Source organism: Mixophyes fleayi, chromosome 7, assembly GCF_038048845.1.
Source record: "Mixophyes fleayi isolate aMixFle1 chromosome 7, aMixFle1.hap1, whole genome shotgun sequence".
NCBI lineage: Eukaryota > Metazoa > Chordata > Amphibia > Anura > Limnodynastidae > Mixophyes > Mixophyes fleayi.
In genome coordinates, this window is record NC_134408.1 from 148,199,275 (window position 1) to 148,271,363 (window position 72,089).

The 72,089-nt window shown below is 42.2% G+C and overlaps 4 protein-coding genes across 6 annotated transcripts in view; 2 read left to right on the forward strand and 2 right to left on the reverse strand.

Moving 5' to 3' along the window:
- Positions 1–13,225: 13,225 nt before the first annotated feature.
- Positions 13,226–48,792, reverse strand: XRCC5 (X-ray repair cross complementing 5). Its single transcript, XM_075181100.1, has 21 exons — positions 48,755–48,792; positions 45,384–45,497; positions 43,683–43,866; positions 40,860–40,908; positions 40,105–40,227; positions 38,726–38,908; positions 37,457–37,571; positions 36,525–36,663; positions 36,039–36,151; positions 35,835–35,897; positions 34,190–34,327; positions 33,971–34,061; positions 33,645–33,775; positions 31,193–31,389; positions 24,972–25,056; positions 19,748–19,817; positions 16,273–16,382; positions 15,792–15,888; positions 15,418–15,485; positions 14,968–15,039; positions 13,226–14,879 (listed from the first exon to the last, which is right to left on the reverse strand). The coding sequence occupies exons 1-21, from the start codon at positions 48,770–48,772 to the stop codon at positions 14,865–14,867; spliced, it is 2,175 nt and encodes a 724-aa protein (XP_075037201.1). The 5' UTR covers positions 48,773–48,792; the 3' UTR covers positions 13,226–14,864.
- A 2,222-nt stretch (positions 48,793–51,014) lies between these two features.
- On the forward strand, positions 51,015–52,942 carry LOC142098569 (general transcription factor II-I repeat domain-containing protein 2-like). The gene has a single exon (XM_075181406.1). The coding sequence runs from the start codon at positions 51,128–51,130 to the stop codon at positions 52,940–52,942; it is 1,815 nt and encodes a 604-aa protein (XP_075037507.1). The 5' UTR covers positions 51,015–51,127.
- A 7,998-nt stretch (positions 52,943–60,940) lies between these two features.
- TMEM169 (transmembrane protein 169) overlaps positions 60,941–72,089 on the reverse strand; it is an 11,489-nt gene continuing 340 nt past the window's right edge. For 2 of the 3 annotated variants that reach the window (XM_075178690.1, XM_075178688.1), the window contains exons 2-3: positions 64,488–64,869; positions 60,941–62,862 (exon numbers count right to left, since the gene is read on the reverse strand). In XM_075178690.1, the coding sequence (XP_075034791.1) occupies positions 62,240–62,862; positions 64,488–64,797 (933 nt within the window). In that variant the 5' untranslated portion in view covers positions 64,798–64,869 and the 3' untranslated portion in view covers positions 60,941–62,239. Of the gene's footprint in view, positions 62,863–64,487; positions 64,870–69,989; positions 70,128–72,089 lie in introns of all 3 variants that reach the window. The other variant, XM_075178689.1, reaches the window with a different exon arrangement.
- PECR (peroxisomal trans-2-enoyl-CoA reductase) overlaps positions 70,377–72,089 on the forward strand; it is a 17,180-nt gene continuing 15,467 nt past the window's right edge. Inside the window, exon 1 of the mRNA XM_075181407.1 lies at positions 70,377–70,422. Coding sequence (XP_075037508.1) covers positions 70,377–70,422 — 46 coding nt within the window. The remainder of the gene's footprint in view (positions 70,423–72,089) is intronic.

Here is a 72,089-nt window from a genome sequence, read left to right on the forward strand (position 1 = left end):
TACACGCGTATAATACTGACCGCTGGTTGCGCTCAGAATACGTACCTTGATGAATCAGGCCCATCTCCGGAGCAGAGCTGACAGCAGTGGATGTCTTCAATTTGGATGATGTACGCCAGCTTCAGCTGACGTACATTAACAAGACAAGATACCGAAAAAAAACATTTTTCGGGACTTGTTAGATTGCGGCCAGAGCAGTCACCATTCTGTTGAATGGTGACTGCTCGCAAAAACGATCAGGAGTGCAAAGCAGCAGATATCCATGATATCTGCTGCGATGCACCTTTAATAAATTTGCGGAGGGCACATCGGGACTTTAATTCCACGGTAAGTGCACAATAGTGCACTACCGTGATTTGTTAAATATGCCCCTAAGTGCCTTCACAAAGTATTGGTTTAGGGGTGTGCACACTTATGCAACCTGGTGTTATAAAAAATATATATTTTTACTTCCTATAAAAATGACTATTTATTTTTCTCTTGAATTTTGGGTTCACATTAAAGATGATCTGACACGATTTATTTCAGGCTTTATATCACAAACACCACCAATTTCAATAAGGGTGTGTATACTTTACATAACCACTGTATACATACGGAACTGCACCAATTAATCAGACAGACCCTGATGACTACAGAATCTTTTTTAAGCCGTGAATTCTAAAGTAAAGTTTCCTGCTGTTGTACAGAACTGATTAGGATTCTGCAGCACTTACAAACACTCATCAAACCTGCCTCAATTCAGGAGGTAATTATTATGGCTTTTGTGTGTGTTTATGCTTATAATTTGCTATGGAAATGATTCCTTTCATCTTGTGCTCATCGCGCTGCGGAAAGCAAATCATTACAACTGACCCCGACTAGCCGAATTATCCAGCAGCCTACGGAGGACTCTGTGCACCGATTCCGTGTGTGATAAGTAATAAGAGAGAGGTGGAGGGGATGTGTGTTCTATCAGTGTAACGATAGAGACGGGTCTCAGCCTTGTATATAGTGGGGGGGGGGATAGAAAGCAGATATAGGACGATCAATTTCTGCTTAAAACAAACCGTCATTTAGACAAATAATTATTTGATTATTCAGATAAGTTTAATGGGATATTAAATAGAAATTTGGACTGTGGGTTCATACCAAGGTCACGGCCTATAGTTTTAGCAGCAAGATTCCCCCCTTTTCTGGAAAAAAAAATACTGGGGTCTCTGGGATGTTTCTGCCCTATTAATAACAGTGAGGCCCATTTTCAATGGATAGGTGACAATGGGCCCAGAGATCTGAAATATACGCAGGGGGCCTGATTCATTAATGCAAAAAGAATGTATTGTGCATTTTTATAAAACGCATGTACATCAGGGTATACGCACGACTGTATACAACAAGGAGCGGATGGGAAGATACGTCTGGTGATGAATACGGGACTAGGTCCGCTCTGCTCTAACAGACACTGCAGGATACGTCTGATACGTATGTGGAATATAGAGTCACAAAAGCACGCACAGAAAAATAAATATTTAATTAATGTAACCTGTTAATAATATAGTCATTAATGTTCCAAAAAATACATTTATTAGGATGTTATTAATGTCTATTGTACATAAAATACATTTTCACAGTTGCTCCTGATTACAGAGTAGCCCCGCCATGATGCATCTTAGCGGTACATAAATATTCATCACTGCTATGTGCAGCGATGCATATTTAGTTGCACCGCATCAAATTGACGCATAGCCCCCTAAATATAAAAAGTTAAAACATTTACAAGAGGCGAAAACATCTTTAGAATCCCGCTGAAGACTGCGTACAAAATAGGTAACACGCCAGCAGTGTACAAGTCTTCAGACCCCGCACTAAATAACCGCAGCGCAGTTCTACATAAACTAACCGGTTTCCAGAACAATCGCTGTTGGCTCCCACTCATTACTAAACGTTGGACTCGCCAGATGTCGCTGTTCCTCACTGCTTATTGGCTGTCAGGTGTTTGGTAAACTACCCCTGTGATTAATTGTGAGGAAGATCAACGAGCAATAATAGTAAAAGCTGTAGTTTATTTCTTTATATGTAACTGTACTAAAAAATCTCTGATTATCTTTAGTTACCGGTAGGATATATTTATCTATTTTACAGAGACACTAAACCGCCCATAACCCCCTTGCTTCCCCCAAACAAACTCCTGCAATTCTTCTTAGACCTATATGGGTACCCCGGTGGGGGCCAGTACGTAGCTTAAGGGATTTCTCCGGCGTTAACCCTTTGTTAAAAAATGCCATCACTTTGGCTCTTCGCCTCTTGTGAAATAGAGCCTGCTGCATTTTATGTGCAGGAACACAGGGCAGGGTTATATTAACTCATAGATGCACAGAGCAGAGTCTTGTGGAGACATGGAGAGAGGATGAGGCCTCTCTACATCCAGTTACGCCCCTGCTGGTTACATTCCTTATCCCTGTAATAAGCCGCATCCTGGAAGAACGCTGTGTATTATTCTAGAGAGATAGAGGCTCCTTCCACGTTCTGTCTCCCACCCACCACTCCCTGCTCTTTTCTTCCGCAAATCACAGGATGTTTCTCATCCATTTAATTGTACCCGTAGGGTTTCTGTCCAACCAGAGCAGCATTGTCTCTGTCAGATCATAATAGGATCAGACACCGAGACAACTTCATTAAAAGATCATCTAAGCTCATGGTATCTGTGATACAGGACGCTGTCTGACTAACGGCTGCTCCGGAGTCTGGCTGAGCATGGAGGTGGCATTAAGGAGAAGGAATTTGTCTGCCATATCTGCTGAGCGTCACGTCCCCGGCGTGCCCACGAGTATGAGCAGAGACTCACAGATTCGGGATTAGTAATATACTCTGGTATGACAGGGTTCAGTTATCACTATGATGTCTCTGGGATGTCAGAGTATTTCATACAGCTGTAAATGCCGCGGTACTGATACAATGTGATACTGATACATACTGATACAATGTGACATCATTAAGCCTTGAACACAACCACCATTAATACAATGTTAGTGAAGCCAGCCACAAAATCTCACACTATGCATTGAGTTAAGCTCTGTGGTGAGCTAACTTCAATAATTTATTTCCACATTTTTTGAAATGAACAGTGAAATTGTATTATGATCCAATGTATGTTTTTCCACCATCATTTCCCACTGAGTGAGTGATATTTGGTGATGATGGCGCATACTTGCCTACTTTCGGCAAATGCATTCTGGGAGAGGGGCGTTACTAGAGGACAGGAGGGAACGGGGCACGACCAAACGCGTCATTTTGGCCCCGCCCCCGCAACGGAAATGCTGTTTTGTCACGGGGGACAGGGCCAAAATGACGCGATTCACCGCAAATCGCATCATTTTGCCCAGGCAATTGCGGGATGCGGGAGACTTGCCTGCTCTCCCGGGAGTCCGTGAGACCGACCCGAATTTCGGGAGTCTCCCGGATATTCCAGCAGAGTTGGCAAGTATGTGATTGTGACCTAAGGGAGAGATTCAATTCAGCGCGAGGTGTCTCCGCGATGTCCACGGTGACACATTGCGCCGATTTTATGGCAGGAGGAACGACCACTCAATTTTTCCCGCACCCCGTAGAGGTGTGCAGAAAAATGTTTGGAGATTCCTACCCATAACGGCTGGCCAATTGTACAGCCGGACATGTGGGGGTGTCCGCTCACCACACCGCCAGAAGGTGAATCTCCCTCTAAGAGCCAACATCTCTATCTCCCTGTGGGCAGTCTTCTCTATCATTGTACTGGCCAGAAGTCTTCCTTCTGAGATACCAGTGGACTGCAGTGCACGGCTACATCACATATCAGAGGTTATTTGTGAAAACTGACGCACCTATTACGATGCAAAAAAAATGTAAACTGTGTTTTGCTGCCACCAAAAGTGAGACTGATTTATTTTTCTGTGCAGTCATGAGGAATTTTAGCATTGAAATCCTCATGCTAGTGTTTAGTTAATTGGTTCCAGTTCCAATAACTGCAAAATAGAGACATCAGACATGTTAATTAAAAATTTAAGTGACCTAGTAGGTCGTGATGGTTTCAATAACCATCTATAGCAAGAATCTCATTAATGCAAACACAAAATCACAATTCAATTTTCAAGTTCTGTTACAGTTGCTGTTAGAAATCTATGTGTCTCTAAAGTAACAGAGATGCTGTGATGTGATTGGTCAGATGCATGCACTGACGGGGCACAGGTTTGCCCACAAATAGTTTGATCCTTACAAATAGTTTGGTCATTACCGTAACAGTCAGACAGATGGATCTTAAGGAATATTAAACAAAAAAAAATTCTCCACAACAGACCAATATTAACTTGGCAAAATTAAGTTATGATTATTGCTAGATTGCAGATTATTTGTTGGTTTAGTTTCCATTTAAGTGATATTCAAAATATATTTACCCCCTGAGTTATAGCAAAATAGAAGTCGCCAGCCCCCTGTTTCTTAGGTTGCTGTGGGCAAACGGGAATCACTACCAGATCTAATCATGGCTGGTATAGGGATTAATGATCCCTAACTACAGCTTGGTTTCTAATCATATTTTAATCTATGTAATTCCTTTCTAAATGGCCATAAAAACTAAATTATAAGATTAATTTGTGCCTGGTTTCAGCCAGATGTAATAGAACTACATGACCCATCAGTCCTTACAGGCCAAAGGTAGTTTCGTAGCAGTTGGAGCCTTATTTAGTTTCTCACTAAGTAGTGATTTGATGGGGACCTTGCAAGCATCCTGGATTGAAGGAATAATGGCATGTGGGGGGGTATGAAGATACCAGGTTTATCTGGCCCAATTATACCCACTTCACGCTGGCTGGCCACCCAGGGGTGACTTACTATGCCAGAGAAGCATACCCGGTACCTTCTAGGGATCCTATAGTGAAAATCGTTACAAAAATACAACAATACATTTATTGTAATAAAAACACAATCACCAGAATTCTATATACAAACAGTAAATAAATTACCACAATATCTGTCCCTTACCCCACTAGCTTAAGGAGTTATAGTCACCTGGTTGTCCTAATAGGATGCTCAGTCCAGCAGAAGCCTGGGCTTCAATGCTGAAGTTATTCCCAGGATGGAATCAAAATCAGTAACAACCCTCCCCTGGGTCTCACTCTATCCGCTATACCCTGTAGTGTTCTCAGCTCCAGGGGCTGGGTCAGGGGTGGTCTTAGATAGTGGGATCCTCTGAAAGTGGCCGTCTGTTAAAAGGGGCTGTCACAGGGCTGTCCCTTCTCATCCCAATACCTCCATTGCTCCCCTGCTGAGTTGACTCCAAGGTGTCTAGCTGAGTACAACCTGATACAATGGGGACATCCTCAGGTTAATTAAAGGGCAATGCCAAGGTGATTAAGTGACACTCCCAGTATTAACACCTTTTTCAGCCAGAACTTCCAGCTGATCAGGACTTCCTGTAGAGAATGGAGGGAGAATGTATGCAGCTACACCCCCCTCACGTGTATCCTGAAACTGAACCCCACCGAGTCCTTACCCATAACCCACCTGGCATCAATTTAATAACAATGTAGAACGGTATCACTGCAATATTAACAATGCACATTTTTACAATGGGTAACACATAGTGAGTAAGTCTCCTATATACTCATGGCTACAATGTTCCCTCATCCCCTTGTAATGAGACACTTCACTTACAATCTGGTGAGCTGGGGAACACTAACAGGGCTATAAAGATACATATTATTATACTCTACCTTGTGTGAGATACGAGGGGCAGGCTGGTTAAGGTGATCTCAAACCTGTTTCAATCACAGGGGGTATTAGGTAAAGAAAGAGAAACATCCTTATTTCTTGTCTGCACTCAGAAAAATCCACGGACATATTTCAAAATGTTACAAGATATCTTTAAATATTGAATCAATTTGTAGTGTAATCTCCCCCAGCCCAAGCTCCATCTTTTTAGCATCTGTATGTTCCAAAAATCTCACCCATCGCTTCCTGTGTGTATGAATGTTATACACAATATTTATCATTAGATGAAATACCCAGCTGGCTGGATGAGGGTCCCCAGGCAGTTTGTCGACTCTCTGTGTGCGTGGATTCGTGGCTGAAGAAACACGACCTATCACAGCGCAGGGAGCGACGTCAGCCAGCGCAGTCTGCTGCTCACTCATATACAAATAATGTCAGTTTTATTATCAATGACAAGCTGTCCTCGCACTGCAATACTCTGAGATCAGACACCTGAACGTGTACCAGCATAATATACACTGTCAGGGGGCTAGCAAGGCTAGACTAAAGAAATACAGATCTATAGGAGAAACAAACTGGATGATATCAATATGTCTGTGTATTGTCAGAGATTAAGGGAATATCATACCAAAATATCCAGATATATTTGTATAATATTCACAGATTATAGACAAGTACACACACATATATATTTCACACCATGCTTATTTATATATATATATATATATATATATATATATATATATATATATATATACTGTATATATTTAACAACAATGTTAAATTAATGACAATAAAGCATATATCACGTATCTTGGCAATAATTTCAATTTACTAGAAAGAATTATTGTATTTTTTATGGCCTTTAAATTAACATTACTGCTAATTTACATGTATTAGACACTGGGGGAGCGCTAATAGTGTAGTAACAGTTATACAAACAATATATATAGGATTCAAAACCGCATTGAAGACTTTGATCAAATAGAGATGTATGTTATCTGTAATAAAGATTTCCTCCCAGGACGATGGAATTCCAAACATCCAATATGGAACTTTTCATACAATCCTTTAAGTGCAGCAACATCTGGATGAAGACGCTGCGGTTATTCCAGCACAGATCTATGACACCCACATATCAACAAAGAGGGGAAAAAAAGGCCATAGGGTGGTTTATCGTGTGTGGTTTATCTGTATTGTAATAATAAAAATATGGTATAACATGACCTACCTGCAGAAGTCAAACCGGAGAAAGCCTTCTACTGCCAGGTCTGGAACAGGATGTCCACCGGGTCTTTCCTGCCTTAACAAGATGCCAAATTCACTGAAAACTCAGTGCAGACGGGCTCCCTACGCGTTTCGTCACATATTTACTGAAAAAGTTAATGACAAGCATGAGGATTACTGAGTTATTCGTATTAGTTACTGTGAGGAGCTCTGCTACACAAGATAGTGAGATGGGGGATGGCATACGCACAGACAAGGTCAATAAGCTCCTCCTACTACCGACACTGTGAGGAGCTCTGCTATTACAAGATAATGAGGTGGGAGGTGTCATGCACATAGACATGATCACCAAGCTCCTCCTACTAGTCACTTTGATGAGCTCTGCAACACAAGGTAATGAGGGGAATGTCATACATACAGACATGGTCCCTGAGTTAGTCCTTCTACAATCACTGTGAGGAGCTCTGCTACACAAGGTAATGTGGATGGGAATATCATATGCACAGATATGATCACTAAATACCAAGTAATCACTATGAGGATCCCTATGTAACAATTTAATGATGTGGAAAATGCCAGAGGCAGAATGGGGGAAAGACAGAGATCTGCTGACAGCTAACGTGACCCAACTCTAGTACTCAGTAGAGTCAACATGGGCCTGAATCACTGTCCCGTCTTCTCCCAACTTGTAGAGTCCACATTCAGCCTACTGTGAGCACAGATGGGGGGAAAACACTGTAACTTTACAGAACCAAGGATCAGGAGCCCTCAATCTCCATCTGTCACTGTACAGCAGGCAGACGGGCGCAGGGAGCAGTTCACCTGCACGTTAGTGGTCCCCGTCGTGTTACAGTCGTATATCTCGCTGGCTGCTCTCCATGTTTGTATTATTTGTAGCACACGTGGGGTAGATGACAAGGTGCGCTATCACTAGGACAATTGTTCACAGTATGAGCAGACAGGACAGGTTTATGGCATAACCCAGTGTTGGCTAACCTGTGACACTCCAGGTGTTGTGAAACTACAAGCCCCAGCATGCTTTGCCAGTAGATAACTGATAGCTGGCAAAGCATGCTGGGGCTTGTAGTTTCACAACACCTGGAGTGTCACAGGTTAGCCATCACTGGCATAACCTTAGTTTAGCCGTCTTGCAGTGTATTCTGAGATTTGTCACTTTCTATACAGAATTGTCATCTGTTCATGTTAGTCTACACTTAAGGGGCAACGATACATCACAAACCCCCCTTCAAAACCCTGATAAATTTATACACACAGAGATTGCACAAGATTTACTTTGGTGAATGGCGAGATCGAGCGTCTGCAGGTCACCTTGGATGGCCCCAAAGCCATATAGCAATATTATAGAGTGTGCGTGAATATTGCGGTGCGCTATTTATCCACGCCAGTCTTCCAACATCTGTAAAATTGGCAAACAAATCCATTTTGATTCCCTGTTGTAAGAAGAAAAAATTTAAAATATGCAAAAGTGGTAAATGTTTTTTTATAGTATATTATATGCAGACACAAATACTTCCCACCATTTCAAAAAACAAATTTGGAGCACAATTAATAAACACTCAGATTTGCCCAAACCATGGGCCCACTTTACTGCAAGGCAACGTTCCTCTCGGGACTCGCAAATCAGTACAGTCCTTCTCAAATGGGACTGTTGAGAGGCATGCACACACACACACACACACACACACATTATATATATATATATATATATATATATATATACACACACACACACACACACTATATATATATATATATATATATATATATATATATACACACACACACACACACATTATATATATATATATATATATATATATATATATATATATATATATATATATATATATATATATATATATATATAGACACACACATATACATGACAAAGTGAGTGGTTTACAACAGGCCTCTAAGAGAGGAATCAGCTGCAGGTAAAGGCTACAGACCGGGTTACACACGTATATCAGTAGACCTGGGTTATTATATACAGGTGTAAGACATAAGTGACAAAGTAAAAGTATAAAGTGTGATAATAACTTACATGCTTTGAAAGTGCCTCTTCCTCAGCTAACAGCAACGCTGACAGGGTGTGTCTGCAGTGAGGAGCAATTATAGAACACCTGCAGTGAACTCCCGTTTAAAGGCAAGAAGGGAGTGTCACCTGTCCATCAAGCTAAGAATGTGGGAGGAATATCAAGCATAAAAAAATGTATTGTGCCACTATGCATTGTGACCGATGCCAGATAGTGGCCAGTGTCTAGGGTGTTGGTCTCTGTCTATCTAGCATTAGGGTCACAAGAAAGAGCCTAAAACGCTATGTTGTCAATGTACTAAACCATCCTGAAAATAAAAGCAAAGTAAAAAAGCAAGAAGGTGTTTGTGTCACTATATATATGTATATGTATATATATATATATATATATATATATATATATATATATATATATACACATATATATATATATATCCATACAACACAATATATACTGTATGTTCAGATTTTCTTGTCTTTCTTATGACAGATTCATACAGCTTTGGGAATTCAACCACAGTAACTGGATAAATATGAATATGGTGTAGGAAAAGTCAATTCTGGCAATACTTCCCCTCTCAGCTGAACTACAGTTCCCATACTACTCTGCCAGGTTGCTATAAACAAATACTTTGCTTTCTCAGTGATTGGTGAAGAGGGCTGTTGAAGCACATGAAGAGCGTCTCTGACAGTGGTATTTTTAGATTCTCTTCCAGAATCAGACTCTGCGGGAAGCCAGGTCCCTGGGGGGCTGCAGAAACCCCTTCCTGCCAGTTCTCCCCTCATCTCTCAAGCAGACTTTGAACTGCGAATGTTTCATATTTCCAATGTTTCCATGTGATGAGAATGGTAATCTCACTTTGTTCTGGAATGAAAGCTTGGTTTAAACACCCGTCACTTTTAATAGTGGTTTTTATAAAAGTGTGATAAAAATCCTGTTTTATTTATCTTCTTCCTCAGATATCAGCCCATGTACAGTGCCCTAGATCCATCAAAGTGTCCACGGCAGTATGCGAGATCTCAGAGCTGCCGCTCTATGAAGTTGGCTATTACTGCAGTAACATGAAAAGATGAAACGATGGGTCCCAGCAAGATGAAAACATATTAGAGGTTATAATGCAGCATTTACATAACGTGCAACGTTCCTCCTGATCTACCTTATATATAGTACATCTGGGGCAGCAGGGTGGCTTAGTGGTTAGCACTTCTACCTCACAGCACTGGGGTCATAAGTTCGATTCCAGATCATGATCATACTGGTAGGTTAATTGGCTGCTATCAAATTGACCCTAGTGTTGAGAATGTATGTTTTCCCCGCGTTTGTGTGGGTTTCCTCCGGGTGCTCTGGTTTCCTCCCACAATCCAGAAAAAAAACCATACTGGTAGTTTAATTGGCTGCTATCAAATTGACCCAAGTCTGTGTGTATATTAGGGAATTTAGACTGTAAGCTCCAATGGGGCAGAGATGGATGTGAGTACGTTCTCTGTACAGCGCTGCAGAATTAGTGGCGCTATATAAATAAATGATGATGATGGTGATGAAGGTAAAGTGTGTATTTCAGAGGACATTAACATTGATTGTATAATCCTAAGGTTTATATGGCATCGAACGCCAACATTGAAACAATAGTGCTGAACAGTGTAAGTAACTGTTAGGTATATGAATTTGTTTCAGGAGGAAAAAGAAACATTGTAGTCATTAATCATACAACTTTCCACAGGGAAGCTATCCTCTATGGATCCCCGTGAAGACCTGGAGCAGGTGATAGCAGTTTTGGGATTAAAATCACATTGTAGTGTATTGTTCCTGCCGTTGTCAGACACAAATCTCAACTGAGAAGCAAATACAAGGCACCTGTGCTCCGTCCTCAATGTAGATAGATGGATAACACAGCGACTCGTCCTCTGGTTGGTGGTTTTAGGATTTGTAGATGTAATCCTCCCTTACTGCCTGGTAATAGTGTGACAATATTGGAAGGATCATGTTGTATCCTAAGGTGTTTGAAGCCTCATATAATTGCTTCTTACCCATTTTGAAAACCCACCTAGTTCCTTTCTCAACAGCGTAATGATCAGCTATAGAAAAGTTTACATTTGTATAACACTGTCGATCGATTTTATCAATGAAGTTCATCATTCTCAATCAAAATCAGTATGCCATAGTGGGCAATTGTTTTGTTTCTGCAGAGCAGGGATAGTCTTTAGTATTTTCAACTTTTACAAAAGCCTGATGAGGGGAGTCCTGGAGTGAGTAGCTGTAGCTGGCTCATTAGGTCAGTATGTGTTTTGGACTGTCACCTCAGATATCTGCCTGATTAACGGATTGCAACTGTCTCTAGCTTAAAATAAGGGTGTTGTTAGTATTTGATCTCTCTCACTCGAACAGCAAAATTAGAAGAGAGAGCTCGATGGATAAAAACAACCCTGCCCTGATACAGAGTGACTTGTACTGTATGTAGATAGGGTCTAACGGGCATATCATTGATTTCAACGTTTTTGGGTTTTTTTAAATATATATTGCTGAACTGAGACATTCAGTAATAAGTTTGTTGATGAATCAGGGGCAGGACGGCATCTGCTCCCCAGGCCGGTCCCAAAGTGGGCTACCGGGCCATCTGCATTTTTACAATAGGCTACTGTCGAGTCTTGCCTCCCAGGCTAAAGCTTGCCAGCCCTCCCCTGTGCTGAATGCCAACTTCTAACTCGGGAGGTGGCATTCCTGCTAACCTGTCCTCTCATACCACCCACTTGTCTCTTTTTTTAAAAAAAAAAATACTCTCTGTATAAAGAAAGTTAAAATGGCAATAATTATTTTTTTTATTATAAATCAAATACATTTTTGCGGTTCAACATATCAACAACAGGACACAGGAGTAAGAGTTGTATTATGCAGGAGGAAACTGTTGCTAGTGTTGTCAAGATTACAATATGAATGTAATGCACAGACCGGTACGGATACTGCAGCCATTGTCAGTTGTTGGGTTAGTTGCTTAGAAAAAAACATTTACAGGCATAAAGTGCAGGTGGAAGTTAGAGCAGTGATTAAAAGACTTCACCTATTAGCAAGTAGATGGAGTAACACAAAAGGTTCATTGGGCACGGACGGGAGTCAGGTGCCCGGCCCAGTGTAAGTGAATGACACATCTGTTGTACAATGTCCTAAAGGGCCCATATTACCAGCTCAGGCGTGAATGAATCATTCCCTGAGAACTTCCCTGTTCAGTGGCAGCTGGAGAAGTATCAATAAACCGGAGGAGACTAATGACACGTTATATGTGGAAGGGATTTATTAAACAAATTGATAATAATCTGTAATTACCAAACACCCTGGCGAACTTTGAAATGATTTCTGGTGTTTATATAAACTTCATAGTGAATGAATCCTTGTCTGAATGGAAGTCTGCAGCCTCCAGAAATCAACATTAACCAAATATTGTGACCTATTCCTCTACTATACTTAAAATTTAAATTGTTTTATGTAAAACTAGTAACATTCACACACACACAAACATATATATATATATATATATATATATATATATATATATATATATATATATATATATATATGCAAAGACCGCAGTATATCACAACGATCAATATCACAGAAAAGGCTATGACTGTGGGGGGGGGACGGGACTTTCTTTCCTATGCTTGCCATCCTTGCTGCCAGTAAGACTACAGAATGACAATGTAGGATGAGTTTAAAGGGGAATCCCATTAAAGTCTGGTTAGTGCAGCATTTCAGAATAAAATAATGGAATGCATTATTTGTTTTTCAGCTGCTCACCATCCAGTCCGTTTCTAGTTTGGCAAGCAGTTAAATGTTTTAATCAGCATTCAGAAGTAGTGTATTTCAACCACAAGGAAGCAGAAACAGCATAGTTGATTTGTAAAAACATCTTAATATCAATTAGGAAACAAATTAAAAAATAAATGGAGATCTCCTTCCAAATCATTCAATGTTTAATAACAGGGCAAAATAGTTTATCGTGAGGAAGGTAACAATATTATCTCTGATCATGTTATGGAAACTATTACACATACATATATGTATATATATATTTATTCCCTTTCATCTTGGAACAACTTGATTTTCCATAATTAAAATAATTATGCTGGGTACCACAAGTTATTGGTATAATGCCTGAAACTTGCAATACCTGTACCTAAAATTGACAGCTGGAAGACTAAGATATAACTGTTGCAGACGCAACAATGTACAGAGAATTTTTTATTACTCACACCAGTTCCTGCCCCAATTGGAGCTTACAGTCTAAATTTCCAAACATACATGCACTCGAACACACAGGTCCTTTTTAATCACCAGTCAATTAACCTGCCATGTATGGGTAAATACAACGACAAGAATGTAGCAAACTATGGGGGTTTAGATTAAGACTTTTGGACTTTAAATGTCGTAACATAGGCAGCTGAGAACAGCAAACACAGACAAATGCTAGAAGTACTTGGAACAAAAGGTTATGGAGAAGGAAGAGAAGCTGGAACAATGAGGAAATATGAAAAACTGTATAGGGAGCGAGGGATTGTGTAACATCCAAAACAACATTATAATAATTATATTAATATGAATAGATGCACATACCCTACTATGCCAAACTAAAAAAAATGGCATGTGTCAAATTGCAATCATAATACCAGCATGGCTACAAATTGCTGGTAAGGAGTATCAGACAGTTGCCACATGTCTAGCAGGAACAGCCATGTCGGTTTTGCATAGAAGTTCTATTTCAAATATCAGGAGTAATTTCAGTGCCTTGTGGTACCCAGCTTAATTATTTTAAACCAGGCAAATATGTTTTTATTATTTTTCAGTGGAGTTACCCTTTTAAGTTTAGTGCTCCATTGAAATGGAAATATGAACCTAAAATATATTTAAAATAAAAAGAAAAGTACGTTTCTGGATGGATCTAAGGCACGTGTTTGTAAAGGTACTGCCTGAGCTGCCGAAGATTCGGGCAAACTGGGTCCAACATGTTTAACAAAGTTCTACAACTAGGAGACTGTGATTTGAGTAATGATCTGTACGAGTTAATCAAATGCAGACTTCATATTCCACAACGAGTATTGTTTTATTCTATAATGAATGTATTTAATTAGGGATGACAACTGAAGACATAAAGACATATGAACATGTAAAGCGGATTTGTAAAATCTATGCATCTAGTTACGAGGTGATCCACAATATGTGTAGATTACTGAAACATGGAAGAAATGGATGATGGGAAACATACAGTATAACAATTCTATGAGACTAGAAGTGGTGATGGCATTTTTTTATTTTTTTTACACATGTAGATATTTTTAGCATATTCTAAGTGCCTCATTCTGATAACTAAGAATTCACTGTACTAAATGAAGTGGGTTACACAGACATAACGTAGTGCAATGCTGCTATTAGGAAGGAGCTCTCCCATCGTACCACAGCAGAGGCATCTTTTTGTATTTAAACTACAGGAAATGCTAAACAATTTCACAGGATCCATAGGGCACACCATATGTAAATGGCTTTATATCCAGCCTTCTTACTTTAAGTGTCCAACGTGCCCCTCTTCCTACCCCCATTGTCTCTATTTTGGGGTGATCCTGGGCAAATATGGTTGGCAAAAATATCAATGTATTAGCACTTGCATTAATTTAAATTACACAATAGCGTCACTGTCATTGGGTACCGTCATGTACACATTTCTGTTGTGTTCCAGTAATTTCAATCAAATTTAAACAACATCCCCTCATCAGATCGTCCAGTAAACCTTAGAGAACAAGACACAATGTTAAACATTGACAATGTTGGTCCTTCGTCTTCCAATACACGGTGAGAGCCCCACTGACCAGGTGGTTAAATCATGTCCAGCTGGGAGGGAAAGGAAACAGAAAGCTGTCAGCAGAGTCACATAACGAACGATCGTATAGACAGAGGAATATTCTTCCGGATTCCTTACCAGATCGTCCACGTCGCCCTCCTCGTCCAACATGGACGTGTCTTCTGCTTTCGTCTCACTCAGGGCCAAGAACTGCAGAACAAAGAAAGAGGTGATGGGCGTTACACCCATGCTGTGTGTCCTATGGGCAGGGAGATGCACAGCAGGTGAGGGGTTAATCTGGAAAGTAAATGTCAGGACTATTTGTCCACCTTTCCCTGTACATTTTTTTTTTTTTTTTTGCTTCCTGACCTTTCCCCAATGACTCTGGCTTCTGGTGGATGTTATTGATGGAGAGGTCGGCTGCTCACCGATGTCAGGATCAGGGTAACATAATGACCCTGACGTATGTATACTGTATAGCGAGAGGTGGCTCAGACCTGTGTATTACAGCTGCTGTCTGTGAACGATCTCCTCAATCACACACTATCCCTGACCAACCCTCCTCCGTGAATCAGGAGCTGCTCGTACCTGCTTGGCCTCGTCAGGAGTCAGGGCGCTGTCTTTGGATTCCTCCGATGTTATCAGGGAAATATCATCTGGAAAGCAGAACAGAAAATGAGACCCTTGGCGGAGGTCACCTGGGACTTGTAGTCTCTCTGCAGTGCTCACATGTCAGTAAAAGGCAGGGATAAATAACAGGGACAGTAGTGAGAGCGGAAGGACACAGACAAATAAAATGGTTAGAGGGCTGTTGGGGTGAATGGCTCAGAGAGGAGGCCGCCGTGAGTTAAGAAAATGTAGCCCGGAGCCCCTTGTTCTGGCGCACACAGAAAATAAAGTTTTCTAGCAGATGGGAGTAACTGGACACGCCCGCCACACCCCCAGACAACCTCTTCATTCACCTTGAACAACGATTTCCCAGAATTCCTTGAGCGTGCTGCCTGCGACCTTCTCTTTCAGCGAATGGAGGAAATCATTGAAGAGCTGAATGTGGGACAACTTCAGGTACAAAAAGCAGAAAGAAGGTAAAAATCACTCGGTTTGCACGGATCCGTGACAGTGCATCAGACAGTGAAGAAAATCTACATTACAGATCTACTACCAATAATCCCATAAGTGATATCTACTCTTGTTTTACATTATTTATAGAATGCCACAGACTGGATAATGACAGCGCATTACACAGTGAGCTCAATAAGAGAACGGACAATTAAGTGAAATTGCTTATTACCAAAGAAATGATATATATTCTGTCACAGAGATCGGAGATCAGCAGGCGACCTCGACAGGTGCATTTGGGCCCGGCTTGAAAAGGCAGCGACTACGGGGCGGACAACCGACAATGGCGCAGCCGCGACGTTGCACTGAGAAACCGCTACGTACCTTTATGGCCTCAGCTCGGAAACATTTAATGCAGCTCATACTCTTCATGTAATACTGGGACTGTTTGATCTCCAGACACTCAAAGATACGTTTTATCAGCTGACTGCTCACTGAAAGATGAAAATGAAAAACACATGAACTGTAGGAACGAGGAGGAGAAACGCTCTGCAGAGAAGACAGAACCGGGAATCTACTAGTAGTGAAATTAGATATCAAATTTGATAGTCGTGACTCCGACAGACAATAAGTGCCAGCTCTGGGTCTATGGTCCTTCCGTAAAGCATACAAGAATAAGTTACATAAAACGTTTGTTGTATAAAAAAAACAAAACGAAAAAACAAACAAACAAACAACAAAACAATGTTTAACATATAAGTGATTAGTGTTACTTGTCCCTCATAATCCACCCCCCACCCCCCTCGCCCCCGTTTCCCCCCTGCTCAAGTTATTAACACAATAACAACAAGACATGCAATAACATATTATATGGACCATGGCAGACACGGCTGTATATTTATTTCATTAGCATCAGTAACTAACTGAAACTGTTATACTTTTAACACTCCGTTTCCCAAGTCACAGATTAACGACTCAGCTTTAAATTTGTCTCTGTTAAAAGTTGCCGTCTCTTAAATTAAAGCTATAAAAAGATTACTTAGCCGTCCTGTTTTTCTCTCTTTTATTAGTGCAGAGTGTGTCTCCCCATTGGAGTGTTAAATTAAAACCTCGGGCGCCGATGCAGAGTCAGACTGACAGCGCTGCGGTTTTACGCGCAGCGTATAGGAAACTACCTTTAATCCAACTTTAATGCACAATACACAGAGAGGAAGTGTCTTCCTCTGCCAGGGTGATCAGGGTTTATAAGGACTTCTGTCAAGAAAACTGGTTTGTAAATAAAAGACAGTGCTTTCATAATATGAAGGAAATGCAGTTACCCAATGTGTGCAAATAGCTGTAGGTGACAAAGCCTCTAGAACAAGTTTAGGTCACCAGTACAACCCCAGTTGCCTGTCGATCTAGAACACAAGTAGCCAACGGTGGAACCCCGAGGTGGTGAGCTACACGTCCACACAATGTGGAATGTAAGACCTTGGGACTTGATTCTGAGATGCTTTTATAAAGTAGATATATCTGTTATCCCTATATTTAAGGGAAATAGTTTAAAAGTTTATTGGGGGGGTACACATTTCAGGGACTGTAGCCCATCAGTGGGAACCACACAATTACCTGCATGGAAAGGAGAGACCTTTCAGATACGATGGACTAAACCTATCCTGGCGATCCATGCAGCTAGCAGGCGGTATGCAATGTATGAGGATTTGGATTGGCTGTGGCTCCTGTCCAATCAGCTACCTTACACACTACACACCTACAGTGATCTACCCATCCAGACTGCTCCCAGCATCAACAGGGCCGGTCGGTCCCATGTCTGCACACGGGCGGTCAGCGGTTGCGTTCAGACCGCTTTTTTACGCGCTCTATAATGAGCCAATCAGTTTTGAGGACTATCAATACTGACATCAGTATGGCCATCATTCCAGTCTGAATTCACTGTAAGTAACTCGAGGGAAACCAAACCTAAATTTTTTTACAATGTAACGCAATATTTTCAGACAGTGATAAACAGAAACTGACCAATCTAAGATTTTATGCTGACCAGATGTGTGATACTCGGATATAATATAAAAGTCTGCACCCCCCACCCAATTTTCTGTTTTTGCACATAAAGAAGTCTTAAAGAAATTATTCCATACTCAGCAGATTTGTAAACCCACATTCCTGTAATAAGAAGTCTATCTATTGATTTGTAGGCTGCTAATATTGGTGTAGGCGTTAAGGGCTGTCTTTATTGCCCTCTCCTGCTCTCTAGCAGAGCAGTAAACGGATGTAAATCTCAGGCACAGACAAGGCATCTTGCTGGGGGAACGAATGCCACCTATCTCACCCTGAGTAATCACCATAGATCTCAGGGATGACACACTGCCTGCTTCTGCCAAGCGCTGTTCTCCCTACATTATCTCTCATCCAGCACACGCTGGCATTGATGAAGTATATATAAAAAGCCCAGGCTGCCGTTGCTTCACACTCTCTGTGAGGCGGCACGCGGCCAGCGCCAGCCGGATTAAGCAGCGGCGAGTCCTCATTACCAATGCTGGTTTGTTGTTTATCAAAACAGAATAAGATACAGCACAGGACTTCTACCTTCTGCTGCTGAAATACGCACCCAACTTATTCAATACACAGAGGGGGCTGTGAATTAACCCAGCAGCCAATCAACAATGACCTTTTGTCTGTCTAGTAGAAGCGACAAAGAGAAAACATTTGTTTGATTGGCTGCAGATTTGCACCTTTAAACAACGTTAGAATATAACGTTCGAAGTCACTAACACACAGAGAACGTTCTGCATTGTTCTGATGGCTCAGCATGGACTCATGGGCTGGATATTAGCATAAATGTATTATATTAGAAGACATTATCCATCAATACTGCACATCAACAAAATAAAAATACACTTCTCATGCTTTATGTATAATACATTGTAAAAAATGCATTTTAAATGTATATAGCTACATACTTACACAACATTAACACTAAGGGGTATATTTACTAAACTGCGGGTTTGAAAAAGTGGAGATGTTGCCTATAGCAACCTATCAGATTGTAGTTATTCATTTAATACATTCTACAAAAAACAGCTAGAATCTGATTGGTTGCTATAGGCAACATCTCCATTTTTTTCAAGCCTGCAGTTTAGTAAATATACTCCCTAAAGCTGGGTACACACTACACAATTTTCATCCAATAATCGGCTCAAACAGCCGACATACGACCGCTCGTTCAAAAGTCGGGTCAGTGTGTGCAGTGACACGATGGTCGAAAGTCTGCCCAAATGGATGATTGTCGCCTCATTTGGTTGGTCGTACCATTTAATATTTTCGTTCCAATCTTCTTTCCGTTGTATAGTGTGTATAAACTTCCGACCGATCCACAACAGTGAGTATGAAATTACAGTCATTGCTCACGACAACATGGCTGTAAAAAGTCGCTAAAGGGACGTCCGCTCTTCCCTTTATCGTCCTAAACAAGGCTAGTGTGTATGCAGCCCATGGACCGAGCGATCGGAACATCGATCGCATGTAAAATCGCTCGGCATAAAAAGTTGGTTGAAATTTCTGTAGTGTGTACCCAGCTTAAGACTTGCAGGAAATTCCGGTTTGAACCCTGGTGTCGGCCTATTGTGATCTTGGGTCACTTTCCCTCCATATGTCGCAGGCAAATACTACAATACTAGACTAACTGTGATGACCATCAAACATATTATTTCTACACAAACCTCCAACTCCGACTTAAACTGTACTAAATGGACATTTGTCGAAGGCTAAATATGAGTTTTCCAATATTTATTATTCATGAACACAAGAGAAGTACTAGAAGCATTACAAATAATGATATTCGGATGGATAGAGGACTCACCGTCCTGGAAGTTGGTGTTTTTCTGTCTGACCAACACACGGAAGTCGTCCACCGGATTCACGCTGCCCACCTGAAATAAGAGGCCGTGGGGTCACCTCAGCCCGCCAAACCGTGGACAAGACAAGCTCCAAAAACACGGGGAATTATATGGGATGCAATGATTACAGCGCATCTTCTAACTATATATTATTCATGTGTTAAACCCCCCCCCCTTCTCTGGCTCCTAAATTCAAGTCAAGAAACACCTATTGTGTTTTATAGTCTGTCTGACCCAAATAAATAGACCCCAGACACCCAACGACCAGTCAGTGAGGATAAAACACAGTAATGACACAATGGGTCACAGGTCTTAACTGAGGATTTGAAAAGAATTCCATAAGAATTTAAACTTTGATGCCATTATGGAACAGACCACACATTTCCTTAGAAGAGAGTCCATCCTGTATACAAATATTATATATATCTATGAGCGGTTGCATTTACAATGTATCGTTATCAATGCAGTCAATGTGGGTGAGGATGTGACTTGTCACTGGTTTATATATAATGTGGGTAAAGCATTGGGCTCATATGGATACAAATAGACAGACATTGGGCAGCACGATGGCTAAATGGTTAGCACTTCTGCCTCACAGCGCTGGGGTCACGAGTTCAATTCCCGACCATGGTCTTATCTGTGTGGAGTTTGTATGTTCTCCCCGTGATTGCGTGGGTTTCCTCCGGGTGCTCCGGTTTCCTCCCACACTCCAAAAACATACTGGTAGGTTAATTGGCTGCTAACAAAATTGACCCTAGTCTGTGAGTCTGTGTGTGTGTGTGTGTTAGGGAATTTAGACTGTAAGCTCCAATGGGACAGGGACTGATGTGAGCGAGTTCTCTGTACAGCGCTGCGGAATCAGCGGCGCTATATAAATAAATGGTGATGATGATATGATGTGGCTAAAGTCATGTGCACATGAAGGTTTCTATTTATGTCTCCCGTCTGGGATAATTGTATGCTGAAAATTAATATTTATGGTGTAGAGGACTGACTTATGTGTTTTACTGAAATAGATGCAACAGAAGGCATGGAGGTAAGTAGAACCCGCTCTCTAGGTAAGTTTCCAAAAGATGACATTTCCAAGGAGACAACTTTCCTCTTGGAGAGAAGGGTTTAAAGCAGATTTTGCTGATCACACCTGACCGCCATTCTATTTGTAAACCTGGATATGTTAAACGAGAACTATATATAGAGCTTTGGTGTTTATAATAAACCTCCGTTTATATTCATCCTTCCTATTTTCCCTAAACTCCCCATCCCCTATCTACTCCCCCCATTACAGGATTAGTTTTAGGGTGTCATGCCATCCTGCTCTCTCCCGTAGTAGGACCGCACTGTGTATCAGCACTGATAAGACACCTGGCTGACAACACGCAGGTCCCATTCCAGGGGGTTCTGTTTTCAGCTCTTTTATTACTTTAGATTTGTCCTGTCTTTATCTATGTGTATTTAGACATCTATGCTGACTTACAGTTTTACTTCTTATATGCATGGAACTATGTTGGAAATATTACTAAAATCATAAAAATATATTTTAAAAAAAAACATAAAAGAAAAAATACACAAATGTCCCCTTTAACTGGTCCAAAATGTTGACCATTTGCTATTATTCTACTTTTCATCCTCTGGATATAAGTGAATATTCCCACAAAGGGAACATCACTGCTCTGTGCATCCGTCCTGTAGAGGAGATGATGGATAGTCATCAGAATGGGGATGTCTGAGGGCCTGTGATTCGGGACCAGCTGCTACTGCCAGGGCTGTGTGAATGGGAGTTTGCTGCACTCTGTCTTTGTGACATGAATCTGGCACGGAGATGACAGGGAGAGGGCAGTGCCATGAATCACTGAGCTGGCAGCGGGCACAGTGTTCCCGCCACCAGAACGGGTGCGGAAATTTGGAGCTTTAACAACCTCTGTCTGGAAGCGACAAAGGCAGAGAGACATTGGCTGGGACTCCGTCTGCGAGACGTACAATACAGAACTGCCCCTCTCCCTGCCAGACGGCAGTGTCAGAGAAAGGGTTAATATCTCTCGGATGTAAAATGCGGCAGCCACAATGTAACAAAGATCACTGCTCCTTCTGGAGAACAAAGGATTAATAACACAAAGTATCAACAAAGATTCAAAATGTGATTCATTTAAAAGATCCAGAATCTAAATAAGATATGCACCAGATGCTCTACGATTGAAGAAACAGACCTATTATAATGATCGGATCACACCTGTATTTTGAGGGTTAGTCCATATGTGGTTTAACCCGTTGATGACCAGTCTACATTTCAGTTTTATGAGATGCATCAGTCTACATGGGAATAACTTAATTTCTTCCCCAAAAAAAGATAAATCCATTGGAGAAAGTATCTTTTTTATAATCATTACCAAGGGGAACGCTGGTATTGAGTTTTCCATGTTTGCCCCCCCCCTTTGTCCCTATATAATGGAATAGTGCAGCCCCTGGAATTGACCCCACAGTTTAAGATGCTAGATCTAAATATATTCCCTTTATCCAAGGTCTGACAGGGCCAAGATCACAAGTGCACATTCTATTTCTAAAAGGTTGATTATCCTTCCCCCGGTGAAATGCGCAGTGTACAAGTGAAAGGGGAGGGGATACGGGTAGGTTTAGAGCAGCGTACATTGTGGATGACATTTGCGTTGCGCAGGATGGGATGATGGAATTTTTAATCTTTGTTTTCCTTTTTTTTTCTTTTACGTTTTAATTTTTTTTTCTGGGGGTCCTCAGGGGTTCGGGATCAATTTTCCCCTCTGCAATGTTAGATCACTTCTAATAGTTACTTATTGTTACTGAGAGGGAAGAGGGACCAAGTCGGCGTCTCTCCTGCACTATTACAGCCATCAGACTGAGTTCAGTGTTTTATTGATGTTGTGACCGAGAAACGGATCAAACTCCACGGTCACAGCGGCGGAACCAGGGTCTGCCCGTGCACACGGGACACGTCGCCAGAAAGTTTATTGAAGTCCGGTCAGCGGAATGTACACAGTGGCTGGACGGCAAGTGGTTAAACAGAATGTAAAACCATTGTTGTGTGTGTGTATGTACACCAATCAGCCACAACATAACTATTGACAAGTGAATCAATGTTATTCAACCACTGCATAGCAGATTTAGTGTTGTGGCTGATGTGTGTGTGTGTTTTTTTTGGTGCAGTGACACAGTGGTCAGCATTGCTGCTTCTCAGTGCCATGGGTTCCCTTCTAGGTCTATACATGTGGAGTTTCCATGTTCTCCCTGTGCTTGCGTGGGTTTCCTCCTGGTGCTCTGGTTTCCTCCCACACTACAAAGGCATACTGGTTGGTTAGCTGTCTTCTGATGACGTTAACCCCCGTGTATCTATAATATAGGTAGTAAGAGCTACTGGGGCACGGACTGATGTGAATGATTAAATATAATTATACATTCATCTCCTAATTTTTACTATGGGCAGATACAGATCATAATTATAACTATAGAGTTCTTTAATCTTCTGATGGATGAAATCCCTAAAACCAAACCTGGTGATAACGAAGGAACCAAAACAGCCTAGTACACGTCCTCTTCCCATTAACACATTTATGAGGTTTCCATGCATAAATTATTTGGAGGGCTGAGCATTTAGAAAGCTTTAATGATGACCCCTACGGATACACAGCAGGCTCGTTACAATCATTAGGAGTCCTCACCCAGGAGAATCCATGCAGGAATGTCACGGAGTTGCTGTGTTTACAGCACCATCCAGCGACAAGATCCTATGTCGTCAAAATGTTCAACCTTAAACGTATCTATAAGAACAAATTCTCAGACGCGAGTCACCTCTCAGTGGAGTGAGATGTGATCTATTAAGAGACACACCGAGGGCTATCCCTGGGGTAAGCTGGAGACAAGAAATATCTATATGCAGGATAGACACCCAAACTGAAATTGTAATTAATTAAATTTTAAGACATCGATATATAAAACTTTTGATGTACTTTACGCTCTCTGTAACTGAATCATACTACTGCAGCTGAAATATTCTAAATTGCTTATGCTGGTTTTATTTCTGCCAAAAACTTTCCTTTGCGAAAAACCTTTGTTTATTAGCAGCTTAACAAGAAATAAGCCACTATGTGTCAAACCAGTCTATTAAGACCACTAAACCAACCCAAAATGCAATATTTTCAGATATAAAGCATGGAGGTAGCACTCAGTGTCCAAAAGGATCATGACTTTACACTGTGTGCTTGGGGAAAAAGGGGGAGATAATAATTGAGATTTCCTTCCCCTTCAAACACAAACAAATCACATGACACATCCTGAAGTCTGATGCTAATCTGCTGTTGAGTTGGGACGAAAAGCTGAAATGGTCAAGCACGTATGTACCAATCCGCTAAATTGTACTGAGCATTTCTGTTACTTTGGAAAATGCAAAGCGAACATTCATAGCTACGTAGCTACAAACACACTAATCTTCCCCCCTTCCCTCAAACAAGGTAGAGGGGCTTCACTGCCTAGTCAGACTTTTAAAAAAAACATTTATTTTATATATATATATATATATATATATATATATATATATATATATATATATATACATACACATCAGTTTTTAGGAAAAGCACAGAACAAGTAGAACATTAAAAAGCATTACGTTCACACAAGCTACTTATTTCAGGAAAATATTTAGTAAGTAAAACAGTGGCTTTGATAAATAATAAATGCGTTACATCGTCTTTCTACACATAGACGGCAGTGTTTATTGCCACCGAGGGCGTCCTATGATTAAATGCCCACAACCAATCATATGCCACCGGACGCCCACTTTTCAGAGTATACAGAAGGGAGGGCAGTACAGCCTCATTTAATGACAGAGTGCATTGACCTGGTCTCTTAGAATACTGATATAATCATACGAGACATGTATTTTCTCTTTTACAGGTCTAATAAGCTCCGTACCGCTAATTTTCATCTACCGCGTTGCCTCTGATGGCGCCAGCACCTATCACCTGGAACTACATCTACATTACTTTCCTGGGTCACAAGTTAAGCACCCTCTACAGGATATGTCCACCCACAAACAGTTTTATTTATTTAATTACTATTTGTTTGGGTGAGGATATAAAAAAATAATACTTGGTGGGTGAACATATCGATTAGGTACAGGTGACAGATGTAATACAATGGCATGCACGTATGTGCTCTTACAGACGTCACGTTGCCTTCTGCCAATTGCAAGATGCTGAAATTATCGTCGTCGCTCTTAGTCTTCTTGGCGCCGGGCTCCAGGTCCCTGTAAAACACACATAATAAAACAGACATCTTTATTATGCCGGAATCCATCAAGCAATGATGTAAATGCCTTTTCTGATCTCTTAGAGGAAAATCATTTGTCACTGGCTCATACTAGACGGGGGACAGGCCCCAATCTCATGTACTCTGCTCCAAACTGCGCCATTCTCAGCGCTGTCAGGCGTGGATCAGAATCTGCCACATACACAATAGAAGCTGAATTACTAGACTCCCAGTAACAGCACAATCAGTTCATTCTCTCCTCAGGCTACATCTGGTAATGACGGGGTTCGGATACATTTTCATATGCTAAACCAATTTCTTTATTCAACCTCAAAACGGAAACAAATCAGTCATTGGCAGAAATGCTGTAACCATTCAGAGCTACAATGCGACAACATATAAAACAATATCTTTTTTTGTATATATTGTATATTTGCTACACAATGCTCCCAACCCAATGCATACGGAGTACGCCACTGGTTAGACAGACAAATATATAGCCGTAAAGCGCACTCGACCTCCTCATATAAAACTATATTGGTGTGCTTCAAAAGTGAAATTAAGATATATCCTCATTACTGCGTCCCCTCCCTCTCATTTGCATAAAATGTCACAGCCTTGAGGGAGGAGCTGCCGTAAAGCAAATCAGAGAAGCTAAATCGAGATTACAAACAGTAACATTAATGGACAGTATCCACCTTTTAAAAACCATATTTGACTGATACATAATGTTCCCTTAAATGACTAGGGGGCATCAAACATTAGGGGTCTAGAGCAGTGTTGGCTAACCTGTGACACTCTAGGTGTTGTGAAACTACAAGTCCCAGCATACCCTTCTAGCAATAAGCTGCTATATACTGGCAAAGCATGCTGGAACTTGTAGTTTCACAACACCTGGAGTGTCACAGGTTAGCCAACACTGGTCTAGATATAAGTCCCTGACAATGCCCAAATGAGGCTCTGAGACTATAAAACACGCAGATGTTAAATGTATCATGTTCTACTGGATAACCCTACTGGGGTAGGGTAGAGGTTATATCAATTTAAAACATAGTACACATAGAAAAATACAAAATATATGGTCAATATACACATAATCCTGTCATGATTATGATGTCATAATCATAGCTTCTCAATAAAATTAAAATTAACATTATCCGCTATATTACTGTATATTCATCAACAATTATTTATTTAGCGCCACTAATTCCACAGCGCTGTACAGAGAACCCATTCACATCAGTCCCTGCCCCATTGGAGCTTACAGTGTAAATACACACACACAAAGAGAAAGAGACTAAGGTCAATTTGAAAGCAGTCAATTAACCTACCAGTATGTTTTTGGATTGTGGTAGAAAACCGGAGCACCCGGAGGAAACCCACGCAAACACGGGGAGAACATACAAACTCCACACAGATAAGGCCGTGGTTGGGAATTGAACTCATGACCCCAGCGCTGTGAGGAAGAAGTGCTAACCACTAAGCCACCGTGCTGCCCCATCAGTATCAACACACCGGCTTACTCTGAATGCTTCATATTTACGGGAATGAACAGTGCAGAAAGGGTTAAGCAGCAACATTCTATTTGCATGAGAAGAAACAATATCTCATTTTGTCATGAGCCTCTAAGCTTAATTAAGTGTGATCCCGCTCGTTTGAAGGATTGTTTCGGCGGAGATTCCTGCACCTGTTCGCCCCTCGCAGAGAAGGGCAGGCATGCGGTGTAACGCTCTGCTGGAGTCAGCCTTGCGAAGCAGCCACAGAGCGCTCGTTTGGAAGCTGCACTGGAAACTTTACAGCTGAAATCATGCGCTGAGCAATGGAAATGTATTATTCTCTATCACCACCATTCCTGCATTGCCCTGAAAGCTGCCTGGGCACAGATCCGGGCAGCTGCAGGACGTAAAGGGATGTAGAGAGGCGGATAACCCACTGGTGACACAATGATTCCTCTTCTGTGATCAAATGTATTAAACCAGATTTATTAAACCACTTAAACCAGAGGCCGGCACCCTGTAGCTCTCAAGCCAAAGGGTAGTGGCGCATGCTGGGACTTGTAGTTTCAGCAACAGATGGAGAGGTAATAATTTGTCCATGTTTGCCTTAATCCCCTTTTCACAACACAGGATACAACAGTCAGTCACAACAGAGCACAATGCTTAGGAATTATCCTTTGGACATATTGTTACTTTTTCAATAACCTACATTCTTGTCTCCTTCCTTTGTTCACTGGCAGTTTATTCTAATGAAGAGACAGATTCATTGAGATTCTTAGTAGTTTAAAGAAAGAACGATGGCTGCTGATACTGTAGCTTTGTGGAGATGAAAGAAAATGATAATTAGGACAGTTGTTCAGTCAACTAAATAAGTGCATAGGTTACCATGTAGAATACACATAGATGCAATGCCATATGAATGAATGATAATGTGCTACCATGAAGTACCAGTATGAAAACACAAGGTACCAAATACATATTTTTTAATGGTACTCTAAAAATGTTATTTACTTTAAGGATAACTTTAAAGTGTGCCTTGTACAGAGGATTTTAAAGCTAGACACGTTTTATATCACCCCTTAATACTGTGGGCAATGACATCACACCACTAGGACCCCAAGATATTGTACTGAGAAGATTATCACAAGATTATGATTGACAGGTGGGCTCTGGGAGGAAATAGGAGAATTACGTGAGCAGAACAATGACAGCTCACTGAAAAGCAACAGCTTCACAGGAAGCCAGTAATGTGCTTTAAACCTATACGTCATATGTATACGCATGTTTGGGGAAAAGTTTAAAAGTGGCAATGCAAAATATCCACCTGGTTAAGTCACAACCAGCTTCTTCAAAACATTTATCAACCTTTTTTTCCAGTGATCTAGAACATATGTTGCATATCAACATTTTTTTTCTTCTCTGTGTATTGTTGTTGATCTTGTGTTTGATTATTTATCACGAGTACACATAACATAACTTGAGTCACGTTATGGGCAGACTCAGTTCTCCTAAATGCAGACGCACAAACCACCTGATTCATACACACATACACTGAGCAGAGAACAAAGCGCTGTTTATTCAGGTAAGGTCTTCCGATATGAACACAACAATGTGTGAATGTGACTGTAAATAAGAGCATTGTCTGCCCCAGCCAGCGGGAGATTGTGGAAAGCAAAAATCAGACAGGGAGAGGATGTTCTATTGTGCTCGGGAAGAGAAATCAATAATTTGCAACCAGCTAATCACAACGCTTGTCCGGAAGCCAGGCTGTAATCAAACAAGGGAAGCTGCAAGTGGCTCTACAGAAATCCTGCCCTGCGATTAATTGACGGGTCTAGCCTCTGTAGGCGGGCAGCAATAACCCATTGTCCACTAATGTGGACTGCAGCCCCCTGGCAGAGACCCGGGCCCTGAGATTCCTGCGGAGGAGAACTAGTCCTGTGCCTCCATCACACCTGCCTATTAGTCTTTCTTTTCTGCTACACAAAGGATGTCAGCAAGACTTAACAAGACACGCTTAGCACTTTGGAATAAAAGTGCCAGACTGGTGTAATTGGTCTGTGACATTTATCCCAGCTGCGGCTACTCAGACGCCAGGACTGAGCCGCCTCTTCCACTGCGAAACGCTGCGGCCTTAACCCTTCAGGCTGCAAAATGCCACAAACCATGTGACCTGTGCGTATCGAGGACAATTCAGACCTCTCGACTGAAAATATGAAATTAAAAAGTATTAAAAAAAATATATAGCACAGACGCACCAATAAGACGGAGCGTTCTTAGAATCTGGACTGACCAACCTGTGGTTCTTCATATGTAAAACGTAGATGCTGGAAGTTGTAGTCCAACGACGCAACTAATAACTATCTAGGACATTCAGCGAGAAACAGGAGTGGTGAAAGAAAGATATTTCCTATAGTATCAAAAGATGGGCAGACTTGTGTAGTCTGTGTGGGTCCCAGAACCAATTTTTGGGGTCCTCTGATGGGCTTTACATTTTTTGGGAACTGCATTTTCTAGAAACGTGTGTTGCAGGCCCCGGAACACAACAGAACCCCTACGTTGCGGACAGGGCCCTCTTAACAACATTTTGGGCCCCCGGGCAAAGCAGTGCACCGGGGCCCCTATATATACATATATAAAAAAAATAAAAAATGATTATATATATATGGGCCCTGCAGCCCAGGGGGGCCCGTCGGAGGCAGCACAAAAAAAAAAAAAAGCCTGAAAAAAAAAGAAGAAAATACTTACCTTGCGGTCAGCTGGCGACCCGGCTCCCTCCCTGGTCTCCTCCTCCGTTGCGCTCCGCAATGGATGTTGGGCGGGCGTGATAACGTCACGCCCGACATGCACTGCGAGCGCCGCACAGAGGAGGAGTCCAGGGATGGAGCCGGGTCGCCAGCTGACCGCAAGGTAAGTATTTTCTTCTTTTTTTTTCAGGCTTTTTTTTTTTTTTGTGCTGCCTCCGACGGGCCCCCCTGGGCTGCAGGGCCCCCAGGCACCTGCCCATTGTGTCCAATGGGAAAGACGGCCCTGGTTGCGGAACCCGAAACGTAAAGCAGTCCCGCATTACAGCATTAACAATAGAACAGTAACAAGTAAGAATTTTCTACACAAAACAAAAAGTACCTGTGTCGTAGTCAGATAATTGGATATGGTCATTTCAATTAATATGTAACAACTTGGTTGTATTTTGTCTGAAGTCATGCGAATAGCACGCTACGGCGTGGAGTAGCGTAACTAACCGCAATACGTGGCAAACACTTCTACACGCACAAATACACTTGTAATTAGATCACATGTTAAAGTAGCTGTTATATACATGTTAGTGAGATCTAAGGTTCATGTCACGGGAAACATATCATGTCTGGTATCATTCTAATCTCCTATTTATTCGCAGACGTCCGGTTTAATCGCTGAACTGATCGCACCTTGCGTATGCTAGATATGGATTGTAGGGAATAAATGGTTAAGAATGATATTGTCTGTGTAATCCAAATAGACCAGTTTAAACAGGTTCTTGGCGGGAAGATTAGGAATGCATCTCCAGGAGAGCTGACCTCCCTTTTGGATGTGATCTTTTGAACTGGCCCCTCCTGAAGCCTGAACCAATGGAAGCAAGCCAACTCTGTACTGTTTTCACTGTACCACTAACTATATATAAGCAGGGGTTCTGGGACCAGTATTCAGTCTCTTTGACCAGAGACTTCTGGATTGAATGCTGTATACTGGATCCAGGGCGCCTGCTAAGTAACGGCTGTACTTATTTTATTTTGACTTGTTATTCTGCTACTTTTGGCTATTAAATCACATTGTGCTTTGGAACCACATTACCGGAAGTGGACAATCATTATTCAATAGCAACTAGACGGTCATAACATATGATTGTAACATGAAAATCTGATCCATTAGTCTGCACAATGAATGTCAATTTTAGCAGTTCAGTTTTTTCCCACCCTGGGACTAAATAAAACAGTGAGAAAATGTTTTATAAAAGCAAGATGCCTGAACAGATCCTATTGGTTGGATCAGTTTCTCTATCGGTGCTGTCTGAGTTATACATATTATAACCACAGTACACGACTGCCTCTAAACACCATTAACGTAACTGTCATACAATGGAGTTTATGGAGGTCAACAATAAAAGTGCACAGCCCACAGGACAGCCTTACTCTATCCCCTTTTTACATGCCCCTAACAGGTCATGTTTTCAGGAATTCTCTTTGCGAGAACAAGTGAGCTAGTTACTAATCTAGCCCATTAGGATAATTCACCAATGCATGAAACATCAAAGTAGGGCCTGTGGGGGGCGATGCTTATTTACAACGGGCAGACATGGGCTTTAAACCTACACATAGCAAAATACATGCCTGCAGCAATGCCGTCAATGGCAGCCTTGCCATGAGAGGTTGTCAGTAACAGTTATGAATGGGCACTCGTCGATCATTTCTGCAAAGTGTTCGATAAACATAACCTTCCGATCGGACAGGAGGGCACAGGAAATCTGCTCCTGCCATGGTTTACACACTAGACAAACTTATTTTCTAGCAATTTCTGGACACAAAATGTAGATATATGGCAAAATATACAAGCGGCGGCGTATTCAGCAGTAGTTAGAGCAGTCTGGGAGCAGAAACTTACTGGCCTTGGAAGATATCCTTGGCGGTCTTCTGTTCCTTCCTCTTGACAGCTTCCTGCAGCGGGAATGCGGCCTTCACCTTGGCGAGGGCACCCTGGCAGTTGGCTTTAACTTCTGATGGAGTCTGCAGCATGTTCAGGAGGTTCTGGTCTATAGGTGGTAGGGGGTCATCAGGGTTGAAGGCCTTGTGTTGCAGACACTGGCAGAGAGACAGGAAAATGCTAATGTCACTCAGAACAGCAGAAATACCGACTGAACAACGCACTACCCTATGTAAACGCACTGTTCCATCTCCTTGCCTGTGTTACACCAGTAACACGCCCCAGACACTTACGTCCATTTGTTTTATACGCCACAAACGCATTTGCAATAAGGCATCAATAAAATCAATTCGCTTCAGCGGTGCAATCGCAAACAACCAATTAGAAGCAGTTCACTAGCGCCGGAGCCCATCACCATCCGCTATTCGCACTTGCCCCAGACCTTCTGCAAATAATATGGCTTGTTTTATGTATGTGTACACAGCCTACGTTAGACTGTCACCTCTCCAGGCGCAGGCTGTCAGAATTACGCAAATCTACAGGGGCGCATATGAGAGCCAGCTTTATGGGCATGTGCACAGCAATTTCACAACAGTGTAAAATAAAGCCAACCCGTATATGTTTGCTATGTGCCGAAGCTTTATAACATGCAAACAAAAGAAAAATTACATTTGCACCCCTTGCATCACAACAGGATTTGTCAGGGTGCAAATTTGCTCCCTTTGGCTGAGTATGCTCTTACAGCAGGGTACACACCTATGCAAATATCGTGCAGACGATTCACGACCGTTTGGTCAGATATTGCAAGAGTGTGTACTCTCCCACGAGCAAGTTTTATCCTACCAAAACACATCCCAGCTGTTGATTTGGTTTTATATTCATCCTAAAAATGATGGAACGATGTTGGGCAAATGTGGCAGTGTGCACGCACTCACCAAAAGCAGCATAGGCAGATATCTGTACAGTGTACAGAGTCACCATCTTTTTAGCCGTTGGTTATGAGAGTTGAAGATCACAGATCTAAATGGTAAATTATGTAGCTGTGTGCCATGAATCGGCTGCTAATCGGGACTTTGAGTCGTTTGGTGAAATCGTTACAGAAAGCGCATTAAGTAATATGCATAAGTGTGCTAGGCTAAAGCTTGAGCATGAGTCTGTATCAACCGCTTTAGAAACAACGAGATAATTTTAAACATTTCAACATGGATTGCAGCGTGGCAGCCAGTGAAGAGCCCATTGTCTCACAGCTCAGAGCGGCTATTGATTGATCCGCCGATAACAGCAGTCAGACCAGCGATCGATCATCCCGCGTCTGAGGGCTTTTAATTGGTGTCAGGGACATTGTTGTGTGTTGGACTCTTATCTGTAGCTGAACCACTAAACAATATGAGGAAGGACAGGAATGAATCAAATACACAGATAGTTTCTGAGAGAGAATATGATGTAACCACAAATAAGGGACATTTGCAGAATGGATGGTGCGGGCTGTGCTATGGTCTGCGACCAGTCATTAGACAGAAGACGAAACCAAAGTTTGGTAGTTCTGCACCAAAAGAAAAGAAAACAAACATAATTTGCAGACCTCATTCCAAAAAGAGATCCTAAGCAATTAAATAAGTATTCTTGATTTTATATCTAACCAATAGTAACAATCAGTGTGTAACCTTCACGTCACTTTCATTTATTCGTTTGTAAATGTTGTTTATTTTTGCTGCCCTGGGTTTCAAATAAAGCTCAACTCTGTGCATCAGATACCAGATACATCCAGAGATCAGGTTTTGGTGAAAGATTCAAAAGGGAGACAGATATATAAAACTATGTATTTAGCATCAACAGCTTTTAAAAAAAAAAAATGATGCTGTCTGAACGGGGGGAGGGGCTTTAAACTGGGGATAACAACATAATGCATAGCATATATTTTTACAGTTTTAGGACAAACAGAAATCAAAACAAAGTAAGACTTGTTAGAGTATGCCCCCTCCCCCACATTAGTTGGTGACTAAAGGCGTTATGATACATGACAAAAAGCTGAAATGATAAAGCATAGCATGTTATGTATGTAGAAACCTCATTGGCCTTGCACTGCTATATCTATACAACTTGGGGTAAATGTATCAAGTAGAGATGTTGCCTATAGCAACCAATCAGATTCTAGCTGTCATTTTGTAGAATGGACTAAATAAATAACTAGAATCTGATTTCTTTGCTATAAGCAACATCTCCACTTTTTTCAAACCAGCAGTTTGACAAATTTGACCTCCTTGTGTCTCTCGCAGCCACAGCGAATGAAGCAAACCGTAAATCCGGATCGGCTGCTGGATTCTAACTCCCAGCATGCTGTATCAGGTACAAGGCTGGGAGATGTAGTTACAAACCGAGCTACAAAGTGAGAATTCCGATGATGATCACTTACTTGGAACAATCTCTGGAACTGAGGGTTTGGGATTTTGCTGGGTTTGAATAAATCTTCAAAACCCTCCCCTTCATCCTCCTGCACCAAACTCATACTGTCAATCAAAGAGTCCACCGCAGACAGCTGGGTATCTGAGAGGGAGAGAAGCTGCAATCAGACCGATGGCCGTACACAGTATCACCGTATGGGAAGACTAGACTAGACTAGATATAAGAGCGAACACAAACCCACCCACCGATTCTACTCCCTAATGTAACAACACCCAGCACAGATGTCAGGAGACAATACACTTATGTGGAATGGTGAAAATGAAATTGTGGCTGTACCTGTAGGCTTGATCTTTTTATTATTGCTGAGGGAGGAGAAGATATATTGTCTTAAGTCTTCCACGTACGGCAGCTGTACGTACACCAGACACTGAAGACAGAAGCAGAAAAAGAACAATTTAGCTTTAGGGTTCCCCGTAAGAAAAGCCCACGTGCATTAAATCACCTTGAAAAGGCCATGTGACATGTAAATAACAGCGCTGGCACGTAACGGGATACCTTGTATTTCTCCTTGATGTGAGGAAAGGCCACGCCAACCTGGGGATTCGATCTCCTATCATAGGCGTACCGTACGATGGCGACCATTTCCGTCTCATCAAGAGCCTGAATCAGAGCAGACAGCGCAACAGCTGCAGCCTAGTGAAAAACATACAGGTGGCTATCAAACTAAAGGAAGCACGTGAATGAGGGATACAAAGTATATAGAGGGCATAAGATTCTAAACAGGAGCTTTTACCAACTTAATTTTTAATCACGATTAGGAGCATGTAAAAGAAAAAACATAAGGTGATGTTGGCTTGAAAGTCTGAGGTGAAGACAGCATCAAGTAAGAGCAACTACAAATGAGAGAGATCCTGCAGCGAGACAGCGTTTTCCACCAACGTTTAGAAAACATTACCGGATGATATTCCTCGTGGAAGATTGGGGTCACATCCATCCAATTCACACGCTTATAGAATCAATGACACATTAAAGCTGCTCTCTTAGCTTCTAGTCTAATGCTCTATTAAGATACTTTATGGCAGTGTTTCCTTCTATATCTGCTCACTTGACAAGTTTATATGTAGCAGTATTTTATTATAATTATATGATCTTTTATTTATTTATTTTAAACATATTTTATTAGAAGGTTTTTCAAGTTTTAACAGCATACAGATTAGGACATAAATAGAACATTCGGTATATAAGGTTATTAAGAACTTTGTTATAGTAAAATAAAACATTGAAGATGGTGGAAGGGTGAAGCGCGAGGGGGGGACGAGGAACGGGGGGGGGGGCAGATTGGGGGAGAAGGAAGAAAGAGACTAAAAGAACAGGAATAGGGGGGAGGGAGAGGGGAGGAAAGGGTAGAAGAGGACAAGGGAAAAGGAAGGAAGCCCAACCTGGTGTCTTAGCGGATGTCAGGTATTAAGTATGTAATTTGGTACTTAGTCTATAGTGTCAGTATCTGCTTCAAGAGGTACTTTGATTGCTCTCCTCTGTAAGAAGCAAGCCAAGGTTGTCAGACATTACAGATATTTTCTTCTATTTATAAGTCGCCAGAAGAGGTTCTGCAGCGCCGTACATAGAGCATGGGACAAAACAGAACACAGCATACAGAGTAGTACAAAAACAAAGTACAATAAATAAATAAACTCAGCTGAGAACAGGTTCAAAGGGCAGAAAGGTAAAAGTGAGTTCCAGAAGAAAGAGAAGATGGGAAAGGGATGGAGAGAGGTGGAGAGTGAAGAGTGGGAAGAAAGGGTGAGGGGACGAGAACTCTGGCGGGAGAGATGAACAAGAGGAATTAGAAGAGTGAGGTGTAGTATGGTTGGTGAAGAGAGATCATAGAATAGGGGAAGAGGAGGGCAGGGGAGAGGTTAGACAGAGGTAGGGTAGGGTTCCCCAAATGGGTTTTAAGGGAGCGTTTGAAGATTTGCAGGCTAGGGGATAGCCTGATAGAACAAGGGAGATCGTTCCAGATAAGGGGGGCAGCACACCTGTACGACAATATGTATGAGGCCAAATATGACATTTTCAGTGCCACAATACATCTTAAATATTAGCTTCCAGCAAGCAGATCATACTGTTAGTTCAGATGAAATAAAATCAGGACTGCTACTAGGTATCTTATCATGACCAACATCTCTAATCCTCAACTTACATCATCGTCCTTTGGTGCAAAGATCTTCAGAACTTGATTCCCCATGAAATGAGTTCTATCGATCTGGGGAAAACATTTGAAAACAAAATAATTATTAGTAATGATTCGGGTTTAGTGTAAGAGTATATAACATGATATATGTTTACTTTTTGGGTCTTCGGTGAAGAAAGCAGTAGCTCCTGTGAGCCCAGCAGTCAGAATTACCTGCGATGACTTTGTGAATCCCAAGACAGAGAAACATTTTGATTCTGTTTTATATTTCATCTGTTCTTGATCCACCTTGGAGAAAGGTACAATGTCGCTCCCATAGCGGTACCCTGTCGGAGACAAAGGAGATGATGTATTGTACAAATTTGTAAGATCGGAGTCACATTGTTGAATAGGCTCCATTTGGCAACAAAAGTGAACATTTAGTAACTATGCTGAGTTGGCTTGTCTGAACAACCAGATCACGGAGGGTCCCATGCGGTGAGATTGGACAATGACCACACTTTGCTGAAGTCATTAGCATAAGGGATCTAAAGCCCAGAAATCAGATTTTTTTTTAACTGGCAAAACCTCATTGGATCATTTGGACCCACCATACAGAGCAATATCCAACCAGTTTGGTAGAAAAAAAATACCCAACCCGTTTACTATTTGACGGATAGGACACAGTCATTTTATATGAAATCTAGATAAAGCTTAAACCTTGAATAGTGTCTTCTTTCTGGACTTCTGTTTCTTCGTCATTATTCAGACAAACCACAGTTTCCTTTTGAACGTCCTCTTTCTTCAAAGTTTTGGCATCTACATTAGCCCATGACTTTTTCACTTTCTCCTGTGTCACCTAGAACAAAAGAGAACATCATTTGGTCAGAGGGAGGGAAGGCGGCACTTTCCTGCACTGAGCAACAGAACTCGTTGGGAATCTAAGCTCCCGGAAATTAAAGGGATTTTGAGTGACAGGTGAGCTGGGTCATGTGACCGGCAGGGGATTGATTTCAGTGCAGAAGGGACAATGAAAATAATCAGATCCAGTAAGGTAACTGGAAAGGGGTAGGTGATACTGCCCTGTTCCCTAAGCTCCTGGGGCTGGGTAACATTTATACCCAATGGAGGATAAACTGCAAACATTAAATTATTCATATAAAACAGCAAAAGCAGTGTCTGTAAAGGTAGAAGTCTGTGTTGTCTCCAATGACTCATTTCATTTCCTGTAGCTCTTTATTCTCATTTTTATGGGATAACTAGGACAGCGCTGCAGAACGAAGAGTTCTCTATAAAACAGTCTCACAATATTTAATAACGATCAGCCATGGAAGCTCTCTCTCGCTCCCACCCATTTCCATTTACGCGCTCCTGTCTTTTCTCGGTTCTGATATTTATACAAAATCAAAACATTGCACAGTTGTTGTCCCAGCTGCAAAACACTATGGAACACACCTGCGCTACATAAATACTTGTTAATAATAATAAAAACGGTGTTTTCATCTCCAATTGCACATTTGTATATTTAAAATAAATAATTTTGAAAATGAAAACGGGACCAACTCACACAACGTTACACACAGAACAATGCGGACACTATACACACACACACACACACACACACACACTAGTGACCTCCAGGAGGTACGTACACACTTGTATCCCACGATACGTATGGAAAGGTTGGACCCTAAAGTGAGCTGGCAGGGCCATGGCATCGGCCTTCTCTCAATCTTCTTAAAGATAGCGAGTGATTCCAGAATTTCACTGAAATTGCAAAAAAAAAAGAAAGCAAAACATAAATAAAATGTGTACATGAATAGTGTGCTAACCACAGAAACCTTAACACTGTACCTGGGTACGTTACGTAAACGTGGAATTGTCACCTACACAGAAGGGAGGAAGCACCTGTGTGCGCTGGGCCAGTATTCAATGTTCCCCAGCACCCAGACCCTCGCCAATATATCACGTCACATGAATATTAGTCAGACAGCGGCTCTGATAGGTCAGTGTCTCCTGACAAAAAGTCCTCAAACCCCGACTGACTCGTTATGCCTTATATTAAGCCAGATGACGACAGAGATGAATCCATCCTCTGCCCCTTCTAACCTCTCAGGGTGTTGTGTCTACTCTCAGCGACCGTGGGCTCCTCTAAAAAGGTGACGGAAGACTCGAAAATAAAGATAACTGACAGTAACACAGCAAAGAGCCCATTATAGCTCATGTGGCATCTGGGATCATTCTTGTGAATCCTTCAATTTACTCTCGGGAATAATCGACAATTTCCCATAGGAATGGAACTCACGGTGATCACGCCGAGGTGGTTTTACTAGATACATAATACAGTTACACGGGCCACGTCCATACTCTTCCAAATATTATTTACTATAACTATCAACAGGTAATCTAACTGTGAACATGAATATATGTAAAGTTTTTTTTTTTATAATATAGGGTATATAGTTTATATATACATTAACTAACTGGAGAGTTAATGGAAAACTAAATATGTCCGACATGTTCTCTGTCACTAATCTGCAGCAGGTTGCCAAGTCAAGAGGGAGAGGCTTCTGTAACGCAGCAGGCGGAGAGTGACTGACAGCCTGACACACTTGTTACGCGTGGAGAAGCTGACTCAAACACAGGGTTGGGGTCAGTGATGTCACTGTAGCTCGAATGTCTGCATTCTCAGCTCTATGACCTGTATGATATTAGATCAGGATGCGGCCTTGTAGAGTGGATAGGTAGCTGATTGGGGAGGTAACGCTTTACTTTTGTAACTGAGCTGCAGTGAATGCTGGGTAATACAGAACAGTGTATATATCGCCTTCACGGTTCATATATGAAAAACTCAGTCATGAGGTTCATTGACACTTCGAAATATTTGCTTGGCGTTTTTAATTTATACAAAGTGTGAATACCTGAAAGTGTGAACTTCCTGCAGTCCCTCTTCACCCTCCAGAGAGAACATTATCTTCCTCACCATCTCCATTCCATTTTTCTGGTGGTCGGAGAGTCCTTTGCCGGGTCCTTGTCTCCTGTCTACATCTCCTCTTCCCGGATCCCCGTCCTCGGCTCCGTCCTCATCATCAGTAAAAGGCAGACTACACAGACACAAGCAGACATTCCTAATGGGTTCTATACATATAACCCATTCACATACAGGGCAGGTGCCCAGTTTCTGCAGGATGAATGGGTATGGATAGTATACATTTACTAAGAACCAATGAATAGATAAGGCAAGTCATGCAGCCAATGTAGGAGAATGCCATCTATCCATTCACTGTTTGTGATGTCAGAGGGGAAGTGAAGGAAGTTAGATTAGCTAAATATAGTGAACTTTTACATCAAAATGTTGGCTAGCAGGGCATGCTGGGTGTTGTAGTTCCACAGAACTGGCCTAGCCCTTGTCGAAGTTGTATAATTGGATGAAAGAAAGTATATTGATTAATATTGTTTTACCGTGCGATTGCGATCAGTACGCCACATGTTACGTGTCATGGCGCAATCGCACGATAAATCACGCACGCATACACTCGCACTTTCACATTCATTTATATATATATTTCATATTTATAATGGCTCCATTCCACAGTCGTTTATGAGCAGATGTTATTTGCTTTATATCTTTATTTTATAAGGTTATGTGTACACTTTAGTGATATTTTAAGTTCAGGTCACGGGAAGCATGTCATGTTTGGTATCATTCTAATCCCCTATTTTTCCGCAGTTGTCCGGTTCATTCGCCAAAAGGATCGCACATTGCGTGTGCTAGTTATCGATGATAGGGAAAAAATGATTGGAATGATATTGTCTGTGGTGCTAATAGACCAGTTTGAACCAGTTCTTGGTGGGAAAACTAAGTATGCATCATCTGGAGAGCAGACCCCCACCCTTGGAATGTTGACCGCCACCCTTGGAGGGGGTTGTTTGAACTGACCTATGACCTGCATTACACTGGACCCTCCTGAAGCCTGGACCTATAGAAGCAAGCCACATCATCTGTATTGTTTTCACTGTATCACTAAGTGTATATATGCAGCTCCCTGGGACCAGCTAAACAGTCACTTTGACCAGTCTTCTGGACTGAAGGACTGTAGCTGGTACCAGCGGAGCGCAGTGGATGTATGTAATGTATAATATATCGGCTGTACTGTATTTATTTATTGAACTGCTAAACTTTTACTAAAATAAATTGCTTGTGCTTTGGAATCACACAAATCGCATCGACAATGCTTATTGGAAAACGATGAAATTACTTTAATACCCTTCTGTATATACTATAGCTGGCGTCACTTACAAGAACTGTAGGGAGATGCCGGCTTTCTTTAGGTTGGCAATGATAATCTCCAGCTGATCCTCACTGTAAGGGCTGCTCAGGTCTGTGAACACCGCAATAAGCAGCTTCTCGTATTTCTTCCCCCTAATAGAACGGAGAAACATAACACGGATCTTGTAAAAAAAAAAGACACAATACCTACCCACTGCGATGGTTCCCCGTAATGACCATAGATCAGAGGTTCCCTAACCTATCAATGTTACAATATTGCTATAAACAATATCAGAATCTAAAACAGATATGTTTGAAAACCAAAGTAGATTCCAGCTAATCTGTCATTTACAAAGATAGCTTAATCTCCATTGTATATATTCAATATATTTTAAGAATTCCTGTGCCACTTCCTGCGAGACATACGTTTGTTGGGAATCACAGTGATAGATTATTAGTAAACTTGGATTGTATCATTAAAAAACCTTAATCTACACAAACCTAATTCTATCATTAAACCACCAACACTATCTGCACTACCTCCCCTTATGTGCTAAGAGTGTGGCCCCTCACTACCACAAGAGGGCGCTATCAGCAGGACATACAGAGTAAATAGTGAATGCAGAAGCCAGTCCATTAAAGGTCCCTTTTTACTGTCCATCTCTGGTCCTAGCTGCTCCAGTACTGTCAGCTCTCTGCATTGCAGAACCTGGGAAGAAGTTAGCACTGTACTATATGTGAATATATCTTATTATCAATACCATGACTATATACTGATTACTTACAACGTTTCTTTCTGCAGAATGTCCATGGAGACAATCAGGGCATCGAGGACTGGGGGGGAAGTTAAGGATGTGTCACATTACATGAACTCAGTGAGGTGTAGGAGTGATTGTGGCCACAACGGGGAAATACGATAAGAACGGGTGAGCCATTCACCCAAGAGCCAAAGCTGGCCCACCCCAGTGTCACCCACGGACCAAACACAGCTCCCCAATGCTCGCTTTCTGCTCCCATACCTCCTAATCATTAAAAGCCCCAATCTCCTCCACTTAATTACTTTCCCTACGTGCGACACAGGTTTCACATGATCAGTGCTCCACCCGATGGGAGGAGTATGGCAGATTGGAGGGAGGGGGGGGATAAAACAAGGTATTTAAACTGGCCCAACAACCAGGTACATATGTTCCTCAGGTGACACCATGTGCGCAGGGAGGCAAGTACCGGGCAATGTCAGGCAGACAGTACCCAATCTTCTGGACCAGTCGACCTAGATGTAATACCCGCCAATGGGACAGAGCCAGAGCAAACTCACTTTATCAGGAATGAGCTTAAAAGCCCCACGGGAGTTATATGTTGGCAGCCGATGGAGGGAGGATGGGCAGTGGATTATCGTACCCAAAGGCTTGGACTGATGGGACAAGATCAGTAAGTTCTCATCAGTGGTAGATACAAGCAATACACATTCTCTGGTCTTTATAGTGTTTGCCTACCAAAAGCAGGATGACACCTGGGCTGGACCGATGCCACCGCTATCAGTTGGACTGGGAGTGGTATGGGACTCCCAGCAGAATGAGTGCCTATGTAGTGCCCAGTGGCGGGTAAAGCTCTGTTTGTCATGTGTGTACCCCCCTCATGTTGGTGCTACTTGGCCAAGTAAAATTGTTGTGTTTTGTTACTATAGGTTTTGATAAGGTTATAATATTGTAACATTTATTGGTTAATAATATAGTGTTATAGTTACATTTGGATGTCTGTGTGTGTCATAACCCACATAACACGTGTTGCAGGAGAGTCTGCGAGGGCGGAGTGGTGCTCTGTTGGTATGGTGCTCTCACCCTGAGGGGCTCAAAATTTCAAATTTGCTTCATATTAATTGGCATAGTCCTACCGCGCAGTGATTGGATGGCACATATTGAAGGTGGGAGAGAACTGCTTGGCTACCTAGTCTGCCCATTTTGTAACCTATGCTCTCCTAAAACCCTATTTGATCCATCATTCTTTGTAAGGATTTCCTTACGTCTATCCCAAGCATGTTTAAATTGCTCTACTGTATTATCCTCTACTACCTCTGATGGAGGCTATTCCACTTATCCACTACCCTTTCTGTGAAGTCATTTTTCCTCTGAACCTATTTCCCTCCAGTGTCAGTACATGTCCTCGTGTTCTAATACTTCTCTTCCCCCCAGTGTCAGTACATGTCCTCGTGTTCTAATACTTCTCTTCCCCCCAGTGTCAGTACATGTCCTCGTGTTCTAATACTTCTCTTCCCCCCAGTGTCAGTACATGTCCTCGTGTTCTAATACTTCTCTTCCCCCCAGTGTCAGTACATGTCCTCGTGTCCTAATACTTCTCTTCCCTCCAGTGTCAGTACATGTCCTCGTGTTCTAATACTTCTCTTCCCCCCAGTGTCAGTACATGTCCTCGTGTTCTAATACTTCTCTTCCCCCCAGTGTCAGTGCATGTCCTCGTGTTCTAATACTTCTCTTCCCCACCAGTGTCAGTGCATGTCCTCGTGTTCTAATACTTCTCTTCCCCCCAGTGTCAGTACATGTCCTCATGTTCTAATACTTCTCTTCCCCCCAGTGTCAGTGCATGTCCTCGTGTTCTAATACTTCTCTTCCCCACCAGTGTCAGTGCATGTCTTCGTGTTCTAATACTTCTCTTCCCCCCAGTATCAGTGCATGTCCTCGTGTTCTAATACTTCTCTTCCCCCAGTGTCAGTACATGTCCTCGTGTTCTAATACTTCTCTTCTCCCCAGTGTCAGTACATGTCCTCGTGTTCTAATACTTCTCTTCCCCCCAGTGTCAGTACATGTCCTCGTGTTCTAATACTTCTCTTCCCCCCAGTGTCAGTACATGTCCTCGTGTTCTAATACTTCTCTTCCCCCCAGTGTCAGTACATGTCCTCGTGTTCTAATACTTCTCTTCCTTTATAGAATGTTTCCCTCCTGCACCTTGTTATAACGCTTGATATATTTGAAAGTTTCTATCATGTCCCCCGTTCCCTTCTCTGCTCCAAACTATACATATTAAGATCTTTCAGTCTTTCCGGGTAAGTTTTGGGCTGTAGACCATGCATCATTTTAGTTGCCCTTCTTTGTACAGTCTGTAATGTATTTATATCCATCTGGAGATATGGCCTCCAGAACTGAACACAGTATTCTAGATAAGGCCGTACCAATGACCTATACAGTGGTACTATTACTTCTTTCTGCTACTGATTCCTCTCCCTATACAACCAAGCATCTGACTTGCCTTTCTCATTGCTTTGTTACATTGCTTACCTGCTTTTAAGTCACCTGAAATAGTGACTCCTAGATCCCTTTACTCATCAGTAGTTTCCATTATAGTGCCATTAATACTATAATTAGCTTTTGGGGTTTTTATACCCAAGTGCATGATTTTGCATTTTTTAACATTAAACTGTAGTTGCCACACTCTTGACCATTCCTCTTGTCTGGCTAATCTACCACAAGTGAAGGATAGAACGTAAGAATGAGCGAGTTAATGAATGAGGCAGTGAATTATGGATGTAGGAAAATGCAAAGAGACAATATATGAACATAAACAATCAGATTTCAGTCCCGGACAAGGTGGAAGGATACAGTCGGCTTGTTCATCACCAGGCTCGATAACATTCTGAATCTCCTCTAGAAGATCGAAGTCCGGTAACATGAGATGTCGCTGGACCGTGATGTTCTGATACTGACCCGAATCAGCCAGAGCGTTGTCTGTGCCGTTTGTACCAAACAGCACCACTGCCACCTCGTCCTTGCTCTCTGCAAACACCTAATATAAAATAGTCAACTGCTTTGGGGAAAAAACTGACATGAATCATTCAAACAGCAATACCTCCTGCATGGTATGAGCTGGACATAAACCGCGTCTATCTGTGAAACACACCGGACATCACGCGGGTGAGAAGACTGTGACAGTATGAATTAAAGTGCTACATTCAGGGGAAGAGCACGCTCCTAAATACTAAAATACAAGCTGGTTTATATAAAAGAGCTACTAATTGAGTAAATAATTAGCGACAAACAATCACATATATAATTACAAATGATCGCTTTTGGGTGTATTCATATATATGTCAGAATATTTAGAATAAGTGGTTATCAGATACATGCAGAGTGATAATCTGTTGTTTCTAGAAATTTATATAAATAGATATATCTCAACTTCTTCACAAGCATTAGGCCTCCTATTAGCCAAATAAGTGAACTGAGCATCACCTCCCCACACAAATCCAATATGTAACATTCTAGAAAAGGGAAACTGTTGCCAAATATTTGCTCTTGTGAGAAATATTCTTATAGTCTCTAACTTTATTTATGTATTTTCGTGGTCCATTTATACTGTAAGATTCAGGCACCATTACCGGTTCATCGGTCACTGATCTGGGAATCAGTCAGTGAAATCTGTCACATCCATAAAATTTGTTTAGTCTGTCCTCTTACACGACAGGGCAGAATTAGCTCTCAGAAGAGGGTTATTCCATGTGACCGTGGTAGAAATGGTCTTAAATTACAATAAAAATAAACCTGATCTTAAAATAAGTCCACATCCTAAATACAGCTAAAAAAAATTTCACTGCTAACGACATTTTATGGAGGGGTATGGGAATGATATAAAAATAAGTTTTTCTAAAAATAAGATGTGATTTAAAATACATTTGGAGGGAAAAGTAACCTAAGTGTGTGCCCAATGCTCTCTTCCACCCCCTCCGCAGCAGGCAGCCATGTTGGGGGGAGGGGGGCTTCTCCTTCTGCGTATGCAGATTGTGAGTGACAGGATTAGGTTCTACAGAAATGCACTGTATAAGCCAGAGATGTAACAGCGGTTCAACTGCTGAAATTTTCAGCTTTTTGACCTACATCAGACTCCATAAGGACACTGCCCTGGCTTTGGTTGTCTGTGATGGAGCGGGGAGGTAATATTATACTAAACTTTACTACATAACAGAACTCCAGCGAAAAGTCATTATAAGATGTAATTTAGTTCATATATGGACATCTCCATTTTGGAGGTCAGGGGTCCTTTAAAATATATGTCAAGTTTTATTCATTTGATAGGTTTGTTTCCTCCTGACAACCAGGGGAAGCAAATTACAGACTGTGAGAAGTTACAGCTACCGTAAGTTTGCTGTAACTAGACAACGGAAAGAGCCATGTAACATTTCTATCAGGAAAAAATAACTTGTCTGCAAAAAATGTCTGCATTTCCCTTAGAGTCTTAGACTATTATCTGCCGGTCCATTTTTATGGAATAAGTGATTTTATTGCAACGATGAGGAAATGCAGTACCTGTCTCTGCACGAACATCATCAGGACTTTCTTCGCCTGCTCGAACGGACTCTCCTCCCCCTGATTGGAGTGACTCATGGCGAACCCCACGTCCAGGCACAGCACCACCGCGCTCTAAGGAGACATCACGTTACACCGATGACCACAGAAAAGCCTGGCCAATCAGAATTCCTCCACCATAAAGAATAAACTTGTAAACCCAACACAATTTTATTGACAATTCTCCCCCCACAGGTCAGTGGAGATTTCCCACAATTCCTAAGTTGCCCACCTTTATTTAACTCTGTTTTGATTATGTACCTGCCAGGTTAGGCAACGTGACCCTACTGCTGACCGTATCCAACCAATCAGGTCCAGTTCTGGTTCATTATCTTCAGAACTCTGAGCTCCACCTCAAAAAATTTCTGTGGTTACCATGTTACACACCAGGGATGAACACACTCCACCAAAAGTTAGGAATCCCTACCGCAAACCAGGGCTCAGCAAAAACAGACTGTCGCTCACTTAACCGAACTGCGGAGCTCTTAGAATCGCGAGAGAAACAAGATAAACGTCTCATACCCAAAAAATAAGCTGAGCACCTCAAGACAGCTAAGGCTGTGTACACATTACAGAAAAGTTATCCCGATACAATATCGTTAACGATTTTACCGACAACTGAAAGTCCCGATCAGCAGCCAATTCATGTGTACACACTATACACGTTTTACATGATTTACTTCAGATCTATGATCTTCATCTGTCATAACCATCAGCTGAAAAGATTGTGACTCTGTAAACTGTGAAGATCTATGGACACTGCAGATCCTGAGTGCGTACACACTGCAGAATAGGAACGACATTGTTCTATTGTTTATAGATTTTTAGTCCGTTTATAAAATCAAATGATACAATGTGCTTTGGAACGATAATCGTTGGATCATACACACTAATACGATATCAGGGAGAATGGTTGTTTATCATGTGATTGGCCCAATAATTGGGTGAAAAACTGTAGTGTGTACCCATCCGTAAGCTGCTTGGCTCTGGGAGCCACCTCATAGACAATAATCAGTATTTCTCTCAGAAGTTGCAGACTACTAAACTTTGGATCTGGCTTCCAAATCTTGGAGAACTTTATAGAGCCTTGCTGGTCAGGGGCGCACCCGAGAGAGAGCTCCGTTTCGTCAGCTCCGTCCTATACAGCAGCCGCGGCGCTGTCTAAGAAGCGTCCGCGGCGGTGCTGTATACACTACAGCACCGCCGCGGACGCTTCTTTGACAGCGCTGCGGCTGCTGTATAGGACAGTGGTCACGTAGTTAGCGCAGGGGGGGGGGTTCTAGAGACTCAGAAACCCCCCCCCTGCGTGCGCCACTGCTGGTAATGTCTAACCTATACCTGGTTAATGAATCAGAGTGGGGTCAGAGCCACCGGAGTCCTTTGTGTCACCGTCCTGCAATGAATTTTGTCCTGGGATAACTGAACACTGTACACTTGCAGGCATTGCGTTAGAAGCCCAATTCGATGTGTCTGTGAATTAATAGGCGAAGATTGGTCCAGCATACATAACGGCTACGTCTACTGTGTTTAGAGGGTGGGTGCAATTTAATTTGCATGATATAAAATAATGTTGATGAATATTTTCCTATAAATATATAATCCAACGGTGTTAGTGATGTGTCGTTAGTGTATCTGCAAGAACCAGCAGTGAGTGATACTGCTGCTAATCTCCAGTAGGGGTCACTAGTAAGCAGCTAGACTTTCCTTGCTATACACAACTGTCTGCTTGCAGCACCATTCTCGTTGCTAAAGAACTAAAGTGTACCTGTAATATTTAGCCATAAACTAGTGACATTACTGAGGCACAGAGTCAATGGATAGGCACTGGCTCCACTGCAACAGTTGCCACAATTTTGCGCCCGTAGTAGGCAACAGTTTAGCTCCATGTGACCAAACAATATGAGCGTGTTTGGTTGGATCTGGGCGCTGTTTGTGAGGTTCAGGAATTTTGACAAGCCTGGTTTATGTTTGTTAATTTATATGAACTACACAGCAAATTCTAACCAGGCAGCATTGTTCCAACACAGCTGAGAAGCTGCTGGTGGCCTAAGCCATACATATAATTACGCAATTTGACATAAAGGTAGGTATTCACTGATCATTTTTCAGTGAATGAACAGACTATAATACAAGTATATGCATAGTTGACATTTAAAAAGTAAAGTACTTGTTAGTTATAGGGGCACCACTTGAAATATGCACTCCACACACCTGTCATTTTGATTATCTTGACTACACCTGCTGTAGTTGATACAAAGGATGAACACCCCACGGGTATCTCTCCGGTATCCCCTCCTCCCGCCCCTTATTGTAACACACTGGCTTTCCCAGGGACAGTCAGATTCCTGCCCCTCCTCAAAGTTCTCCAGCTCCGACAGATCCAGGTTATTTCCCATTTGATCCCTCCAGTTTTTATGTCTCTAATCACACAAAGGGGATAAATAACGTTTCCTAGAGACATCTTACGCCTATCACATAACATGCCATAGAGGTATTCCTATTTGTAGGGCAGTTTTTGGGTTAGAGCACAACTGAGCATTACCATTTGGGCTGCCCAGAAGAACAAATATTGAAGGCATGTTTGATTGGGGTAAAAACCCTTCCAGGCAGTCTCATTGGGTCAATCGCTGCTCACGGAAACTGGTCTCATCATCATCATTTAGTTATATAGCGCCACTAATTCTGCAGTGCTGTACAGAGAACTCATATCAGTCCCTGCCCCATTGGAGCTTACAGTCTAAATTCCCTAACACACAGCTCTCCACAGTACCCGGTCCTCTAAACAGCTGGTGGGCAGTGGCGGGGCACCTGGATTGTGGGCAGGGGGGTGTTCAGTCTGTCTCCACACTCACCCAATATAACCGAGTGACAGGGGGGCATAGTCTATGTCTGGTGCCTGTATAATTAACAAGTACTGAAAGTCACATTGGGGGCAGAGTGGGTGACTCTCCGGTTATATACAGTGTAGTCAGACATTCCAGGACTACACCCCCCATTCTCTATGTTTACTGAACTTGGTTACAATGCTCCTGTCAGAGAACAGGAATGGATAGTGAGAATTTGCATCCAGTACACAGAATAACAGCAACTGTGCATTGTAGCTGGTAAAACCTGATACTGCCCCCTGGAGATTACAGACAGGGAGGAAGCTATAGGCTGCAGTACATAGATAATATTGAATATATTACATGTATATGGTGCTCAGGATATAACACAGTGCAGGCAGACACCTATATACCTATACAGTGTGCCCTATAGGGATACCCTGCATAGAAGCAGCATGGTAGAATGGGGACCCCTATCACAGGGACACATCCCCCTGTCAGTCATACCTTTCCCGCCCGCGCCATCTTGCTCCTCCTCCCTGTTCCCAGCTGTGTCCCTAAAATCCTATCCCCCGTCTACAAAGACAGCAAATCTGGGTTCCGTCTGTGTGACAGGGAGGAGAGCAGCGGCCTCTAGTGGCCTGTCTGAGACATTGCATGGATAAAATACCAGCACAGTATTGAGCACTCTGTCTCCTCTGTATGAACCAACTTCAACCTATATATAATAGCTTAGTAAAAGAGAAAATAACTACAGATACATAAACCTGAACATTTCATCCAATAGTGAACTTAGCACTGACTTTCAGGCTCAGATAACTGAATTATAAGTTTTATATCAAGGAATTAATTGAACACTCGCAGGGTTCCCAGTATACAAACTACAGAGAGTTGCTGAGAATAAAACCAGAGTTCTTTATTTAAAGCAAGAATCACACAGGGAAATAACTTGATGCAGGCAATGGGTAATATTGATAGCACAAGTCCATAGGTATTCCAGGTAACAGATGCAGAGTTCAATTAAAACAATGGCAGATGCGGGTTGGAACAACGGCCTGCAGATATTGGCAGTACTAGTTGCAAATGTAGGTAACAGATACAGCACTGAATAAACAGCAGGAACTGCTGCACGAGTAGCAGCTACAGCAGACACTGGATATAGGAGAATCCTCATTCTGTAAATGACAGGAGCTGAAGGCTTCCATATGTGTTGTCTGCAACAGAAGATGGAAACTCTGCAGACTCCACGGAAGTAGTGCACAGGAGCATAGGCAAACCGAGGGTGGGTTACCTAGTGCCTGGAAACCCCCTCCAAGCCTGGGGCACTGTATAATTCAGGTGGCTGGACCCTGCCCCTGCTTCACACGGCCCTGCTTGAAAAGGGAGAGCTATGTGCACCTAACAGTAGTGCACACAGCATTGCCCATGTATATTATGGGGATAGGAAGAGTTGGAGAGCAGCCAAGCACTGTCTAAAATTATAGCCACGCCCCTATGCATGCCGGTCACGCCCACTGGTGGCGTGGTGTGGAAACCCCCCTCTACAAATCCTGCGTTTGCCCCTGAGGAGGATGGTCAGAAACCAGGCGATCCATCAGTAACAGATCACATGAGAACAGATGTTCAGGATTCAGGACAACTGATGAGGGCTTAATCCTTTGTAGGCAGAATTCTGATACAAAGTAGCACCTAAAGAGGAGATGATGATGTACTGCAGACAAAGGCAGATTGTAACAAATTTGGGTTAATTAATTCATTCAGACAGAGCACCTTGAAAAGCCATTGTAAGGTGAAATGCGTTGGTCCTTTTCCTGGGTGTTTACAGCACGCCTCCCCATGCAGCAGATGCAAGAACACTGGAAGATAAAGGACCTTTATAGAGAGGAAGGAAATGTCCTTTGTACCACATTCACTGAACTGCATTTCTGGGGAGGAGAATTCCTACATTCCAGTAGGGGATATTATGTATATGTTTTATGTATGTTAATGTAAGTGCTACCAGCAGCTTTATTTTCTGCTTTTCCCTTTTTTTTCTATTGTTGCAGAAACATCCATAATAAGAAACTATAGAAATTGAACATAAGAAAATCCCGGTGACAAGATGGTCCTTTAGGATTACTTGGAATTTATGGGACAAAGATCTTTCTTATTTCCTGTGAGTGCAATCACATTGGGGACGCGTTTTGGTGTTAAAGCTGCATTATTGTTTTGTTCACAGATTTTATTTATTCAGTTTTCACAGATATGTTTTTCTTGTATTGTGCTCACACAGTTAATATGTATTGATAGAGACCTTACGGCAGGGGTGTCAAACACAAGGCCCGCGGGCCAAATCCGGCCCGCCAGACCTCGTCTGATGGCCCGCGGAGCCGCCGCCAGCCTTGCAGCCTCCCCTTTTTTTTTTCAATGAATTTACTCCGTGCCTCAAGTTAACAAAAAAAAAAAATTTTACTTACCTTCCGGGACCTGGCCCGACTTCTTCCTGCCCCGCACTGCTCCCTGGGTGTCGGATGTGACGTCATCACGTGACGTCCGTCCGACATCTCCAGGGATCAGAGGAGCGCGCGGACGCCGCGGAGAGGAGCCAGACTGAAGAAGAAAGAAGTAAAAGAAAGAAAGAAGTAAAAGGTAAGTAAAGTAAATGGAGGGGGCACATGGCTGGGCACTATAAAAGGGGGCAGATGGCTGGGCACTATAAAAGGGGGCAGATGGCTGGGCATGGGCACTATAAAAGGGGGCACATAGCTTGGCACTTTAAAAGGGGGCAGATGGCTGGGCACATATAAGGCAGGTGGAGCGGTAAACTTTGGATATACTGACCACTTCCATGTCACTTTACAGTGGTATAGGGACCATAAACTACAATCAAATACCCCAAAAATGTCCAAGAAAAGAAAAGTTGATGCAGAGGGAAGGCAATTTCAGGAGAGATGGGAAAGTGAATACATGTTTGTGATTAATGGAGACAAGCCGGTATGTCTTATTTGCTATGAGGCAGTGGCAGTGATGAAGGAATACAATTTACGCCGGCACTTTGAGACCAAACATGGAGCCAAATTTGCTAACTTTAGCCACCAGGAAAAGCAACAAAAGGTCCAAGAATTAAAAGGTAGCCTGCATTCTCAACGGAATATTTTTTCAAAAATGACAGCAAAAAATGATGCAGCAGTGAAAGCCAGCTATCTTGTGGCTGAAGAAATTGCGCGAGCTTCAAAGTGCTTTTCAGAAGGTGCATTTGTAAAGAAGTGTATGCTGAAGGTATGTGAACAGGTGTGCCCTGAGCAGAGACAGGCTTTTAACAATGTCAGCTTGTCAAGAAACACCATCACAGACCGAGTCAGGGACCTAGCCTGTAATCTTAAAACAAAGTTGGCTGAAGAGACATGCAGTTATGTGGCATTTTCATTAGCTGTTGATGAAAGCACTGACAATACTGATACAGCTCATCTAGCTATTTTTGTAAGAGGTGTGAAGGAAGACTTGTCTGTCAGTGAGGAGCTCTTGGATGTGGTCGCCATGTATGGGACAACAACTGGGAGGGACATCTTCAATGCAGTGGAGGAATCCGTAAATAAAATGAAATTACCTTGGGAAAAGTTGGTGGGACTTACTACTGATGGCGCTCCAGCAATGTGTGGAGTGAGAAATGGCTTGGTTGGACTGTTAAAAGAGAAAATGGAAAAAAGTAATTGCCACACGCCGCTGATAACTTATCACTGCATTATCCACCAAGAAGCTCTGTGTGGCAAGGTTCTGCAACTGGATAACATAATGTCCACAGTCACGAAAACAGTGAATTTTCTGCGTGCACGGGGTCTGAATCATCGTCAGTTCCAACAATTTTTGAAGGAGGTGAGCATGGAACATACAGATGTGCCATACCATACAGAAGTAAGGTGGTTGAGTAGGAGCACCGTTCTAAAGAGATTTTTTGAGCTTTTGGAAGACATTAATCTTTTTATGCAAAGTAAAGGGAAGCCCTTGTCAGAACTGTCAGATCCAAACTGGCTGTGCGATTTTGCCATGTTGTGTGACATAACAGAGCATCTCGCCCAACTGAATCTGAGGCTGCAAGGCCGCAAACAAGTCATAACCTCAATGTATGACGCAATAACAGCTTTCCAGGAGAAACTGCGCCTATGGAAGTCACAGCTTGAAAAAGACAGTCTTGCCCACTTTCCTATCTGCCAGAGCATTTCAACCTCATTCCCAGGTACTTTTTCATGTGCTCGATTGGGTACCAAAGTGAATCGGCTGATTGATGAATTCAATCAACGCTTTTCTGATTTTAAAGAACAAAACTTAACCTTTACCAGCTTTGCCAATCCCTTCAACATCGATGTTGAGAGTGCACCACATCACCTTCAAATGGAATTAATAGAACTTCAGTCCAACAGCAGCCTGAAAGCGAAGTTCCAGGATGCGACAGTCGATGACTTTTACCGTCTCCTCCCCCCTGCTTTGATGCCACAGCTCCGACTTCAAGCTGCACGTGTTCTGGCCATGTTTGGGAGCACTTATCTATGTGAACAGATGTTTTCAGTCATGAATCTGAACAAGACCAAGCTCAGATCACGCATCACTGATGATAACCTCCATGCTGTTTTGCGGATTGCTACAGCACAAGACCTAACGCCAGACATCGATGGACTGACCTTAGGAAAACGATGTCAGCCATCTAGTCAGAAAAGTTAAAAAAAAAGGTAATGCCTTGTGTTTTCCATAAACAGTGTTTGGCAATATTTGTATGTTTAAAAAAAAATTAATGTTTGTTACCAAAAAACATTTTTCAATGCATTGTACAATAATTGTACATTTGAATATTTACTTGTCATTATTCTGACTATGTTTCTGCTTTCAGAGCTAGTTATTACTTACATTATTACAAAAAACAGTAATAATTGAATGCAGTGACATTAATTTATGATAATAAAGAGTGGGCACATAGACCTACAGATACAACCGGCCCTTTGATGGGGACCAAACTGCTGATGCGGCCCCCGATGAATTTGAGTTTGACACCCCTGCCTTACGGGATTATCTATTTAAACCACTGATATATAGGCATTCCTATTTTTCCCTTCAGAAAGTCATTGCTAAACATTGAAATGCGTCAGTACTCGAGGTGATGTCTCTGTAACTACCAACTAGCAAAGGATGCCCAATTCATGAGCTGGGATGTAGACCTGTCTTATTTGATGCTCAGCCCATAAGGTTCAGCCAGGAGTTGAGTTACTGGGACAGTCTCGTTTTTGCGATCAACACACAGAATACAATCACAGTGCACAGCAGCAGATGAACCGGACAGACACCGATAATTTAGGGGTGAGATGTTTTTAGGTTGTTTGTACATAGGGGGCACATTTATTCTCAAACTGCAGGAATGTACATTAATGGCAAAACAGAAGATACATGACAAATGTTCATGTGATGTAGTGGACCTTGTAGGCTCTTATTTGTGGGTCCAACATGGTGCTAGGAAAATGTTAAAGGAGAAATTCCCTAACACAACTCCCTCCGGGTCTTAGAACCACAGGGGCCCATTTCAGGCTTGTCCTGACCACTGAGCTGACAATCATTCAGTGCCTCAATACTGTTAGCCTGGAAGAGGTGTCAGTTCCGGTGTTTTTGGGGATAACAAACGGCAGGACCCCATAGGCAAACCGAGGGGGGCGGGGTTCCTAGTACCTGGAACCCGCACCCCCCCCCCCTTCTCCAAGCCTGGGGCACTGTATAATTGAGGTGTCTGGAACCTGCCCCATTTCTGACGGCTCTGCTTGAAAAGGGAGAGCTGCGTGCACCTAACAGTAGTACATGCAGCATTGCCCATGTATATTATGGGGATAGGAAGAATTGGAGAGCAGCCAAGCACTGTCTAATATTATAGCTACGCCCCCATGCATGCTGGTCACGCCCACTGGCGGCGTGGTGTGGAAACCCCCCTCTACAAATCCTGCGTTTGCCCCTGGAGAGGTAGATTTGGGTGTAGTCAGCGTAGAGGCGGTAGTGGAGGCCGAAGGACTGTATTTGGCCACAGAGAGAAGAGGTACAAAGAGAGGAAAGCAGAATACTGAGAGCCTCGAGGCACCTAAACAGATAGAGGAAGTAGAGGAGGCATTAGAGGTAAAGACACTGAAGGAGAATTCAGAAATGTAGAAGGTGAACCAGCTGCGTAGTCCTATAGGAGTCCTAAATAAGTGTCTTCTGGATTATGCAACATGTATATCTGCAGATGGTAATATCTTTATGTCTTCTCTCTGTATAATTTGCGGTGTTTGGGTACATAGGTATATTTGGAAGGGGGAACTTCCTTCAATTAGAATTGTTGGATTTGTTTCTTATCAAACCTGTCTCAACTCCTTGGAACACAGATGTCGTCCCCTAGAATTGACAGATTGGATCACGGGAGCATCATCGTGGGACAAAGAGGGGAAATCACAACCTTTCCTCTACAAATCCTGTGTTTGCCCCTGGACCCCAACCCTTAGACTCCTGCACTGCAACTGGGGTGGCTATTGAGGACAGAGAATTGATACATTGATTTGACCATTGATACATGTTGCTAAGTACAACTCCTGTGACATTATACAGAAACTGCTCAGTGGTTAGCACTTCTGCCTCACAGAGTAGGGGTCATGAGTTCATTCCCAACCATGGCCTTATCTGTGAGGAGTTTGTATGTTCTCCCCGTGTTAGCGTAGGTTTTCTCCGGGTGCTCCGGTTTCCTCCCACACTCCAAAAACATACTAGTAGGTTAATTGGCTGCTATCAAAATTGACCTTAGTCTGTGTGTGTGTGTGTGTGTGTGTGTGTATGTTAGGGAATTTAGACTGTAAGCTGCAATGGGGCAGGGACTGATGTGAGTGAGTTCTCTGTACAGCGCTGCGGAATCAGTGGCGCTATATAAATAAATGGTGATGATGATTATACGCAGCTGCTTATTGAAGAGCTCAGATTAGTATTGACAAATACAGCTCTAAACGTTTGGTACAAATGGCTAAGACAGCAGCCCTGTGTATATTTCCAAGTCTCCTGCCTCAAACTAATTACAAATGTTATGTTCTTGTGTAGAATTACTAATTGTACAGGAAAACCACAGGATCATTAATGTAACAATTATATATATTTACTTTCCATCCATCAATTATCAGCGTATGGGATTTTCTTTGGGCGTCGGCCACAATCCCACTGTGTTTATCCAGGGTAATTAATCAATAGATGTCTTAATGCTTTCTACAGAGGAAACTAGAGATAAAAGTCTTGTTCTGATTGCTGTATTTAGCAGGTGATTTCTTTCATAAAAAAGTAAGAAAATGCATGTGAAGATTGTGACATATATATTCACCTGATTACTTAAAAGACCCCTAACTTGAAAACAATCTCTTTGTTTAATTGTGCTTAGCACAGGGAGATGTATATGTTACATAGAATGTTATATCATCCCCGGGTACAGACTGTGAGCAAACGTTTTCTGACTGGTCAGGTCCTTTTCGACTGGTCCCGTCTCCCATTTTAAGGTATAATTAGTATTTTAGAAGAATTATGACACATTAATAAGATTAATAGGAGGGTTTTGGTTATATAAAAGGGAATTGTGGGTCTAAGAGAAAAAAAATAATCTGTAGACAACCTAAACGGTGCAGTCAGACTTAGTAACACCTTTATGGAAGGTAGGAAAATTACAGTAACCTGAATATTATTATACACTATTCTTATAATACGGTAATTATAAAAGACAGATAGGTAACGTTAAAACAGGAAACATGCAGTGTTCATGGTGGATGTGGGACTGTAGCTGGTAGAACATGCAGGGGGAGTAGTATCAGGTTGACTTAGGTTAGTCTATAGTGAAGAAAGGAAAGATTGAAGGATCCAGGAGAGTCTGGTCAGGCGAGGTGTGGAGTTCCATAGGAGGGGGACAGCACGGGAGAAGTTCTGAAGTCAGGGAGTGTGAGATGGTTATCAGATAGAATGCCATGCGTAGGTCGAATACATATCTAAGATGGCAAAGTTAGTGGTGTATGAAGTGGAGATGTTGGTGAGGGCTTTGAATATATATTTTTGGAATGAATATAGAGGGAAAAGATGGGTGAGGGGAGGGACAGATAGCAGGAGTTTGCAGTAGTCAAGGCGGGAGAGAATGAAAGAATGGTTACTAGCTGAGTAATATAGAGGAGTATTCTGGCAATGCTTCAAAGTGACTAGATGTATTGAATGCAGCCGAGAGCTAGGACACCAAGGTAATGGATAGGGACATCTGGGGAGAGTGTGATGTTGTCGATCGTGAGGGTGGTTGGGGGGGTGGTAGTGACACTGGGAGCAGGGGAGATGACAAGCTCAGTTTTGGATATTTTGAACTTTAGTTAGCATTGGGACATCCAAGTGGGATAAAATAGGAGAGAGGTCAACGGAGGAGAGTACAGGCAAATCGAGGGGGAGATTTCTAGTGCTTGGAAACCCCCCCTCCAAGCCTGGGGCACTGTATAATTGAGGTGGCTGGACCCTGCTCCCGCTTCACATGGCTCTGCTTGAAAGGGAGAGCTGCGTGCACTTAACAGTAGTGCATGCAGCATTGCCCATGTATATTGTGGGGATAGGAAGAGTTGGAGAGCAGCCAAGCACTGTCTAATATTATAGCCACGCCCCCATGCATGCTGGTCACGCCCACTGGCGGCATGGTGTGCAAACGCCCCTCTACAAATCCTGCGTTTGTCCCTGGAGAGGTAGATTTGGGTGTAGTCAGCGTAGAGGCGGTAGTGGAGGCCGAAGGACTGTATTTGTCCACAGAGAGAAGAGGTACAAAGAGAGGAAAGCAGAATACTGAGAGCCTCGAGGCACCTAAACAGATAGAGGAAGTAGAGGAGGCATTAGAGGTAAAGACACTGAAGGAGAATTCATAAATGTAGACGGTGAACCAGCTGCGTAGTCCTATAGGAGTCCTAAATAAGTGTCTTCTGGATTATGCAACATGTATATCTGCAGATGGTAATATCTTTATGTCTTCTCTCTGTATAATTTGCGGTGTTTGGATACATAGGTATATTTGGAAGGGGGAACTTCCTTCAATTAGAATTGTTGGATTTGTTTCTTATCAAACCTGTCTCAACTCCTTGGATGTCGTCCCCTAGAATTGACAGATTGGGTCACGGGAGCATCATCGTGGGACAAAGAGGGGAAATCACAACCTTTCCACTAAGTATTATTAAAATATGCAGCCTTCTTCCTCTTTAAGTGTCTCTTTAACGTTTTGGCTCATGTAGAGAAATAAGTGATGACACATTTCCAAATAATGGACTGTTTTCTATACAGCTGGCATGTTCTGCAATGTTACACTTTGTACAGCTTCACTTTAGTAGGCTCCCAGGGTCTGTGTTCTGGTGGAAGAATTAGACAAGTGTTCCAGCTGGTACCACAAGTCCCTGACCCGTCTTCAGGGTCAAGTTTCCAGCCCTCCCCTGTTCCTGACATTATAAATCAGTGAGATACATTAGGCAGGGGCCCAGATACTCAGTTTCAGAGACAAGAGAACGTTTCTGGAGTGCAGGCTCATCGAGGTAATTAGCTTCATGATCTATTCATCGTAAGAGCTGAGCGATTCTCTGCAGTTTACCATTTGCGGATGATTATGTGTCTGACATAAGAATCCTCCATCCTCCTCTTCGGCGTTCTCTCTCTGGAGACACAGAGACCAGACTGTACACAACAATGGCACATTCACAGAAAAGTCAGACAGTTCCCGCATGTCTACTGTGAGGCTATTGTACACAGAAACAGCAACTAAACCCCCCACTACATAAACCATAGCAGCCCTCCGAGAAATGGAGAGGAGAGGTAGGAAAAGAAGAGGAGGGATTAACCTGATGACGCATTTCGCCTCTCCAAGATCGTACTTGCCCACTCTCTCAGAATGTATGGGAGATTCACAAATTCCAGGTAGGTCTCCTGGATTCCTGGGCGAGGAGGAAAATCTCCCGCATCCTGCCCACTTCTTATTGCTCGATGACACAATGGTGTAATTTTGTCACAGGTGGTGGGGCAAAGTGACGTGAGTCGCACTGCACCACCATAATCTGCACTGCCCATTCACAAGATCCTAGAGGGGAGAGATAAAAAGTATCATCGAGAAACAACGCGTACAACGACGGTTACTAAGGTGGACGGGGCTTCAATATACGCTTCGATTTGTATTCTCTACTCTATAAATGTTAGATCACCAATATTACAGTCACTTCCATCTATTATACTAATGAATAAACATGTGGCTAGTTTAGTTTAGCCCCAAAATAAAAAAGTCACCACTAGGGGCACTGTGGAGTCAGCTGATCTATACCCCAGGTACTCTTCCTCATACTGGGTCAGGGTGCATCTATGGGGCTAGTATTAGGAGTTAAAATACCGAATACCCACATAACCTGCACCAACACCAACGATGATAATAAAAAACATTACAAAAAATTGTCTATTTGTTTTTCACTTGAAGTTTGTCGGTTGCAAGGTCCCATTAAAGGTGAGACGAAGTCAGACACGATTTATCTTGATTTCAGGATTTATAACAGAAGCCCAATTTCAATAAGGGTGTGTAGACTTTTTATATCCACTGTATAGTATGGTCATTTTCTGAAATAAAAATTATTTGAAAAAAATTTATTAATTGCCACTACACTTACAAAACCATGTAGAATGTATCTTTCGATTTTACATGATCTAATGGTTTAATGCCGATCCTGTCATCCGGGTATGCCAAAGATATTCTGAAGCCAAACACCTGCCCTACTTCACACACCGTTCTCTTTGTGTTATAAATAAAGTTATAAATAATGAATGATTTGCCCCCAGAGCAGTGTCTGCCAGGAAGACATGATGTGTGTGGCGATCTCTCCCAGACTTGTGATTACATTAATCCAATTCACAGTGACAGTGGATGCTGCTCTGACCTAGTTCCAGCTCAAACACATTTAACCCCTGGATATAAACATGGCTTTGGGGAGAGTGAAAGGTGTACGAAAATAAATGCACCAGGCAAGACCAGGTACTACCCCTCTGCAGTTTGAGGAATAAACCTTTCAAGTGAATTTCAATTTATCGCTGTTCCCAATCTTACATCATATATGCTGGGAGGCTGCAGAATTACGGAGGAGAAGGTAAGTTAATTGGGTATGCATTTGACAGGGGAGGGGCAGATAAAAGAGGGGGGCATTTATTGTGATTGCAGGGAGGGGAGAGGGGCATATTAACTGTGATTGGTGGGGAGAGAGGGGCATATTAACTGTGATTGGTGGGGAGAGAGCGGCATATCAACTATGATTGGTGGGGAGAGGGGTATATTTCCTTTGGGGGGAGGGGAGCGGGGAACATTTGCTGTGATTGCGGGGAGGGGAGAGGGGGACATTTGCTGTTATGGAGGGGGGGGGGCATTTACTATGGTGGGAGGGGAACATTTACTGTGATGAGGGAGTGGGGGGAGGCATCTACTGTGATGAGGGATAGGGGGCGCATGTATGGCACAGATGGAGGGGGGCACATGTATGGGAAGGGGAGCCCTGCCAGATTAATTAGAACTGGGCCCCACAGTTCCTGATGGCAGCCTCCTGTGTGCAGGACTACAGTCCTGCCTCCCACAAGTATTTTATAAGAATACACTGCAACAGCTGATAGAGCCCATTACTGGCCCAGGGGCCACTTCATCGGTCCAATCCCTGTACTCTATCAATATAACATTTACTGCACTGCAGGTCATATTCACCTGTGGTTTATAATGCATTGTGGGTGATCAAGCATCTCAGACCATAGTACCTCATTGTCACCAGTCCTATTCCTGCCTATTAAGCTGCTCCAGGACAAGATGCATGCTGGGAACTAGAGCAGACAATGATTGACAGCTGCGCGAGGAGTGGGACTGAGGCTTTGATCAAGCACCCTTAAAGAAAAGAAAATATAATAATTGTGTTTCCAAAAAAATGCTACCTTCTTAACTCTCATGGTTACATCGACATGAAGGGGTATATTTACTAAACTGTGGGTTTGAAAAAGTGGAGCTGTTGCCTATAGCAACCAATGAGATTCTAGTTATCATTTATTTAGTACATTGTACAGAATGACAGCTAGAATCTGATTGGTTGCTATAGGCAACAGCTCCACTTTTTCAAACCCGTAGTTTAGTAAATATATCCCGAAGAGTTAGTCAGTATCTGAAAGAAAGGGGGAAAAAATGAAATCTCTTTAATGAATATTCAGACACTCAGCCTTATGTAATCAAGATTTCACCAGCCTCCAGAGAGCGCCTACAAACAAAACATAAGAAGGGGTCTAATGTTCATAAGAAGGAGGGGGGGGGGGACATTAGATTTTAAAAAACAAAACATTTACTTATGGGTCAATTTTATAAAAACGGGGATTTCACAGGTCTTCTTTAGAAAAAAATAAAAATAAACTACACACCAATTTCCATCATGCTGATGTGGGTTAGAATCCAGAAAAATATAATACGGTAATTACCAACCACTTTGTCATAGGCTAGTTTATAACAAACACATTAATGTCTTGAATAATAATTATTATTGTTGTTATAAAACACTAAACACATTCCGCAGTTTAAAAGAAAAAAAATAAAAGTGTCCTATATTAGGCACGTCCAACTAGCGACCATACCAAATCTCTGTGGCCTGAAGGTTTACACTTCCACCTCCTCTACTGTACGAGACCGGACCTTAGATCCACAGCCGACCCAAAATACTGATTGGACCATAGTAACTGCATTGTGACTGTGGTGTCTGCCTGGTAAGCTGGAGATATCCTCCACAGTCTCAGGATTTGTGTCGATCATGAGATTACCCCCCTGTGATACCAGAAATGATCATGCAAAAAATTGAAAAACACGGTTATTTTTATTTACAGCAATTTCTAATTTTATTCTTTATTCACCCTGAAGTCCTGAATAACCTCACACCAAAGCAGCAAGTTATAACAACGTCACATTATACTGGCTAGAAACGTGCCTACTGGACTTTTGCATTCACCCATTTCAAAAGTGCAAACAAAAAAATATATATATATCATCTGCATTCCATGGAATTCTGGGTAATCTGAGATACTGACCCCCAGTCCTGATCATCAGTCCCACAAATCAACTGCAAGGAGCAGATACATGCTGACGTCAATGCCTATGGTCTTCTTTTCTAAAGTGAACATTAAACAAAAACGGAAAATGGCTACTAGAATTAAAATAACCATCCCTGTTTCCTTTCTCATCACCCAAAGGCACCCAGCCTGTAGAATTATGTTAGTGATACTCTTTAACTGTGCCAAGACAGCCAATAGGGAAACGCTCCAATCAGTTGCTATTAACACTGGGAAAAATACAGGGGGGGGCGGGTCCTAATACTTTTCGGGAGGTGAACTTTGTTGCACAGTTTTCTTATTAAACTCCTAGAAAGACTGCAAGCATACATCTCATTTCACATTTCATTCTCTGAAGCCGATTATGAAAACAATATTTATAGGGGAATAAGATATATCTAACAAATAAATATATAAACTTTAATGCACAGATATCGGTGGATTGCAGTAGCTCTGATGGGTTCCGCTATGTACAATATACTAAGCATACAAATGTCAGTGTTTGATTGGTTCCAGACGACAGCAGAGCCAGCTGCACAGAGAGGCGGCATCGTGATGAATGAATTCACCATCTTACAGTGATAAATTGTGTAGGATTAAAAACAAAAATATACCTCCGCCCCCTGAAAAATAGCAGATCAATAACGAATGGCTGCCGGCAAATTGAAGACTCAACTTAAAAAGTTCAAGGTCATAATTGAATGACATGTGTCTTCACACTCCCCAGCTTTGATCCGACGTATCAGTTGTGGAACCCAAAATGTATCACTCATGTTCATCAATCACCGGGAACATTCCGTATGGCACCAAACTCTCAACATTCCATAATCATAAAAACAATTGGTATCAGAGGTAGGAGAGGTCCAGGTACTGGTCTCAAACCGCTGAGGTCTCCACACCTTGAGTGGAACCTTTTACTGAGAGACTCCCAGAGATATTGTCCGAATCCAGTAATTCCACAATGCTGTAAGGGGAACAGTCTTCTAGACCGAGTTTGCTGCAAAGCCACCCACAGAAACCTTTCTCCATATCCTTCACAGCGTGCCACCACTCACCAAACGACCAAGATATTTGAGTCACCGACGTATATATGGCCAGAGATACGGACACGACCACGATAATAATTGGGTAGAATATAATTAAAAAGGGGCAGAAGGTGATCTTATGCCAGAAAGTCCTCTCTTCATTGTAAACTAAGAAAATGTTATACCAGGTAATGGTCCCATAGTAAAACGACAGCACGAACGATAGAACAAATATGACCGGCAAGCAAACAATACTCCAGAGAAGAACATGCGGACCTTTGTCTAGGCCGACAGAACAAGTCTTTTTTCCCTCCGCTAGCTCGTCTTGCAAAGGCTCCTTGGATCTTGTAAGCTCCTGAAGTTCCTTCTCAGTTAATGTTACATGGATGTCCACCATCTGACCTTTCTTCTTCCCACGAGTGATTGTTCCAGTTAAGGTGACATAGCGGCTATCTGGAGGAATGCTCCACCCACCTATCGGAAAACACAAAAGCTGTTAGGGAAGGACACTCACCCGTCATAAATAGTATGGACCTAGAGTGACAGCACAGAGTTTTCCTGGAATGTCCATATATTCTGTAGATGCCCACTGTACAAATCACACACAGACCTAAGCCACATACAAGGGTATTTCCAAGTTGCAACTACATGTTCTGTCCTATCCCCTAACCTACAGGAGCCATCCTGCTAAAAAGCTTATATCAGGGTTTTTTTTATATTCTGCTTACAGCTATTAGGTTATGCAAGCAGTAAACAGAATTAAAATAAATGCACAATTTGTGACATAAATACACAGGGCTCTATTAAGTGGAGAAAAGCTCTATCTCTGGCGAAACATATGACATGGAATCATATGCACTAGTATTTATGTCTTAATATAAAGACTCGCCTCCTGAACATACCTTCAATTCAACTGGATTGTGCAGTTTTGAATGATTTACGTGTTTATGTTTGATTGAAGGAGGTACGATTGGCTACTCAGTTACATTTGTACCTTATTTACAAAATAGAAGGACCTATACAGTTGTCACTAAAGGCACTTTCTAAACTTGTAAAGTCAATTGAGAACGAATCTCTGTCATGAACTGAATAAGAGGAAACCCCACCAACAAGGGAGAGTTTGGAGAAATACCAGTCATGACACGTCTTATAACTTTTCTCCTTGATTAGAACATTAATTGAGCCATAATGTCATATGTTCCATGATCCCTGATATCAGTGAACTAAATTTAGTGATATATTCTTCCTATTGGTAAACTTAGCAATAATACATTATAGACAGTAGATATCATTTCTTTTTGTTTTGTATACATATATGGGCATTTATATTGCCACGCAGCTGCTACCACATACAATATGGGATATACCGAGCGCGGGCTTATTGCCAAGCAGCTGGTACCATATATAATGTGGGATATACCGAGCGCGGGCTTATTTTTCTCTGGTTTTGTTTCAAAATATTGCCTTTTTGTCATAGCAGCTGTACATCAAGCCTATTTAAGGCACATTTGAGTGTGGCTCACAAGCCAGCCTTTGCTAGATGTAAACCCCTATACCTGGGAGGTGAGTGCATCTGATTTTAACTGCATTTTAATAGTGTTTAAAGCTTATAGGTCAGTGTAGGACCTGCATATAATGAGGTACCCTTGACGTTGGGATGCAGGCTTAAATCTTTTGATCAAAATATGAACGAATACCTCATGTTTTCATTTTGCTAGACACACACAGACATGCAGTTTAAAGGATAAGCGCTGACAAATTTCTTTTTGTTTTATAGACAGTAGATATACCTCACACTATTCTATCGTCCAATTGTATTTGCGAATATCCCTAGACAAAAATAGTAAGCAGTCCAATAGCTGTAAATCTGGAATGATTAGGCAACTTGGCGGATCAGAAAATTGGAATTTGTTGCACAATTCTACAATAATTCCCTCCCTCCATTTCTATGCTTTCTCCCATTTCTCTTTTCCATCTTGTGTTGGTCATTTTGAAGCCACCTAAGAACAGAAACGTCTATAGTGTCCTAACTCTGTAATCGGCTCTTTGTAGCTTTTTTTATGTTTATGTAATTTGATAAAGTACAAAGAATTACATACCATCACTCATTGGGGTTCCCAGAAATCTAGACCCCTCTTCTGCGCTTCTCTCTCCTGCATCCTGATTGGCCGTTTCATCCTCTACGACCTTCTCATTGTCAGAGCGATACACGATGATGGACTCCGGCCGAGGCTCCTTCTTCTTCCTCTTCTTCCTCTCTACGGTCGCCTCTCCCGTTATCCCCTCAAAGGACACTGCAGCCGCAGCTCTCCGCAGGGTGTCCCTTAGGGGACTTTGCGGGGCGCTCTTATTTGATTTTGGAGCGATCTCCTCGATCCCAGGATCGCTGGGAATGACCTCACTCTGCATGTTTTAGAACTTAGAGATCCTGATTGGTCACTTCTCCATCATGTGTGGTACCGACAGCAAAGTGCGAGGGATCTATGGAGATAAAAGTAAAAAAAAAAGTTTAAAAAACAAAAAAAATTACATAGAAACCAAGAGACATATAGTTGCAATGAGTATTTTTTTCTCTGATAAAAATACACCCAGTCAATTTGTCAGAAAAGAAAACCACAAAAGACAAAATATAATATATTCTGTCCATTTAACATTAAATAAACAGATTCATAGTGTAGCTAATTAGAGAGCTCTAATTATACTGCAGATTATTATTAGCTCTGATTTACCTCATAAGAACCCAGGGACAGAGCAATATTTTACATTGACAAGACAGGACGACTGTGCCGACAATATAAAGATGACAGGATAATTATCAGCTTCAACCACAGGAAATTAAAAGGAGCTTTAGAATAAAAGCACAAATCAGATCTCCGTAGAGGAAGACAAAAACTACAGATATTTTATCTTCGTTATTAAAGTCTTCAGCAATTATTACGGCAGTATGTCCTCAGTACATGAAGGCTTGTTTAATACTATGGGGTATATGGCACCAATATGAGATCACACATTTTAGCCAATGAGGTATTTGCTCTTATTAGATGAGCCAGTGATTGACCACTATGGGTGACAGCTGGAGATGAGGGGAAATAGCTGCAAAAAACTCAGTTCAAATTGAGTCTGGTGGCAGAACAGGCCGTTTGTCAGGGGTCCGAAGCATTGGCGATACAATCATCATGTTCTGCTGTTGTTTTTCCATCCCACACTGTATTTATAAAGCTCCGCATACTGCAGAATTTATAGCTTTATAAACAGATCTGGGACAAGCGCTCTGTGCTGTGGTTGGGGGATAATAACCTCCCAATATTTAGACACAGAGAATACACCCAAATCCTGACCCAGTTCCATCCACATGCTATCAAAACACCAACTTTGGGAGAATCCCACCCATTTTGTGTGAGCTCCGCTAATTTAGAGGTCCACAATGTGGAGCAGTCCCAACAAAATCAAGAAGGTTGGGGGGTACGAGAGACGACCTGGTGGGACAGAGATTATAGGGGACTTCCGCACCCAAGACCAGAATCCGCTGGAGCAAAATTCTGCTGCCAAATGGGGAATGTTTAACGAAACAGCTTTAAATACTTCGCTGATCTCTAGATAACAACTGCACTGGGCCCAGGGGTTCTGGAAACGCTTCTGACTACAATTTTCTACGCGGACTCTGGGCCACTTGTTTTTTTTTCTCCTATTTGTGACCATGGAAGCAACAAGCAGGTCCAGTTTACCAGATATTCCAGATTGGGAGCACACGGTGATGACAACAATTCAGAAATATTGTAGAACTAAAGCATCCCCCTAATCTACTAAACAGGCTGCGCCGATGCGCCCTCAAATTTCCGCTCATATTTTGCACCAGGGAACAGTGGTCTTTAACTACACCACTGCTTAGAGTCTATTCTGTACACTAAATATTTGGACATATCAGAGACAATATTCCCATCATAATTCAGTATTTACATATTTACATATTTCTCAGACCGTAAATGACACTGGCGTAGCAGGAAAGAGAGAATATTTCCTCAGCGGGGTTAGAAGGAAGATTTATAGCCATCACTGACCTAGTTATACTGCAAGCACAAGCGGTTCTTGTTCAGCTATAAATAGTATAAATGTATGGAAAGAGGCAGACTGCTGTGGGGCAATCTGTTATTTCAAAGAATCTGCAGGAAGTCTTGGAAACCAGAGCTGGCAGTATGCAGTGATCTATATGGACTTATCCATTCACTAGGAACCACGACATCCAAGAATGCAGCCTATAAGTTCCTTCTGAGCCAGTGATATCTCTGAGAACGCAGCCTGTCTATCTCAAGGGCAATAGCAGGATTTGTAGAGGGGTTTCCAAATGTTTGACTGCGGAGGGGGTGTGACCCTCCTATGTAGAGGGTGTGACCATCCCATGTAGAGGGTGTGACCATCCCATGTAGAGGGTGTGACCATCCCATGTAGAGGGTGTGACCATCCCATGTAAAGGGTGTGACCATCCAATGGAAGGGGCGTGTCCAGCATTTAACAAGCGCTAATACCACCTCCAGCCCCTTACATTTTTTTTGTAATGCCGCCATCACCACTGTTTATTGCGTTTGAATCGCCTTTCACGCTGCCTGGCATTGTAGACCAGCAGGAAAAGGGACATATTTTAAATGGTCTTTGCCCTCTTATTACATACCTCCCACCATGTCTGTGCTCACCAGCGGGACAGGGGGCGTAACGACTGCAAAACTGGGGCATGGCCACCTTGTGGCACTAGGCTGCCCATTACATACCTCCCTTTCCCCAACATACCCACCCACAAGACCAACATGTTCCTGGGCAGGACAGTGCGAAAGAGCTGTAAAACTGGAACTGTCCCACTGAAACCAGGATAGTTGGGAGGCATCATCATCGCCATTTATTTATATAGCGCCACTAATTCCACAGCGCTGTACAGAGAACTTATTCACATCAGTCCCTGCCTCATTGGGGCTAACAGTCTAAATTCCCTAACATACACACGCACAGACTAGGGTCAATTAACCAACCAGTATGATTTTTGAGTGTGGGAGGAAACCAGAACACCCGGAGGAAACCCACGCAAACACGGGGAGAACATACAAACTCCTCACAAATAAGGCCATGTTCGGGAATTGAACTCATGACCACAATGCTGTAAGGCAGAAGGGCTAACCACAGCCAACGTGCTGCCCATGTAATTACACACCTCCCACACATTCAAGTGAGTGAGTTTCGCCTGAATGCACTATGAACCAGCGATATCCCCGAGAATGCAGCCTATCCATTCACTAGGAACCAGCAACATCACCTAGAATACAGCCTATCCATTCAATTGGAACCAGTGACGTCACTGAGAATGCAGCCTATCCATTCACTAGGAACCAGTGACATCACTGAGAATGCAGCCTATCCATTCACTAGGAACCAGTGACATCACTGAGAATGCAGCCTATCCATTCACTTGGAACCAGTGACATCACTGAGAATGCAGCCTATCCATTCACTTGGAACCAGTGACATCACTGAGAATGCAGCCTATCCATTCACTAGGAACCAGTGACATCACTGAGAATGCAGCCTATCCATTCACTTGGAACCAGCGACATCACTGAGAATGCAGCCTATCCACTCACTAGGAACCAGTGACATCACTGAGAATGCAGCCAATCCATTCACTAGGAACCAGTAACATCACCGAGAATGCAGCCTATCCAGTCACTAGGAACCAGTAACTGTTGGTTTCCTGTAAATTCATAGGTTATGTTATTATGAATATTGGTTCAGCAAACACAAGGAGTATAGCAACTAATCAGATTCTAGCTGTCATTTTGTAGAATGTACTAAATAAATGACTAGAATCTGATTGGTTGTTATAGGCAACATCTCCACTTCTTCAAACCCGCAGGTTAATATATAAACCCCAACTACTGCCTCTAATGCGTGTAGGTGACTTTTACACTTTAACATGACGCACCCAACACAGATGTATGCCATAGCAAACGATTGGGTGTTAGACTAGGTGCAATAGATTGCAGCAAGCACAGATGTCAAGAAACAGGTCATTTTAGATTAAAAAGCGCAAGTATACATTAGAAAGAATCCTAAAATTCAGCTGTAGGTTTGTCTCTAGGATCAGCCCAATTTTAGGTCAGTGTTGACCACAGTTAACACAGACCTGAAAACAATTACAGCAGGCACTACCACTCTAGTGTAACATTCCTAAAAGGTATTTGCACATTTAAATTTAGCAGGTACTGTGCCTGTCAATGTTGCAAGCAAGTGATGCAAGTAACACTGTGTCAAGTGTGATCACACTTAACAAAACAATCCCACCCAAGGGAGAGCTTTATTGGGAATATAGTAGGAACACCTACACTGTAAAAGAAACAGCATAAAACCGCTGTGTTCTCATGAAGGACAAGAAGAAAACAATTCCTGCACAGATAAAGAACATTCAAAGACTGGCCTCACATATGTGCATGGTTCCCCTTTAAGAAGAGACATGCTTTCAACCTGGTGCGTGACAGCTATACTATCTATAGACAATGATGAATGCAGCTGTAGGACTGTGCATTCATTTCCAGCACAGAAGAATGTGTTTGACAGAGACCCAGCTGAGACCCCCAGGCTGGGCGACTGCTTTCAGCCCTAAGACTCCAGAGCAGCAGACGGCCGCTCTCTGGAAGGGGTGACCGAGAAGGGGATGGGGGGGGGGGGGGGGGTTCATCAGGATGCCGCAGAAACACAAAATGGGACGGGTCCACACCTGCTGTATAAATTGAAGGAGAGGAGCATTTTTCTGTCACATGGAATAGAGACTAAAGTGGTTTCACAGACGAGAATACGTTTTCCCTGTTATTTGCCTCCTGATGGGTAGCAGAAAGGTGGGTGTCTTTTCAGAGGAAACCCACCAATACCTTTAATATCACCGCCAAGACCACCACTGGTAACTATGAAATAGGCAAATAATCACTTTCTTGCAACTTTCCGGGACCCAATAATCATCTTCATCATCATCATTTATTTATATAGCGCCACTAATTCCGCAGCGCTGTACAGAGAACTCACTCACATCAGTCCCTGCCCCATTGGAGCTTACAGTCTAAATTCACACACACAGACAGACAGACAGACACAGAGACAGACACACAGACTAGGGTCAATTTGTTAGCAGCCAATTAACCTACCAGTATGTTTTTGGAGTGTGGGAGGAAACTGAAGCGCCCCCGGAGGAAACCCACCCAAACACGGGGAGAACATACAAACTCATTACAGATAAGGCCATGGTCGGGAATTGAACTCATGACCCCAGCGCTGTAAGGCAGAAGTGCTAATCACTTAGCCACCGTGCTGCCCCAATGTTTGGGAACATGTGAACAGTGATGGAGTTGAATGTGATATTGAGGTGGAGATGCACCTGATAATCGTGACTAAAAATAAATGATCTAATAAGTCACAAATGTATGGAATACAATGACTTAAAGAATAATCTCCTAATTGGTCAATATAAATATTTATAAATTAGAATATCTTAGATTCTGTAATTACTTTTATATAATAACAGGTAAAATTAAATATAACTGAATGGCAGATATAACTGGTCCAGCTACCGTATATCCTTCTCCTGGTATCTCCAGGGATTTTAGACAACCAGCATCAATACATTTCTGTACGGAGTGCTGCAATCCACAGTGACACCAGGAACATTACGTGGATGGGGCGAGACCAGTTTACTGCATCCCCCACATCTAAAAAAAAAAAAAAAACGTTTACTATGCAAACCAGTTACAAACAGAGATGCCAAAACGGATATTCACCATACACTGAAATGAAGATTGATGATATAGGTTTGCGTAGAAAGCATCAGCCACGGATAAAATACAACTGTGCACTTTTTCCTCAGCCGCATTATATTTAATGGATTCTACAGCAGCAGTTTGTAATGCCAGCAGACACTGAAGGCAGCCATTGTGGGGGCGGAGCTTATCTTCACAAACATGCAACTTATACGTTTATTAGGAACCAGTAACACTGAGGTTCTTGGTGAGTCACAAAGTGATGGCAGCAATTTTGTGACCTCAACCAATAATTCAATTGTCAAAGCCCTTTTTTGCAAGTATTCAGTGGTTAGCACTTCTGCCTCACAGCACTGGGGTCATGGGTTCAATACCAACCAGTGTCCTATCTATGTGGAGTTTGTATGTTCTCCCCGTGTTTGCGTGGGTTTCCTCCGGGTGCTTCAGTTTCCTCCCACACTGCAAAAGCACTGGTAGGTTAATTGGCTGCTGACAAAGATGGACCCTAGTCTGTGTGGGGGTGGTAGGGAATTTAGACTGTAAGCTTTGATGGGGCAGGGACCGTTATGTGGATAATTAAATATTCTCTGTATAACACTGCTTAATACGGTGATGCTATATAAGTAATAGTCACTCCAGGCAGTAATGGCTGGAACATAGAAATCTGCATCAGGCATCAGAAACCCAATCTTCATATCAGAGATCAGAGGAAGGGTTGGGAACCCAAACCTTATTACACTGCAGGGAACACAGAGTTTTAGGGTCTGCGAAAATAGTGGCGCTTTATAAGTAGCTGATGATGATGATGATGATGTCTCTTTAAAGAGTAGAGGTTTAAAGATGGGATGATAGGCGAGATGTAACTAAGAAGTTGATCCCTTATTGAATGAACAGGTCCCCCCAGATCCCATGTAACTTCCAGGCAGACATAGATTGCAAGACACCAACTAGAAGTCATTTCAGGCAAACAGACCCATTGTAATCAGCAATACATCCCATTTGCTTGTGAGTACATCTAAACATCAAAGTTCACTTCATCACCCTCAGTAAATTTACAGCAACCTCTGCTTTCATATTCTACAGCTTCTTCGAGGCAAGAGAATGACATCAATATAGCCTGATGGCTGAGTGCATTGTGAGGGATCCTAATACAGGAAGTGGACAGACAATGATTTAATCGCTCCAGTAAATGCATTCCTATCAGTGCTGCCAAATGCCCCAACTTGTCTAGGAAGAGATCTATTTCATTCATTAAATTGTTTGCAAATAAACTCGTGTGGTTTGTTTAATGGACACAAAGACTAGAAACTGAAATGAAGATTTAACTATTGATAGAGAGGCAATGCTCCATCCAACTGATGCAGTCAATTAGCACATTGTACTCACCAAGCCGGATATGATGCCTCTGCAGAGTCAGGGAGAATTGGCAAGTTTCAAATGGGGAAAAAATACATCTATCTAATAATAGAATTGGAGGAGGGGGGGGGGAGAGCTACTGTCAGGCTATTGTATTATAGGATATTCCCTGACTTGGTGTCTGCATGCAAACCTTAGCTGGGGGCTCGGTGAGCAATCAGACCTCTATTTTATTAATGTCAGAACCTTGTCATGAAGCAGCTGCTGTGTGATATCTGGGGTAACGGATCCAATCAAACGGGGTTAAAATAGAAATAAACAAGCAGGTGTAAGAATTGCTGCACATCACAAACATTGTATTATTTAAATCTATGAACAGCCAAACACTATCAACATTAATACTTAAATAGATTAGACATTGTAAACAACACTAATACATTATATCATTTAAATACAGCAACCTGCCAAACATAGCATCACCACTAATTCACACATTGTATCTAATTTAATCATACTGACCTCTTTTCAAGATCACTAAACACTTCAACAATTGCTTTA

Excerpts from the sequence above, each read along its gene's own strand:
- LOC142098569 (XM_075181406.1), top strand. The coding sequence starts at position 51,128 with ATGTCCAAGAAAAGAAAAGTTGATGCAGAGGGAAGGCAATTTCAGGAG.
- XRCC5 (XM_075181100.1), bottom strand. Across the intron at positions 37,572-38,725 it reads CAGGAAGTTCACACTTTCAG|TGAAATTCTGGAATCACTCG; the intron begins GTATTCACACTT and ends TTGCAATTTCAG. Across the intron at positions 15,040-15,417 it reads CTCCTGACGAGGCCAAGCAG|TTCTTGGCCCTGAGTGAGAC; the intron begins GTACGAGCAGCT and ends TTTGTTCTGCAG.